Source organism: Drosophila yakuba, chromosome 3R (assembly GCF_016746365.2).
Source record: "Drosophila yakuba strain Tai18E2 chromosome 3R, Prin_Dyak_Tai18E2_2.1, whole genome shotgun sequence".
NCBI classification, from domain to species: Eukaryota; Metazoa; Arthropoda; class Insecta; order Diptera; family Drosophilidae; genus Drosophila; species Drosophila yakuba.
The window spans coordinates 276,412-348,500 of NC_052530.2; the positions used below are offsets into that span (position 1 = coordinate 276,412).

The following is a 72,089-nucleotide window of genomic DNA, read 5'->3' on the forward strand; positions in this document are numbered from 1 at the left end:
ATTTGACTCCGTTTGGATCTGACAAATTCTTCTTGTTTGTGCACCTTTTGGTGCAAAGGTAAAGTTGGCTGATTTTGAAAGTCAGGTGGTAAAGGAACTGAGCAACCGTCCGTTACTTGGTGTTGGTTGCTTTTGAAACCATCCGTTTGCGTTCATTGTTCAACAGTGCACGCCCTTCTAAGTTTTTTGAACCATTGCAACTGCTACAGCTGGGTTTGTAAGTGTCCGGTTTTCCACATCCGTAGCAAAACACTCGTCTGTCCCCAATGCATTCCTGATACCTATGTCCAGAAATTCCACAGTACCAACAAGTCAAGTTTATGGCAGCCAATTCCTCATTCTCTGCCTCACTTTCCGCTATTTCCTTTACGGATTCATTGGATGTTACCACTTCGTGAACTTGGCGTCGAGGAGGGGGTTGAACAGTATAAGTATTAGTCTTCGGCAAAGCTTGCAAAAATCGTTCTCGAGTTTGAACTACCTTCCGAAGCTGCGCAACCGTTGAGATCGGAACATACAGGATCTCATGCTGAATTTCTGGCAATAAGTTTGCCCTTAGTACTTCTAATATGGAAGAATCGACAATGGTTACACTAGTTTGTCGGGTAGAATAGTTATTGCCTCGAGTAGACTATCAAAAAGCTCGTTTGGCCTTTGCTTTCTTTGCGTGATCGCTGCTCGGATCTCTAAGTCGCTCCTACTCTCTTTAAATTGTGCACGGAGGGCTAGTTTTAAGGCTGGCCACGTAACCTGTTCTACAGTTTTGTGGTAGCGCCAAAACCATTCATTCACACTCCCTTCAAAAAAGTTACTTGCGTAACGAGCTACTAACGCGAGATTTCCGTCCAAAGATTGCAATGTAAGTGCTTCTACTCGATAGATAAACTCGTCAACTGGAACACTCGCATGTCCTGAGAAGCGGATTTTCCAGTTAAAGATGTTTTGTCCTTAACTCTTGTGGTGGAAGGGATCCTGACTGTAAAAATATATCCAGTCGACAGTTTCTACCTCTTAAATCTCTTCTTCCCGAAGCTGGCGTTTGCTCAAAACTTTGTTGAACTTCTCGCTCTTCATTGGTCAACCTCTGAAAGCTGTCTTCATTTGTACGCGCTAAGCGCTGGGTCTGTTCGCTTAGTGCTCCTGCTATTGCAGCACTGATAACATGCTGCAAATTTGTAGTTAATGTTTCCGTGTTATTTGGGTGAGAACTACATCCGGTTCGAACCGGTTCTTCTACACTGACATTTCCCGCACCTGAATCGGTCGCTTGTCCACTGGATCCAGCTGTATACTCTTCTTCTAAAAGACTAACATACGAAGCTTGTAGGGTTACCTGGCATATGGGACATATCTTCTTGTTCCCTAATCGTGAAGCAAAACATACACGATGGAATGCTTCATTACACGAAGTTATATACAACTGCGCATGAAACTCTATCATTTGAGCACAGATATTACAACGGCGCTTTTCAGCTGCCCCTGCGGTGCTAGCATTTGTACAACTATGGCTCACTAGCGTTGTAATAATGTATCCACTTCACTTTAATATATATCAACTAATAACTCAATATAGCGATAATATACTAGAAACCATTACTTTTCCCTAGTCAGTCCTAACCTGCCACAGGAAAATGAAAAAAAGATAGAAAGAAAAAGAGAGAGTACTGTGCTATTTCAGCATTATTATTAAGCTACCTAGGTCGTAGACTTTCTCCACGTAAAAACCCAGTCCCCGTAACAACCCAGCTCCAAAGCCGAAAGGTCTTAGGACGGGGAAATGTTGTATATTTTGCTGCTACTCTTGTTGTTGTTTTGTTTTAACCGTTATTCAGCGCACACATTTTATTTAATTTATTTTATTTTGGGGGCGTATAATCACTTATTTATTTATTATACCCGTTACTCGTGGAGTAAAAGGGTATACTAGATTCGTTGAAAAGTATGTAACAGGCAGAAGGAAGCGTTTCCGACCATATAAAGTATATATATTCTTGATCAGGATCAGTAGCCGAGTCGATCTGGCCATGTCCGTCTGTCCGTCCGTCTGTCCGTCCGTATGAACGTCGAGATCTCAGGAACTACAAAAGCTAGAAAGTTGAGATTAGGCATACAGACTCCCAAGACATAGACGCAGCGCAAGTTTGTCGATTCAGGTTGCCACGCCCACTCTAACGCCCACAAACCGCCAAAAGCTGCCACGTCCACACTTTTGAAAAATGTTTTGATATTTTTTCATTTTTGTATTAGTCTTGTAAATTTCTATCTATTTGTCAAAAAACTTTTGGCCACGCCCACTCTAACGCCCACAAACCGCCAAAAACTGTCCTTCGCACTCACACTAGCTGAGTAACGGGTATCAGATAGTCGGGGAACTCGACTATAGCGTTCTCTCTTGTTTTTCTTTGTTATGTTTCGCTTCATTTTTTTTTCTTTCCGCATGCTTTCAGATTTTTCTGTCTTCACCCTGCAAAATTATTTTTAGAGAATTCTTTGGAACAAATTATTTTATAAGCGAAAAAACAATTTATTAAGAGAGAAGGAAAAAAACTAACCTAGATTTTAATTACTAACTTAACTAATGCATAATTCAGCGGTTTTAAGCTGAGCATGATTTAGGTAGGGACTTCGCCGGGAATTAATTTGATTTTATCTGATTTTGTTGTTGTTGGACCAACATACGTGCACCTGCTGGGGTTATAGTCGGCAGAAGCCTCAAAAAAAAAATAAAAAAACAAGTGAGAACGCTATAGTCGAGTTCCCCGACTATCTGATACCTGTTACTCAGCTAGTGGAAGTGCGAAGGAGAGTCTTAAACACTGACAGTTGTTGGCGGTTTGGGAGCGTTAGAGTAGGCGTGGCAAAAAGTTTTTTTGGCAAATCAATAGAAATTTACAAGACCAAAACAATCTGGAATACCCTTTTACTCTACGAGTAACGGGTATAGATAGGGTTTTCTTCACTGGGCGATACATAAGCCTCTCTAGACAATTATTTAAACGCTCGACCGGGAATAGATGTTATATTGTTGCTGGAACCACACACTCGCACTTGTTATGGTCGGCAGATGCCTCGAAAATAAAAACCGCAAAACTAGCGATGCGATGCTGCTGCTGCTGCTCTGCCGTAAAAATCTGCCTGACTCGAAGAGCTCGATACCTCGGGTATGGTGGCGCCTCAAGCACGTTTTCTTCGGCCCAAAAAAATCACAAAATAAGCCGCCGAGTTGTTTTTGAAAGAGAAAACTATAAAACTTGGTGCCAATCCTAAAAGAAGGATTTATACTCGTTAGGTTATACGGCCAGGGTGCCGAAGCCCGAAATAAGTAATTACCTTGGCACTTTAGAATTTTTTTTTTTATTTGGCTCTCCAGAGCACGTCCGTTTTAGTTGCTGGTCAGATCGAAAAGACTGGACCAAGCTTCGGACGGATATATGTAGCTCAAGTCGGGGCGGAAATTTAGGGCTCGTGTAAAGCTATTTCCATTATCGGGAGCGACTATATATCTTCCCGATTATCTACCGAGCATCGCTACTGGAAGCTTATGTTTAGCGAAAGTATGCTACGACGATCGTCTCCTAATTTGGGCTACGGGTGATTAATTTATTTCATACCCAAGCGCCACTACAAATCCCCGCATTTACTTGGGATGAATACACAGCCGTATAGGAATGCTTAATATTATACTTCTGAAGCAATGAATTAAACAGAGGTGACTTAAATTGCACTCCGTTATCTGAAACGATTACCTCAGGAACCCCAAAACAATAGAAGATGTCATCCTCCAAAAAACTTACTATGGCCTCTACTGTAAATTTCTGGACCGCCTTCAAAAATGGAAACAGTGATCCAGTACAACGAAAATACCAACGTTACCGGCGTTGCTTCTAGAATAAGGACCTAAAAAATCGGCATACAGCTTTTGAAAAGGTCTTGGCGTACTGTAGACTTTACCCATTGCACTGTGGTCCAGAATTCGATTTTTTTGGCATAAAGTCTAAAAATTAAGGTACAGACTTGAAACTTTGTACATTTTGTTGTTAAATCACAAATAGTTTGCACACAAAATTTGGAGTCCGTGACTTATTACTTCGGAAGTGGTTTTATCCTATTTTTTCTCTCTCTTTCTTTTTGTCAGCGTGTTTTCCAGGAGATAAGCTAGACCTTCATCTGGTGAAAGAGGAATTGGTTTTTGCCATTAAACTTGCATCCTCGATTCGCTTGCAAATTCTGGTGTTTTTATAGTTTCTTTAAGAACAAAGGCAACGTCCCTTTTGCATTCTTTTCTAGCAGAAACAGTTGCTGCATGAATCAAAAGATTTGTGTCGTAATCACTTTCACTTGCCAGATTAGATGCCAGTTTCCTTTTTAATCTTGCTCCTGCATTTTGGTACGATAAGTTTCTACGTCGCATGGAGTTTTCAAAATCACTGGCAAGAATTGTTATCTTAGACGTCACCCACTTATTAAGTTTGGAAATAAATCGGTCTAGTTGTCTGTTTTTTTTAATGAATAAATCAAAATTGACTTTTTTTTTGTCAATCTCTTCTGTCTTTTTAGAATCCAGATTATTGTTGTTTGCGGAATAAACGTAATCTGAAACAAAAAAGATCATTTAAAAGATCATAAAAGGCTTTAATGAAAGTTTCGGTCAATATTGTTTTTTATTTATCTGATCAATTTACTTTTAGAAAAAATTTGATAAAGGTCGATATATTGACATAAAAATTTAGACTTAATGACAAAAAACCAAATTTTGGACCATAGTGCAATGAGACTTGATTCTTTTTCTGACATTTTAACAGCGTACTCTTTTTTGACGAAGTCCATAATGGCATTGTCATATTCGTCCATATTTTCTAATGTTTTAATTTTGTTTTCTACTCCGAGCATCCTTTGAAGAGCCATGTCGTAGCTATTCGGCAATTTAATCGCATCATTCTTTCAAAGTAGACCAGTCTCATAACTTCGTTCTATTTTTTTGTTGTATTTTTCAATATATCCCTCGCTCTCGAAATATCCGCCGACTTCAATGGCTTTTTCGGTATAATTTCTCCAAAGTTCTCCGTTGTGAAGTATTCTTCAATCATTTTTTTAATATCTTGATCTGAGTTATCTTTTTTTGGACACGCATGAAGGACCACTGATAATCGGGATAAATCCTCCTGTTTGTCTCCGTTCGAGCCAGTTTGGGCGTTTTGGCTGAAACTATATTTGTATCTAAACTTTTGGTATTTGCTGTCAAATGACAATTATTAATTCCAATTAAAATTTTGTGATCAGTAACTGAATATACGCTTATTGGCAAATTTCGTAGCCGTGTGTACTTTTTGGGAAGTTTCCTAGTATCTACTGACTGTAATGGTAAATCTAATTTAGGTACAGAATTTCCGGATTCACGTAGCCATTTCTTATTCGCTCCAGAAGCTCTTATGCGAAGATTGCATTTCATTGATAAAAACTCTTTTGTGTGATTTTCTGTCCAAGTCAAAGTCAAACTTCGTTTTGGTTTCCGTACGCCCAACATATCAGTTAACAACAAAAATTATAAAATCCAGAACAACGAACCCCAATAAGCAAGCTTCTCTGCAAGCTCAGCGTCTGCATAATTTCCTGCACACGCCAAGCTTCCAACTAGAATTCGAAGAATCTGTTTGGTAGCAACTTATTCTCCCACCAATGCAAGTGATTTTTAGAAGACTGCACTGAAATGACCAAACAAAACATCAGCGATGTCGTGGCCTATTGAAATACAAAACCATGACCATGTGCAATGAACTGATTCTTTTCTGACATTTAAAGCGTACTTTTTGACGAAGTCCATAATGCATTATATTCGTCCATATTTCTATGTTTTAATTTTGTTTTCTACTCCGAGCATCCTTTGAAGAGCCATGTCGTAGCTATTCGGCATTTAATCGCATCATTCTTTCAAGTAGACCAGTCTCATAACTTCGTTCTATTTTTTGTTGTATTTTCAATATATCCCTCGCTCTCGAAATATCCGCCGACTTCAATGGCTTTTTCGGTATAATTTCTCCAAAGTTCTCCGTTGTGAAGTATTCTTCAATCATTTTTTTAATATCTTGATCTGAGTTATCTTTTTTTGGACACGCATGAAGGACCACTGATAATCGGGATAAATCCTCCTGTTTGTCTCCGTTCGAGCCAGTTTGGGCGTTTTGGCTGAAACTATATTTGTATCTAAACTTTTGGTATTTGCTGTCAAATGACAATTATTAATTCCAATTAAAATTTGGATCGTCTGAATTACTTATTGGAAGTTTCTGTTCTACTGACTGTAATGTAATCTAATTTAGTACAAATTCCGGATTCACGTAGCCATTTCTTATCGCTCAGAAGCTCTTATGCGAAATTGCATTTCATTATAAAAACTCTTTTGTGTGATTTTCTGTCCAAGTCAAAGTCAAACTTCGTTTTGGTTTCCGTACGCCCAACATATCAGTTAACAACAAAAATTATAAAATCCAGAACAACGAACCCCAATAAGCAAGCTTCTCTGCAAGCTCAGCGTCTGCATAATTTCCTGCACACGCCAAGCTTCCAACTAGAATTCGAAGAATCTGTTTGGTAGCAACTTATTCTCCCACCAATGCAAGTGATTTTTAGAAGACTGCACTGAAATGACCAACAAAACATCAGCCGATGTCGTGGCCTATTGAAAGCTACGAAGCCGACGCCGATCCTCTGCCACCAAGGGCAGCGCAGCTCACAGCCAAAGACTCACAGCTTGTTAGGGACAGCTTAGGGTAATTTAGTTGCCAATTGAATTTAGACAAATAAAGTCGAAAGTGAACTCCAATATCTTTTATTTTTTACCTTGCTACCAGCAAAGTAATTAACTTATCTGCTAAGTTTTTGTTTATCAATGAAGCAGATGATCCTTCGTCTAGAAATGCGTACGTTTGAATTATATAAACCTTAAAAAACAATTTTTGGGATTAATCGTATTGATCGTGACACTTTCTGTTCAATTTTCTCTTCTTTTTCTTGGGAATCATCTGGGTGTATCTGGTGCTACTTCTTACATCCATTTTTCTTACAGTCTCGTTTGTATTTACAATTTTACAGAGTGTGTCCTTTCCGTTAGCAGCCATAGCACAATCGCAGATCCTTAATGATTTTTAATTTTTCTTTCTCATCAGCCTTTAAATAGTGCTCACATCTATATAAATAATGTTCACCGTGACATCTAAGGTATTCCTCTTTATTCGGACCTTGTTCTCTATTAGTGGAATGAAGCACAGACTTTTGCGGACCTTTATATTCACCCTTTGGGGTTTTATTATTTATTGGACATGTAACTGTGGTCCTTAACAGGATTAATTATTAGTCCCTTAACTTCTTCCCCCCTTTTAGACTCTTTTGGGAATTGGGAATACTTATATCCTTTTGATGATTCCCAAAATATTGTTGAGAACACAGGCCATGTTTCTGGATTGCCATCAAATTCTAGCAAATCAATCAATTTCCGTGGGTTTATATTTTGAGAGTGCTGATTCTCATACATGTTTCCATTAAGTTACCATTCAAATTATCACCACCAATATTATCATGTCTGTACATACCGATACTTCTAAAGGGTTGATTTCCAGATACTTCTCCAGCAGATTCGAAACCATGTCTTCTTTCAGCGCCATAATTGGATGCACCACCAGCATCGCCATTACCATATGCGCCAGTAGCGCTGTAACCATGTGCGTTTTCTGTAGCGCCAGGATTAACTCCGCCTACAGCGCCTCTTCCCGTTGCGTTTCCAATAGCACCAGGGTAGCATGTGCCAGTCGGGCCAAGATTATGAGTGCCCCCAATGGCACCAGGGTGATCTGCGCCTCCAGTAGCGCGAAGATCTTGACTGCCCCAATGGCACCAGGGATGTGTGTGCCTTTAATGACACCAGGTTTGTGAGCGCCAAAGGTCGCGCCGAGTCCAAGCGTGCTTGCAATGGCAGAAGGGTTATATGTGCCTCCACTAGCACAAAGGTGATCTGTGATCCAGTTGCGCCAAGATCTTGAGTGCCCCCAATGACACCGAGTCCATGCCTGCCATTAAGGGCAGGGTTGTTTGTGCGCGCAGTAGCGCTGCATTCTTGTACAATAATCACCCTGTTATCTTGATTGTGCATGTTTGGTTGCACGTAATGTACATTCTTACGCCGTACTTCTTCTTCTAACGTTTCACATGCAGATCTTATTTCACTTTGGCACATGTTCACCAATCGCTCCCCCAATTAGGCAAGAGGCCCAGAGGATTAACATAAGCCTTTTAAGTTCTACTAAGCTTTATATGTCAAGCTTACCGGATCATTAAGCTCGTTACCGTTAAGCGGTTGGTATCTTGGGAGAATGTTGTTTATGAGCCCTTTGAAGAGTGAAGCTTTCCAAAAGATCGGCTTTAGCTTTTTTATATGAAGAGTGAATATGTGACTATATATTAATGATCAGGATCAATAGCGGAGTCGATCTGGCCGTGTCCTTCTGTCCGTCCGTATGAACGCTGAGATCTCAGGAACTACAAAAGCTAGAAAGTTGAGATTAAGCATACAAATTCTAGAATTCAAGCTTGTCGATTCATATTGCCACGCCCACAACCCAAAAAATAGTTGATATTATTTCATTTTTGTATTAGTCTTGTAAATTTCTATCGATTTGACACTTTTGAAAAATGTTTTGATATTTTTTCATTTTTGTATTGGTCTTGTAAATTTCTATCGATTTGCCAAAAAACTTTTTGCCACGCCCACTTTAACGCCCACAAACCGCCGAAAGCTGCTACTCCCACACTTTTGAAAAATGTTTTGATATTTTTTCATTTTTGTATTAGTCTTGTAAATTTCTATCGATTTGCCAAACAACTTTCTGCCACGCCCACTATAACGCCTACAAACCGCCAAAAACTGTGTTTAAGACTCTCCTTCTCCCTTCCACTAGCTGAGTAACGGGTATCAGATAGTCGGGGAACTCGACTATAGCGTTCTCTCTTGTTTTTGTATTGCTCTTGTAAATTTCTATCGATTTGCCAAAAAACATTTTGGCCCGCCCAAAGCTGCCACGCCCACACTTTTGAAAAATGTTTTGATATTTTTTCATTTTTGTATTAGTCTTGTTGATTTTTATCGATTTGCCAAAGAAAATTTTTGCCACGCCCACCTAACGCCCACAAACTGCCAAAAACTGTCAGTGTTGAAGACTCTCCTTCGCAGTGCACTAGCTGAGTAACGGTTATCAGATAGTCGGAGAACTCGACTATAGCGTTCTCTCTTGTTTTTTAAAATTAGCCAATTTTAAATAAACAAAAATGAATAAATTTACATTAAAAAACTTTAAAAATGTCTAATTAATTAAAATAACAAGAGAATAAAAGCCGGACCAAGAGCGTGCAATCTCTCACACTACCATCTGCTCGCATTAAAAACATTCGTTGTATGTTACAAATTACATAAAGAACTTTGCGAAAAACTTAAAATAATAGTGTAAATAGAAACAAAAGGATACCCAGTATCAGTAAATCTTTTTCAAATTACAAGCAAATCTATTTTTGTGCATATGCACAATGATTAATATAATATGTTTAAATTAATAAACAGTAACAGCCCAACCGTCAACCTTAACCACCTATTCAGTAAAATAGATGAGTGGGGAAGATACTCAGGTTCATCCCTTTTCCCAACAAAATGCCAACATCTTCATATTTGTAGAAAACACAGAAGCCATAACCAAATACCCCAGCATACTAAACGTTAAATCAAAAAAAATATTCGGACTAACAATCAATAACAAATACACCTGGAACACACACATAAAATCCCTTATACCATGACTTTCCAAAAAAATTAACATTATAAATGCTTAAACAGCAACACAAACAGCAAAAACTACATTTGATGCAACCCTTTGGCTAGTCCTAGGTGATTTTCTTACTTTCCTTACTAACTTTTTTATGAAACAAAAGAAACCTACCAAAACTGAAACTCTGCACTACGGTACTCTACCATCCCTTCATCTATCCTAACAGCAAAAACTCGAAGCTATTAATATAGTGACATATACATAGGAGAGGAATGTTTGTATTCAGCTCCGACTCAAATACATAAGACTGCGACTAGGTCACTCAAGCCTAACACACAAAAATCTACCAAATACCAATCCGTAACCCCCGAAAGCATGGATCACATCCTGGAAACATGCCCAGCTATTATAGAAGAAGCTCAACAATTGCTAAATAATCAAAAACCCACCGATTTCTTTAATTACGCAAAGAATTGCCACCATAATAAAATTCTTTAATGTACAATTTAATTTAAGTCCTAGCACTAAAACCATTAAACTACTTTTAACAATTAATAGAAATATAGATGTGCATAGTCATCGACTCGTAGCTAGTACTATTTATGCCTATAATAGTCTATGACTATACTATCATCTCTAATAAATAAATAAATAAGTAAAAAATAAAATTAAACAATATTGAATAAAATAAATAAATTGGATACTAACTAAGATTCATATAAACAGACCGAGACAAACTAAATTAAACAAAATAGATTAATTAAATTGAAAACAACAACAAGACAAAAACTAGCACGATGAAAAACTTGCCACCCCTGTCAAATAGCAACTTGACCAAAGATGCTTTCCAGATTGGCAAATTTAAGAAATTCAACCAGCTACGCTAAACACCTTTGTGAGCCAAATTGACAACAAAATGGCCAGGGATGAACCCAGCATCAGACGTTATGCATTGCGTTGGAGCCAACGACATGACCACCTGGCCCTAGCTTAGACGACAATTGATAATCAACTATAGGGGCCAGACCCTTAACCACGTTCTTTTGGTGGAATTTCAGAAGTCCCCATGCAGATGCAGTTTACGAACAGACAAACACTTACCAGTAAGCTTTGTAATGAACTGATTTTGTTGGTCTGTTCGCTATTAGATACGTGCGGCTTGCTGAGAAGATTTTGTGTTACCAGTTACCAGTAATAACACTTAGCAGTTCTTGTTTTCTTAATCTTTATTTGACTCGTTCTTACTTTTTAGTTTGATTTTCCATCTTGGGATTCTCCTCCGTAGTGGAGGAGATTCTCTTCGCCCGGGAGGTGAGCTGTGGGCTAAGGCAAGCATTACCGTTTCAAGACTAGGGTGAACAGGTGATGAGGGAACGCCTTGCTAGTCGCAACTTCTTGTCTCTTGCCAGCCGCCTGTTCAGTTCCTACAAACGCTGCGTACAATCGCCCTACTTTCGCCACAATCTCTGTACCAAGATGCCTAGTGAAAGACAAACCTTCCACCCTAACCTTCGGCAAGCTGGTGCGGACGGTCGTTACCGCAGTCCTCGCTCTCGTCGTCCTGGATGGTGCGGACTGCGTTGCTGGTTGCTTGACACTTGGGCTAGGAATTGCTACTTGCTTGTCTTATGCGAACACACGGTAGGCAATCCAGGCAATCGCCAGGTGAAACATCATCAACCCCACGTCTGCCCTGAATGGTTGCGCCGATACCACGTCTGCTAGGCTGAGGCTATACGTACGCAATCTCCAACACAATCGACCGGGTCTTCACCATAGGGCCACTTGTTCAAACGCTTTCGGACTTGTCTCGATTCGCGATTTGCCTCGTCCCGAACGTCTCGACGTAGCGATCTTGCGCCTTGATGACTTTCACGGCTGTAGCTACCTTAATAATTCCGTAGCTCCGCGTTGTTTACTCGTATTCTCGTTCTCCTAAGGGAGCTTCCAGCGGCCTGTTTATATAGGACTCCTTGATGTTCCTTAATGTCTCCAGTCTCCATATGCAAAGTCCGCGGTTTTACTGTTAGTCCAAAAGCCAATTTGGTACCGTTTTTTTCCTTAAATCAACACGCCGATTAAAAGTCCACGAAAGTCCTTTAATCTAATAACAAAATCAGAAGATATCTAACCTTACCGTTTTCTACATTATAACTCACACAAGTTAATCAAACACCACTAATTAATAATCCATCATATCATTATCCACAACCGTGTCACCCTAAGAAAAAAATAATTTTTAACTAAGCCGACTAGCAAACTTTTGACCTCGATCAATTTTTAACATGCATCAAAACAATGCATTTGATCAGAATAGAATAGGGCAACAAAATCAATAAAATCAACAATCAGCACCTAATTCGAGTTCCCTTATGCCGACCCAACCAATAACGCAATCAAGACCGTCTAACAGTGGATATAATCTGTGGATGAATTTTGATATCAAAATGGCGCTGCTTATCAGCAATATATTCCTTATGACCGTTTTTACTATTAAACTTACGAGCAGACGGCAATATCTTTTTTTATGCGAGCGAGTCCTACGGCGTCTCGTCCCGCCGATCTAGGGGGCGTGTAGAGTACGGCTCGATGGCGGGAAGATAGACGCGATAAAGAAAAGAGTACAGAAACAAAATTATGTGTTAAAAAAGTAAGAATATATTGCTTTAAGAGCCGCAAGACTTGAGATAAAAGTATAAAGGCCATTATAGTCAGAACACAGACTGACATGGCCATATCAACTCGGCTATTGATCCTGATTACTTTATATGGTCACTTTACAAGTAACGGGTATAATGATTAAATTGCGATATAAAAAAAAATTATGGTATATAAATTTCATTATCCATTTTGTTGCTGGAGTAAAGATTGTACCAATTAAAGCCAGATATAACAAGAGAGAACGCTATAGTCGAGTTCCCCAACTATCTGATACCCGTTACTCAGCTAGTGGAGTGCAAAGGAGAAATTTCCATACTGACAGTTTTTGACGGTTGGTGGGCGTTAGAGTGGGCGTGGCAAAAAGTTGTTTGGCAAATCGATAGAAATTTACAAGACCAATACAAAAATGAAAAATATTAAATTATTTTTCAAAAGTGTAGGCGTGAAAATTTTGGGCAGTTTGTGGGCGTTAGAGTGGGCGTGGCAACATGAATCGACAAACTCTATGTCTCTGGAGTCTGTATGACTAATCGCAACTTTCTAGCTTTTATAGTTCCTGAGATCTCAACGTTCATACGGACAGACAGACGGACGGACAGACGGACATGGCCAGATCGACTCGACTAGTGATCCTGATCAAGAATATATATACTTTATATTGTCGGAAAGGCTTCTTTCTGCCTGTTACATACTTTTTAACGAATCTAGTTACTCTACGAGTAACGGGTATAAAAATATTTAAACTCAAAAAGTCGAATACTCTGATTTCTCTTTTGTTACGGTACCTATGTCGGTTGTCACTTCGAAAGTGGCATGATATGGATCTTCAGGTTGAGTAAGAGGCGCTAATCTGGGCAAAAAATCACTCTGCAGACTTTTAATAGTTAACAGAAAATTAAATGACGTCCATGCTTGGACGAAATTTTTGGAAAACTAATGACGAAGTGTTTAAAGAAGAACACGAAAATAGTCACCGAACCAGTTATGGAAAAAATTTAAAATTCAATAAAAAAACTTTCAGAGGTCCCAATTTGTAATGTATTCGACTTTACAAAGATATTTACATTAACCACATACGTAAGTGATGTCTATCTTGAGGAGACAGACAAGGCTCATTACAGAAAGCAAATTAGAAAATCCATTTAAACCAACCAAAAATGTGAAGCAGACAGACTCTGGCCATTACAAAATTACTAATAGAAGAAGAGTCATTCACTAAAACAAAACACAATTCAAAAACGAAATATAAATAATCAACTTTCAATTTCACAGGCAGCTGACAACATTATTATTGCTTATGATTATCACAGTGGTTCATTGATAGCAAATTCAAATGAATAATATTGACATCAACCACGGATATCTACTTAACTGAAATAGACATCGTAGCCGATTATTTTGAGAAAAACTACGGCTAGGATACACCCCAGGTCAAATTTGTATACAATAAAATGATAACAGAAATAGCCGGAAAAACCCAAAATAAACGGAGACCTATTAAGACTGTGGGCGCATTTTTATACCCGATATTCGTAGTGTAAGAGGGTATACTAGACTCATTGAAAAGTATGTAAGTATTTGTAGGCGAGAAAAATCGAGAAAACTTTACAAGACTAACAATATTGTGAAAAAATATAAAAACATTTTTCAGAAGTGTGGGCGTGGCAGTTTTGAGCGGTTTGTGGGCGTGGCAACATGGGTGAAAAAACATATGTCTCTGAAGCCTGTATGCCTGATCTCAACTCCAAGCTTTTATAGGTTCTGAGATCTCGACGTTCATACGGACAGACGGACATGCTATTTGTGGGAGCCTGCAACATCAAGCAACCCAGACGCTCATCTCTAATTCACGCGAATAAATGTATAAAACGCAACCATATTCTTTTATTCTGTGGTGACAATCACGGGGTACTACATTGGCGACGAGAATGGGATGTGAATCAAATAACAAATAACTATAAAACAAGTCGGAAGTGGCCGATTGACATAAGGTTTGTTTAAACATAAAATGCTTGCTAATAGAAGAATGAGTCAACATAACGACAGATTTACAGTTCGCAAGGAAAAAAAAATTATAGCTTCTCCTTCTTGTGCGGTGTTCGTCACGTAGACAGCTTGCTGAACTCTTGCTAGCTCTGCATGCTGGTGTGATGTATGTATGTTTGCACACGCTGACATACATATGTACATACACATGTACGCATGCATGTGGGGGAAGAATTTGGCAAATTGCGAGCATCGATTTGATGATAATTCAAACAAGAGGGAGGGACACATAGACAAGCGTCATCGTACGTGTGTATGTATTACATTCATTGGAATGTGAATACAGTGACAAACATCAGGGGCAGTTACATAGCTGACAAAAGTCAGAGACTGTAAGGCCAAGTAATTAGCTGAAAAAAAAATATTAGAGGCTGTTAGCCGCATAGTAAGAGCTGACACAAGTTAGAGGCAATAAAGCCAAAGTAAGGCGAAAAGAGTATCGTAATTATCGAAATATGTATGTATCTCAACATATACGTATATGTGTGCCTGACATATGTAAATATAAAAGAAAATAATTAGTTTAAAAGTTAGTCTTGTCAAACACCAGGGTCGGGCTGTGAAATATAACAAAAAAACTCACAGCGACCAGTTCGACCAGTAAATATAGTAAATATTAATTCATTACAGATCATGACTGAAATACTAATAAAACCATTCCTGTGTGAAAGCATAGACAAATAACTGTTTCGTAGCAAATGGGAAAAGTGGTTGAGAGCGTTCCAAATTTATGCATAATCAGAGGATATCACAAACTTCAAGCAGAAGAAAACCAAGCTTTACACCTTGGTGGAACTCAACTACAATCAGTGCAATTTTTACTACCTGATGCTTTAGCAGAATTCAACCAAGACGAGCCTAATGATGTGTTTCAAATATTGGTGGATAAGTTGACAACATATTTCTCCCCCAAGCAGAACTCATCGTTCGAGAAGCATTTGTTCAGAAATTGAACCCCGTCTGAAGACGAGAGTTTCGCAAAATTCGTACTACGGCTTCGGCAACATATCCAAAAATGTGCATTTGGATCAACAAAAACGGGAATAGACTGTCTAAAAGACAAGATAATCGACTCATGGGCAACGGTGGATTTAAAAAGGAAGCTTTTAGAAAAGGAGCATTCGCTGGACGAGATTATCGAAGCTTGCCAAATCGACAAAGAAATAAAAAAGCAATCAGTTTTAATGACTAAGCCTATATCAGAAAACAAGAAAACCGGGAAATCAAAATAACGAATGCGGAAGATGTGGACGAGTTGGCCATAAAGCAGACAGCTCCACCTGTCCAGCCCGACAAGTCAAATGTAATCGGTGTGGCCGTCTTGGTCATTTCGGGTCTAAATGCAGGACAAACTTGAAGAGACAACACTGGCAATCACGATCTAGAACACAAGGAGAAATGGTACCCACCAGCTCAGTTCGGAATGTTCAAGATGAAAGCGGCCGCAATAAAAAGACGAAAACGGAGAATTGTTTTAAAATCGATAGTGAAGGCGAGGAAGAATGGATTAGATGCCGAATCGGTGGAGCATATCTATCTCTTATTATTGACTCTGAGTCTGGGTACAACCTCATCTGTCAAGCAGACTGGCTATATCTACAAACGAGCTACGCCATAGTCTTCAATGTTCGGCACAACTCACAGAACCAGTTCAAGGGCTACGCTTCGGACCAAATCCTTAATGTAATTTGCGTATTTGAGGCATCAATATCAGTAAGTGGAAACGCGGAGAAGATTACCACCTTTTTTGTGATCGAAAAAGAAAAGCAGTCACTATTGGGCCGAGAAACGGCCATTGTACTAAAAGGTTAGACGCATTCAGGAAATCTCTGCCTTCCCAATGTGGAAGGGAGCAAGCGTTAAATTGTCAATTGACAATGATGTAAAGCCAGTACAGCAGCCTTACGGAGGAGCCCTATTGCCCTGGAAGACAAAGTGCGTGAAAAAATTCAGGAGTCACTCAAACAAGACATTATTGAACCAGTAAATGGACCCAGCTCCTGGATTTCCCCAATGGTTATAGTGTTCAAGGGAAACGGTGATATCAGATTATGTCTGGATATGGGTTTAGCAAACAAAGCAATTCTCAGAGAGAATTATCCACTCCCTACGTTTGAGGCATTCATGACCAAACTCCGGAATGCAAAGTACTTCTCTAGGTTGGACATAAAAGACGCATACTATCAACTTGAGTTGGATGAAGAAATCCAGGAAATAACAACTTTTATAACCCCAATATTATTCCGCTATAAACGGCTTATGTTTGGAGTCAATTCAGCGCCAGAGATATTTCAAAAGAGACTTGAGCAACTTTTGGCACCAGCCACAAATGTCCTGAACTACATAGACGACATCATAGTTTTTGAGGAAGACTGAGGAAGAGCACGATGAAGCCGTAAAAAGGGTCTGTCGCATTCTCAAGGAGAACAATGCTGTATTGAATGAAACCAAATGCATTTTTAGGGCTTCTAAGATAAGTTTTCTAGGACACATTTTATCAAATCAAGGCATTGAGGCGGATCCGGAAAAGATAAAAATCATCACATCATTTCGCGCACATAAGAACAAAGAAGGGACTCGAAGTTTTCTGGGGCTGGTAACCTACGTGGGTAAATTTATATCGGAGATGGCAGACAAGACAGATCCCTTAAGACGACTGTTGAAAAACGATGTGAAATTCATATGGGGCGTTGATGAACAGAATGCGTTCAAGAAGCTTAAATTATGTCTGACCCAGATCCCTGACTTGCACTACTTCGACCCCAAACAGACAACGCAGCTAGTCGCTGATGCCAGCCCGGTGGCGTTAGGAGCCGTATTATTACAACTTCATGGTGAAAATGATCCGAAAATTATATCTTTCGAAACCTTACTGATGTAGAAAAACGTTATTCTCAAGCCGAGAAGGAAAGCCTAGCATTAGTATGGGCGGTTGAGAAATTTTACTACTACCTAGCTGGTTTGGAATTCGAGCTTATAACGGATCATAAGCCCTTGGAAACAATTTTTAAACCGACTTCAAAACCACCAGCAAGAATTGAACGATGGCTTCTCCGTCTACAAGCATTTAAATTCACAGTCAAATAAATATAGGACTGGAAATGAAAATATTGTGGAACCCTATCACGGCTTTGCGAGCTGAGCCCAGGATATTGCTATGACACGAAAGGTAAACACAGAATTCTATATGTGGTGGAAAGCGCAACTCCTACATCGATAGCCATCACCGAAATCGCAGATAAGAGCATTTGTGACGAGGAAATCGTAGATGCGATGTCATGCCTACAGGATAAGTCGTGGAACACATCATCTTCAAAAAGTTTGTTCCCATTTAGACACAAATTGATCCCAAATTGGATCTATAATGCTACGAGGGACCCGCATAGTCATCCCAGTGGCAATGAGACAGTCGATCCTGAGACTAGCACATGAAGGTCACCCTGGTAGTTCAGCAATGAAGCTGCATAGACTGCGCAATCGTATCGCAGGCTTCAAATCCCACGCCCATGAAGAGAACGACATTCCCAGAAGGGCCATGGATCTTTGTAGCTACGAGAGCTGAATTTCTCGTATTAGTTTCAGTAATCATTGTAAGTTTTTCGACCGATCTGGTGATTGGCCAGATGAGGCTTATCCCAGTGGTGGGGCTGCCACCTGTCGCCATCGTGGATTGGCGTCTACGGTGTTGTGTTGTTATTCGTAGAAAAGCGAATAGTCTGGTAACTCGCTCGCCCTGCTGGGTGTTGTTGCTGTTCGCAGAAAAACACAGGGTGCGCTTGGTACCATGTGGGTGCCCCCGTTTTTTTTTTCTCCCATGTAGTGAGGAGGGGGGGTGGGGCGTTGGGGCAAGTGGAAGTTGCCGAAAGTTGTTGTAATAAGGCATTTTTTATGTGGAAGAATACTTTCTAAGAGTTAGAAAAGCATTTCAGAGAGGAAGTTTTTGAATGGCGATGCTCTCGTCATGGGTGGGGTTTGAACCCACGACCCCGTGGTTAGCAGGTAGTTGCGCTATCCACTACACCACTAGGCCCCACGGGAGACAATATATTAGTTCAGAACTTAAGACATATTGTAATCAATGCGGAATCGAACAGGTATCAACTACCATATTGGCCTCAAGCCAATGGAAAAGTGGAAAATATGAACAGGTCGCTAGTGAAAAGGTTAAAGATAGCATACACGAATAAGAATAACTTTAGGGAAGAAACTCAATCTTTTGTGATGATGTACAACGTAACCCCTCATAGAACCACGGGGTCAGCTCCAACTGAATTAATGTTCAACCGAGTAATTCGAGATAAGATCCCCTGTGTGCAAGATATAATTGGGGAATACAATGACTCAGTAGAGATTGATCAGGACTTAGTAAACAAGCAGGAGGTTAAGCATATGCTGACAAAAGGAGAGGAGCTAAGGAAATATGTGTTAAAGCAGGATATAATGTATTTCTAAAAAATGTTGTATTCCCACATAAACTCACACCAAACTTTGATACCACCGAATACCTTGTAGAAGAAAGAGTAGGCGATATCATACTAATATCTGGGAGTGGAAAGAGTTTAATGAGAAATGTAAGTCATGTAAAAATGGTCCCAGAAGCACAAATTACAACCATTGCAACAAATTACAACCACGTGCTCACGGAACTTGCGACTCTGAGCATCCTTTTATTATTAGGCCTCCGGAACAACCTATAGCGGACGCAGGAACGACTGAGACGACACCCATTTAAAGCTGAAGCTCATCAACAAGGGAGGGATGTGGGAGCCTGCAACATCAAGCAACCCAGACGCTCATCTCTAATTTACACGCTCATCTCTAGTGCTCGCTCCCATGGAGTTAGTTATGATAAGCACGCCGAAGTGCTCGATTCGGGGCAAAGAATATATGTATAAAACGCAACCATATTCTTTTATTCTGTGGTGACAATCACGGGTTACTACACTATTGATCCTGATCAAGAATATATATACTCGGAAACACTTCCTTCTGCCTGAAATTTTTTCGTTTGCACTTCCACTAGCTATGTAACGGATATCTGAGAATTGGGGGAACATTTGGGAACAAACTTGCGTCTACGTCTCTAAAAGCTGCATGCTTGTCATCATTCTAGCTTATTTAGATCCTGAGATCGAGGCCGACTAGATCGACTCGACTATTAATCCTCATATATATATGTCGGAGCATGTGGCATGTGTTAATGTATGGGTGTGCTTTTAGTGTAATTCATCATAATGAAAATATTTCATTAGCCTCTTTGCGCAGTTATTTGTCGTGTGTATTTGGTAGTTTTGGGAAGAAGCGTTATAGCGCGGCGCCAGCGTGTTGTCGCTGACGCAGAGTGTGGTTCGATGGTAAGCACGTAGAAGATGTGTGCGACACAAGTCAGTTGTGCGTAAAACTTCAGTGCGATCGAAACTCACTGCGCTTACATTATGGCGGACAAAGACGTACAAAGTGTACCTTTGACATTAGAAGTGGGATCGGGATATGTCTAGTGGGCCATGGCGGATTTTAATGGAAATACAAAATACAAATTTTATTGAGCTTGTTAAAACACTGCTAGCAACGGCATCCAAAACAACAAATAAAAACTCGGTAGTGCTACCCAACTTCAACGCAGACGTTGTTGGCGCCGATGCAACGGCGTGGTGCTCTACAGTTGACATAATTTTAACAGAAAACACCATAAAAGGCAGCGCGTTGGTGATGGCTTTCAGTGCAGCGATGGAAGGTAGTCCTTCGCAGTGGCTTGCTCAAATATGATATCCTGTTATAACTTGGGCCGAATTTAAAGAACTTTTTGTTCGGCGTTTTGTCAGTGCATAAACTCCAGCGGCTATGTTTTTGGCAATGCTGGCAGATTGTCCGAATGACGGTGAATGCCTTTCCTTTATGCTAGTCCAATAATAACGTCACTTATTTCGTAATAATGGCGTGATATGAATGTGGATGAAATTGCAGCTTCTGTAACGCTTGCTAAGATGGCACATGTGGATAGCAGATTGCAGTGATTGACATTTACTTCAAATGAACGGACCAGAAGTCAATTGCAAACGGAACTTAAAGCATTTACCTTCAACAAAAGGAAGAAAACTCTGTAAGAAGAAGCGGCTCCATCTTAAATAAAGCGTCATAAACTTTTAATAATAAAATGTCATTTCTGTGGAATACTTGGCCACAAGATGATCGAATGCAGACCTAAACAGCAGCAAAATCTTTCATCTCGTGCTAAGGATAGAAACGACAGGAGCGCAGTTGGTCACTGTCAAAAATCAAATGTAACCTGTTTTACCTGTGGTGAACTTGGCCATATTTCAACATATTGCAGTAAACCAAAGAACGAAAAAGGCATCAGGTGAAAAGGCTGGAACTTTGTGAAGTTGTTGAACCCAAGGGCGAGATGGTTCATCAGTGCGAGACATTTCCAATAACTTCTGACTCTGGAGCGGAATGCTCTTTTATTAAACAAAAGCTATGTAAGTAATAAATTTGTTGGTTAAAGAATTAACAATGTAGTGTTGTTGAATGGTATTGGCAATGGTAGTATTTGTAGCACATTGCAAATACTTAGCAACGAAAAAACTAACAACTACTGTATCGAGATATTGTTTCATGTTTTGGACGATGTGCATTTAAAAAATGATATCATTATTGGTCGAGAAGTGTTGTTCTCAGGATATAATGTAGTAGTATCACCTGGCCAATTTTAAATTGTCAGATCAAAAACTTTAAACTATTGTTCAAATGTTGAAAAATTTTGTGAGTTATATACGGATCTTGTTGGTGAAGATATAGACAAACTTAAAAGTCAAAAGTACTCAAAATCTTTTATTATCGGAATTCCTTTGTCTAGTAGAACTTTGAACAGAGAAGACTATATAGGCTTAGTCCAAATGAAAGAGAATTAGTGCGTGAGAAAATTATGGAGCTATTGGAATGTAAGATCATAAAACCGAGCTGCTCACCCTATGCAAGTCCCATGATGTTAGTTAACAAAGAAGACGGCTCTCATCGTTTGTGCGTTGATTACCGAGAATTAAACTCAAATACGGTCTCAGATCCTTTGCATCTTATATCAGATCAGATAGCAATGCCGTTTGGGCTCAAAAATGCTCCTTCTGTTTTTCAGCGTACAGTGATGCAAGCACTTGGAGATCTTGCAAATACATTTGTTGCCGTATATATGGATGACGTAATGGTAGCTGCTTTAACAAAAAGTGAGGCCTTAGAAAGTTTACAGATTAATTTAAAAAAATGTTCCTTTCTTAAGTTAACAATTCCATATTTGGGATACGAAGTGTGTAACGAACTGATTTTGTTTGGCTGCTCGCTACGGAAAACGTGCGGCTAGCTCAGTAGAGTTTGTGCGTTCGTCCCACTAAATTTATAGAATAACGTGATCACCCGGTTACCAGTAATAACACTCGCAATTTCGTTCTCGGGTCTTTATTTGAGCTCAGTTTACAATGTACTTCAATTGTCCGGACGCCTCTGCTCTCTCGTCGTAGCGTCGGACTTTCGCCTGGTATTGCCGCTGACGCGCGAGAAGGAAGGTCGAGGGCTTAGGGAAGCGTCACCGTTCCCAGACTAGGGTGAACAATTGGTGGGCTCTCAAAGGCATACGCCTCGCTCGCCACAACCTCTTGTCCCTTGCTCTGTCCCGGCCGGTCCCGCCAGACGCTTGTTCAGTTCCTTCCGACGCACCGCGCTATCGCCCGGATACGCCGCAGTCCCTGTAGCAAGACGCCCAGTGAAAGACGAACGTTCGACCCTACCTTTTCTCTTCTGCCGGTGCGGTCGGACCTGGATGTCCTGCTCGGCGGCCTGGTTCCACTGTCTTACCGCTTTCATCGTCCTGGGTGGCGCGGACCTTTGTTGTTGGGCGCTCGTCGCGTGGGCTGAGAATTGTTGTCGTACGCAGACTCACGGAAGCTCACGGCTGTGATCCCCAAGGCAAACGCCTGTGGAACAGCAACGCGTCAACCCCACGTCTGGTTCGGACTGGTGGCGCCGGTACCACGCCTGCTTGGATTGCACGGACACACCAGGCTATCGCCTGGTTCAAGCACGCAATCTCCTACACAGTCCACCGGGTCTACACCCCAATCCCTGCCGCTTCCTCGGGTGCCCGCTTAGGTCTGGCCTCTCCTGTTGTGTGCCTCCTGGCTACTTGTGCTTCGTCGTTTGGACCTCAGCTACCTGCGTCTCAGTTCGGAGACCTTCTCGTCCCGAACGTCTTGACGTAGCGATCTTGCTCTTTGGTGACTATCACGGTCGTAGCTCCTCTACTGACTTCGTTCTAACGTTGTTGACTCGTACACTTGCTTTCCTTGACTGTCGGTCCCGCTTCCAGCGCTCGGCCTGTTTATATAGGACTCCTCTAACGGTTTATCCCTTTGGTCACCAGTCTCCGGATCAAAAGTCCATGATTTTACCGTTGGCCCGGTCCAAAGTTCGATTTGTCCCGTTATTTGCCTTTGAGCCTGCTGACTCTCCAAACTCTCTTTTCAGCAAGTCCGGAGTCTCCATCCTCTCTCTCTCTCCACTTCCCGAGTCTCCAAACTCTCTTCCCCTAGAGTCTCCAAACTCTCTTTCTCCAGCCCAGAGTCTCCAAACTCTCTTTCTCCGGGCTTTGCCTTGTTGCGTAACTGGCAACGGCAGGCCCTCCTTATGCTATCACTATTCGCATTTGTGCGGAGTTTTAACTCCTCACATCTCCCCCTTTCTTTGGGAAAATTTAAAATCCGGCCCTGCGGTTACCGCGGAACACTCTTGGGATTCCGTCAACGTTCACAGCTCCGTCTCGAGTTCCACAGCGCCGATCTCCTTTGAGTATATTCCTCGTTCTTAATTTCAAACTTCGCCGCTCATTCGTACTTCCGTGATGCTTTTTCGTTCTACGCTCTTCTTCCCGCCTTCCACATTTTCGTCTTCTCGTCATCTGGTCACACCATTCGCCGTTGATCGATTGTTACCGATAGATCCCGATAACTCCCGTTGGGGCGGCGTTGCCACTTGGTGACCCTGGTATTTCCGTAGTGTGAGCCATCATGTGCTGCTTTTTCCGATGTTTTTGCCCATCGATTGACACTATCGAGTGCTGATCGACCGCCTTGTGATCGAGGCGCATGGTGACTCCGCAAATGCTGACAACCGAAGGAATTTTAGGTAAGTTTTCCTCTCTTAAATTTCCTTTTTCCCTTCCTTCATTCCACTTTCTCTTGGCAGCTTAGGACTCTCTTCCCATCGCTGGACCTCTGATGTAGACGCCGTCCGCACCCAGGACGGCCGGGATGCGAGGACACCCACCGCTGGAGCGGATGACTGACGCTGGAGTCCGGGCCTTGGGGTGTCCTTGGGTGATGGCCACACCCAAGGCCCCTTCTCCAGCTCGGCCGCAGTATCCGGAGTTGGCGGAGCCCAACCGCCATGGACCGGCGCCTCTTCTTCTTTGGGCACTTCGGGGCCAACCGGCCATGTCCACGTGACGACCTGTTGCCGCCATCGTCTGCCTCCTTTGGTGTACTCCCGCACTTGGTGCGACATCCTGGCTTGCGGGGTCGGAGGGTCCTTGTTTTCCACGGGATCCTGGGGTTCCGGGTGGGTTGGTGGAGCCGTGGGTGGACGGGCGGTCGGCACCGGCAAATCTTACATATCACTGGCGATATGAAATCCACAATTTGATATGGTCCATCGAACCTCGGAGCTAGTTTGGCCGCAAACCCTTCAGCCGCTTTAGACAAATGGTGCACCTTGGCCCACACCACTTCGCCAACGCTTGGCTTCCACTGTCTTCTCCGTAGGTTGTAATGCCTTGCTTGGTCCTGGGACACCCTCTCTAGGTTCCTGCGCACAATCTCGAAGACCTCTCTCATCTTCTCAGCGCTTCCTTCCGGTGACTCAGGTTGCCTTCCCGTACCTAGCGTTTCTCTGTCATAGAGTGTGTTCGGTAGTCTTGGCTCGCGGCCCTGTGTCAAAAATGCCGGTGAGTAGCCTGTGTAATCTGAAACACTGGAATTCACAGCCAGCATGATTTCGGGCCACCTTTCATCCCAATTGCTCTGGTTCTGTCCGGCAAACTGCGCTATCATTGTCTTCACAGTTCGGTTTGCTCTCTCTGTCGGATTCTCCTGTGGGGTATACGGTGCCGTAAACTGCTGCTTTATCCCCATGTCGTTGAGGAACTTCTTAAAAGCCCGGCTCGTGAACTGCACGCGGTTGTCCGTGATCACCACCTTCGGTACTCCAAATCGTGAGAGTGTGCGTTCCCTGAACGCTTTCTGCAATGTTTCCGCCGTGGCTGTTCGCAAAGGCACCAACTCCGTCCACTTCGAAAACCTGTCGATCAGTACCTGTTGTTGGTACTGTTTCCGTGTTTCGACCTCGGTAGTGGTCCGACGAAATCGGCGCACACTGTCGCCCAGGGTTCCTCCGGGATCTGTGTCAACATCTTTCCTGCCGCCTGCCGCTGATTCGGTTTGAACCTGGCGCAGTCCTCGCACTTCCGAACGTAGGCCCTTGCGTCTCTCTGCATTCCTGGCCAGTAGTACCGGGCTGCAAGCCGTTCAATCGTCTTCCGACTGCCTACATGACCGGCTGCTGGGGAGTCGTGGTTTTCACGCAAGACCGTTTCTCTCAGCTGCCGCGGAACACATAGCTTCCAGGTCACTACATCTTCGTTCCCTGCTCTATGCGGAATCTGCCTGTAAAGGGTGCTACCCTCCCACACGTAGTCTGGGAACTTTTGAGGCTGCGCTTTGATCTTTTCGCTCATTTCCTTGATCCAGCTGCACTCTGATTCGGCCTTTCCTGTATGCTACCTCGAAGTCATACTGCTGCAGCTCCAACGCCCATCTGGCAATTCTTCCCGAAGGGCTTTCTATGCTGTTCAGCCACTTCAGCGCCATATGATCTGTCACCACCTTAAAGTGGTATCCCTCAAGGTACGGCCTTAGCTTCCGAATAGCCCACACAATTGCCAAGCACTCCTTCTCCGTTGTCGAGTAGTTCTTCTCGGCTCCGTTTAGGGTCCGGCTGGAGTATGAATTGACCCTTTCGCCATCTTCTGTGTCCTGCGTGAGGATTGCCCCAATCCCTTAGTCACTGGCGTCCGTTTGCAGGATGAACGTTCTGCCGAAGTCGGGGCACGCCAAGACTGGGTCGGTAACCAATCTGGCTTTTACCTCCTCGAAGGCTTGCTGGTGGTCCTGTGACCATGTCCACTTGGTACCCTTGCGGAGGAGGTCGTTAAGTGGCCTTACAATGCGCACGAAGTCAGGCACGAAACGTCGGTACCACGATGCGACTCCAAGGTATTGCCTCAGTTCTCGGACCGATGACGGTGGTTCTAGCTGGGATATCGCTGCTACCTTCTCTGGGTCCGTGCCTATCCCTTGGCTTGTGACGCGGTGCCCTAGGTACAGAAGTTCTTGTTTGAAGAACTGGCATTTTTCCGGGTTTATTTTCAGGTTCGCTTTCTTCAAGCGACTGAATACCTCCCTGCCGTTTCTCTTGTGTTTCTCTAGGGTGGCCTTACAATGCGCGCGAAGTCAGGCACGAAACGTCGGTACCACGATGCGACTCCAAGGTATTGCCTCAGTTCTCGGACCGATGACAGTGGTTCTATCTGGGCTATCGCTGCTACCTTCTCTGGGTCCGTGCCTATCCCTTGGCTTGTGACGCGGTGCCCTAGGTACAGAAGTTCTTGTTTGAAGAACTGGCATTTTTCCGGGTTTATTTTCAGGTTCGCTTTCTTCAAGCGACTGAATACCTCCCTGACGTTTCCCTTGTGTTCCTCTAAGGTGCGGCCAATCACGATGATGTCGTCTTTATACGCAAATGCATGCGGCGACATTTCCGGTCCAATCACCTGATCCAGGGCCCGTTGAAATGTGGCCGACGCGGAGTGTAACCCAAATGGCATCACCTTCCATTGGAACAGCCCTTTCCCTGGGACCGTAAAGGCCGTGAAGCCCAGGCTTGATTCTTCCAGTGGTATTTGCCAATACCCATCCTTTAGGTGCAGGCTGCTTATAAATCGCGCCTCCCTTAGTTGATCGAGGATGTAGTTTATCCGTGGCATCGGGTAGGCATCCTTTATGGATTTCGCGTTTATCTGCCTGAAGTCTCCATAGTCTCCATTTTCCCGTTTTCTTCTTCACCATGACTATGGGTGAGCTGTACAGGCTCCTTGAATGCTCTATCATCGCCATCTCCAGAAGTTCGTCCACCTTCGCGTTGATCTCCCCTTGAATCTTTGGATTCTTGGGGTAGTATCTCTGCTTAATTGGTTTATCGTCCTTCATGGTTATCGAGTTCTCGGCTATACTCTATGTTCCGGTCATGGCTTGAAACGTCGCGAGCTCTGTTTCCAAGAATTTGTTCACGTCGTCCTCTTCGCCGTCCTTTTGGACTAATGCGACCGACAACTTCTCCTCGAGCCACCCGTTGTGTCTGCCTCTGGCCGGTATTCGGATTTCATGACCGGCGCACTTGATCTCGGCCCCGACTTGCGTGAGGAAATTCCACCCCACCACCAACGCATCCACTATCCCTGGTAATATTAGCAGGCTCATGACGAGTCGCCTGTTGCCGAACTCCACTCCTATTTCGAGCTTTGCGTTGATTTCGCCACACCTTCCATCTGTCAACCTAACCTGCCGTCTTATCCTTTTAATCGCACCATGGGCAGCCAGCTTGTCCACCAGCTCTTCACTTATGAAGCTTGCTGTTGCCCCGGTGTCGTTCGTGGCCTTGTACGTGTCCCCACCGATCGTTACCGCTGCGGACAACTGCTGTTCCCCCTCCATTAGTTTTCCGGTTAGTTTGGAGAGGCGGCATCTTGCGACCCCGGCTCGTCTCTCTGCGGCTGGGATCGCTGAGAATTTCCCGCTCTCTGGGAGCATTCTTTGTCCACCGGTTCTACACCACAATCCCTGCCGCTTCCTCGGGTGCCTCTCCTGTTGTTTGCCTCCTGGCTACTCGTGCTTCGTCGTTTGGACCTCAGCTACCTGCGTCTCGGTTCGGAGACCTTCTCGTCCCGAACGTCTTGACGTAGCGATCTTGTTCCTTGGTGACTATCACGGTCGTAGCTCGGTCGAGGTGGGTAGTAAACAGCGACTAAAGTAAGCTGGTTACCATTATCCAAATGAATTTTTAATGATTTTGCTTGTAGATTGTTTTTGGCAGTCTCAATATGACAGTGGTGCTTGAGACGGCTTCTTATCAAAATCCCGGTACCGCCGTGGGGGACCCATCAGGGTGATTGGTTCCGTAGAAAATATATCCTCTTATGTTGAAGTTATATTTGTTTGTGAGGTGTGTTTCCGAAAGTAGCATTACGTCGATGTGCTTTTCGAGTAGGAATTGCGCTAGCTCAAGTGTGTGCTGTGAAACGCCATTGGCGTTCCACGAAGAGATTCTTAGCGAGGCCATGAAGATGATTATTTTGATTGTTGCGATACAAGCAGTTGTATCATCATGTTTTGATTGCGTTTTAGATCTTGCATAAACGCCATAAACTCCGCCATGCTCTGCTGCAAGGTATGTATCATTGATTCGAAATTGTTTTGTGGTTGTTCCATTGGCTTTTTGTCTTGTACCGAATTAAAGTCCACATATTTGGCTTGTGAACATGGCGCATTGGAGGCTGGGGGCTCTAGACCTGATCTAAGAGCGCTTGCATATGACGCGTTTTTGGTAACGAATCCTGTACCAAGTGAGGATCTGGCTGCGGTAGAGAAGAAAACTTCTGGGTTGTTTTTGGGGGGTATTTTTGTGATCGGTGCGTTTTGTGAGCGTATAGTGGCTACGCGCTGGTTAATGCGGCTTTTGAGATCTTTGTATACTGGCAGCGTCTGTAGTTGACTGTGTGATTGCCTCCACAGTTGCCACACTTTTTTCAGCTTGAGTCTTCTTTGGGTGCACTGCAGCTGGCTTTGTCGTGGAGCTCGCCACAGACTACGCACACTGGGCGCAGCTTACAGTAAGACCGTATTCTTGGCAGTTCATACATTGTACCAGATTGTTACGTTTGTGAGGTTTTTCTACAGTGATTCTACGATGTAGTAAAAATTGGAGTTTGTAGACTGAATGCACATCGTTTCTTTTCGGCATCTTTGCTTCTGTTGCAAGTTCCACCTTGAAGAGTGGTTGCAGTAAATCCTTTGCAGTAAATCCTTTATCCTGTAGCGCCAGCTTTATTTCGTCTGGTGTTACATCAGGCTCTATGCCCTTTAGTAAGACTGGCAGACCCTTGCAGCTTTTTAGCTGGTATGTGTAATAGCTTTTTTCTCCTTCATTCAAATACTTTGTTAAGGCTCTAAAGTGTTGTTCAGACTTGGTCTGAACTTTAGTTTCATGAATGTTGCCTAAGGGAAATATGTAGAAATTTGCGTCACCTATGAGCATTATTACCTTGTTTACAAATGTACTAGAGCTTTTCTCACGTACAAATATTGGTGGTGGCTTTGGCTTATTTTTGTCGCTTCCATCAGCTTCAACGGGCAGGTCTTCAATAGTGTCTGCCAAAATGTCGAACCTGTTGGCATTGTTCGGTACTTCACCAGAAGTTGTGTTGGCGTTGGCGCGTGTGATTTTTGGTTTGCTTACATTTTTTTGAGGGCTTAGCTTTCGTTTTATTTGGATGTAGCGATCCATTCCAGTCTGTATGGCCGGCTTTGCGTTTTCGTTTGTTGCAGTTTGTTTTGCTGTTGAGGCTGTCGCAACAATTGAAGAGTTTGTGCTTGCTGTTACAGCTAAGTTCTGTTCTCTTTGCTTGGTGTTAGCAGATTTTGTTGGTAAGGGAGACGAAGAGCAAGATCGTTCTTTGACGTTCGCTGTAAGCAGGTGCTCGTTTGGCGGGTAGGGAGTTGCCGAGCGCGGCGGTCGGATTGCGTCGGCCCGATAGATAGTAGCGACGGGGAGCAAGAGCGTTCACTGTCGCGTGTTAAGAGAGAATCGTTTACATTTGACTTGTAATATAGAGAAGGTAAACGAATGGCACATGTTGACTTCTTTTCGAGAAATTTGACTTCAGCTGATGTAAATGCTTCAATGTACAAGATTTCTATAAAAAGAGTTAATCTAGCAGAAATATCCAGTAATTGGCTTTTGTGTGAACAGCTTCCGAAATAGTTAATATCGTAAAGAAACTGAAAGATTATTCTCTTCCTGCGGATATTGCAAAAACTTATAAATTGAGAGGAGGAATATTATATACGAAAATTCAGCAAATCGGAAGAACTCGTTCCTTATCAAATGTTTCAAGATCATTTAGATGGTCAGTTATAAATCAAATTCATGAGGCAGTTATGCACCTGGGTTGGGAGAAGACATAAGATGAGGCCTATGACTTTTACTGGTTGGCAAGTCGAGCACCTTAAAAAACTTATTGACTGCAGTTGAGACTAGCAGCCGCTCTTGGCAAGATGCATTGAGAGAGGTTCAATTAGCGTTAAATTGTACGGTTAGTAGAGCAGCCAAGGCAAGCCCCTTAGAACTGTTTATTGGCAAAGTCGCTCGCCCGTTGGGGTTTTTTCCACCTTGCAATACGGTAGATGATATTGATTTGGCAGAAGTAAGATCAGAGGCAGTTCGCAATATTTCAGCTGCAGCAGCAAGCGCAATTTAATAAAGAAGTTGTTGGATGTCAAGTTGGAGATTTCGTGTTGTTAAAACATGAAGAAAGGCATCAAACAAAGCTAAGTCCGAAGTTTAGAGGGCCTTTTAAAATAACTGAATTGTAGGATGGGGATAGATATATGCTCAGGTCGTTGACGAACAATATGCACAATACGCACAAAATATAAATATGCTCACGATGACATAAGAAAAATGCCAGATTGGCAACTGCAAGAAGAATTAGAAAAATGTAAAAATAATTTAAATGAAATGGTTGAAAATGAAACTGTTGAAAGAGACAGTAATGAAGAGATGGAAAATGAAACTGTTGAAAGAGACAGTAATGAAGAGATGGAAAATGAAACTGTTGAAAGAGACAATGATAAGCAAATGGTAAAGGAAGCTGTTGAAATAGAAAAGGAAGCTGTTGAAAGAGATATTAATAAAATATAAGCTTTAGCAAGTGACAGACCCCTGAAGGGCTTATAATGAAATTTATAATAAAAATTTAAGCACAAGTGCAAAACAATTGTTTTGATCATGGCGTGTGGCGCATTAGATATTGTAATGTAATGATTGAATTATGTTAAAAAGTTTGTATTACTCTAAGAATGATATTGAAACGTGAAATTTAATTTGTTGATGTAAGTGTGATTTGAAAATGGTTTTGTTGCATTAAAGTTATAAAGAACAAAGCATTGTTGGGAATATTTCACGAGGTCGTGTAATGGTCAGGACGGTCGTGTCGGAGCATACTTTTGCATGTGTTAGTGAATGGGTATGCTTTTAATTCATCATACTGGAAATATTGCATCAGCCTCTATTTGCGCAGTTATTGGACGTCTGTATTTTTTAGTTTTGAAAAAAATAGTTATAGCGCGGCGCCAGCGTGTTGTCGCTGACGCCTAGTGTTATTCGATCGTAAGCACGCAGAAGATGTGTCCGACACAAGTCAGTTGTGCGTAAAACTTCAGTGCGATCGAAACTCACTACACTAACATTACGGCGGACAAAGACAGACAAAGTGTACCTTTGACATATACTTTATATGGTTGGAAACGCTTCATTCCGCCTGTTTTATACTTTTTAACGAATTTGGTATACCCTTTCACTCTGCGAGTAACGGGTATAATGAAGAAGAATCCAAATCAAATCACAGCACACATAAAAATGGAAGAAGCTTTATTACCCCCACCACATCAATCAATCCCAGCCCAAGTATAGGTTTCTAGGTATTTAATCCATCCAGAACTATTAACAATGCCATCTGCGCAGTGCGTTCTTATAAACAATTCTTTGGCAACGGCACTTAGCCATTCTCGAAAACAAATCTTAAAGCCTAACCTAAGCAGTTTTGCCTGTTCTGAAGCTTCACTTTATCATCCAAAAGGAATTTTCTCCCGATTTACACTTACATATTCTTAAAGCACTGAGGTTTCCTTTCAAATTTACGTAAGTTTGATATTTGGTCTTAAGCTGAACGTTGAACAATAAAAAACAAAAATCCAACCCGGTTTCTTTTATTTGTCAAAAATTTAGTTTCAGCGTTGGGGCTCGTCTATAAAGACGGTCCACTAAATATTCTCAAAAGTAAATAAACGTAACTATATGCAATTGCTACCTTGCTCTTTTCAAAATAAATTGATAAATAACTTTTATAAAACTAAGAAAATAATATAAATATTAAAAAAAATGTCTGTAATAATACAATCCATTGCCTGACATGTGAAGTCGTGTTTAAGAGCTCCGTATAGCTTACCTACGGTGACAATAACACCAACTGCAATCACAACAACAACTGGAGCGGTATCGTCAGCTCGCTCAATTATGGCGACGCAAGCACTTGCTCTCACTGAGCCAGCGATCAAAACAAAAACACAACTTAACGGTTCTGCTGTGCTATCGGCAAACCACAACGTAAACAAGAACGCCGGGTCGACCGTACAGACTGGAATGGATCGCAACATAACACTAAAAAAGAAAATAAAAGAAAACTTAGCCCTCAAAATAACAAAAATTTAAAACAGAAAAAAATTACACGCAACAATGCTAATAGAAGAAAACTGATTTTACGTAATCCCTTTAAGCAAAGGGAACATAAATGAAACAATAGTTCAAACTTAAACCGAGGCTAGCCATCGTACCCTAACTACATTTCTGGATGATGCAGGTAAAATAAAAGCACAAGACGAAAATAAAAAGAATATGGTCAATCTAATCCTTACTGTACACTGGCATTTATTTGCGTAGTCTGTAGTGAAGTACATGGCACAGCGAACTGCCATAAGAACAAGGAAGACATCTCTGTAAAAATATGCAGCAACTGCGGCGCAAGTCACACATCGAATTGGCGTGGCTGTTTAGTATACATGAGCCGCCTTAAAAACGTGGAGAATCACCACGCGCTTAGGCCGCCCACATCAGTCACACTCCGGCACAATCGGGACCGTCTTACACGGCAGCCTGTCTTACACATCGTGTCAATTTTAGCGTTTCCTTCTTAATGGACCCAAATCCGGAAATAAACCTGTGAATCCGACAAAACAAAAGTTGATTACTACGCGGGAAAAACAGAAAATAACTGTGAACTTTGAACAAGCAAATGTCTTCACTTTAAATATCTATGTGCAACGCAAATGGTGTTTCACGGCAAAAACTCTAAGTTGCCCAGTTCTTATCCAGATAAAAAGAAATTGACGCCATGTTCCTCTCCTAGAAACGTCCAACAGACAAGCCAACTTTCATATTACAAGATACCTATTCTACACCACAAACCATTCGGGCGTCTAAGCCCATGGCATACTTATCAGAGGTCGCATCAAATAACACCTTCTGAACTGAAATGGACTACCTGCAATCCACTTCTATAAACGTGCAATCCAGCAACGGCCCCATCAATCTGGCCGCAGTCTACTGTCCACTTCGTTTTGTAGTTTCTGAGGATAAATTCTTGAAATCTTTGAACTGATTCCGCGAAATAAGCTCGATTATGTGACTCCTGGTAGGCCTACATACTGCCCAGTAGATCCAAATAAGCTCCCAGATCTCATTGACTTCGCAATAACAAGAAACGGCCGAGTCACTCTCAGAACTAATGTAACGAACTGAATCCTTAGTTTCTGCTCGCTACGAATTGCAACGGCTAGCTCAGAGAGTTTGTTTGTTCGTCCCACCAAATTTATGATTTGTGTGATTGCCCGACCAAGAGAAGACAGAGTTTTAGATTTAAACCACCTTTATTCAGTGACTTGATAAAGAGAATCCTGTGACCCTCGCCTTCGGACGCGCGTCGTCTCTCCTTCGTCGTCCTTCTTAGCTGGTCCCGCGTCGCCCTCGACGGCGTATCCGTGCCGGCTCGACTGGACTTAGGATGTTATGGGGCAGGATGTATCGTCCGAAAGATCAGCTAGAGCTTCTCCTCGAACCACCTTTGCGACCACTGACTCCACCGTCCCTTCTTGCGTAAGCCAGGCACTCGTCGCCCTTGCCAAAGGACCAACCTGCGGGCTTGGCCGGGGCTTAGGATGTTATGGGGCAGGGTGTTTCGTCCGTAAGATCAGCTGGAGCTGCTCCCCGAACCACCTTTGCGACCACTGACTCCACCGTCCCTTTCTGACCACGCCAGGTCCTGGTGTTTGCTTCTCCTTCGCTGGTCCTTCCTTGCGGGGATCCTTTTTGGATGCTCGCTTCGACGCAATTGTACTTTCACTTGTAAGCGTCACTGTGTAGCTCTCCACGCACTGTTTCGGATCTGCTGTCTGCCCGTGTGGTACTCCGCGTACTTTCTTATTGAATGTCTGTGTACTCCGCGTACTTTTCCCGATCGACTGTGTGGCTGTATGGCTCTCCGCGCACTTCTTATTGACTGTCTGTCTGTATGGCACTTTCTTCCCTGACTGTCTGTCTGTAGGGAAATTTTTTCATTGACTGTCTGCCCGTATGGCACTCCGCGTACTTCCTGATCGACCGTGTCCGCACCTTCTGCGTCTGCTCTGACTGTCCGCCCGCACGCCTGTGTCCTGACTGCGCGACTCGCGCTTGCACTCTCCGGTTACTCGTATGACCTAAGCGTGTTAGTTTGACCGAATGCCTGGAGCCGCGCCTGCGTCGCCCTTTTATAGGCAGCGGGGATCCCGCTATTTCCCTTTTGCGCACGGCTCACTCGGGTCCAAGGTCCAACTCGTGTCCCGTTAGTTCACGGTGTGTCCTCTTTGCGCTTATCCAAAGTCCCCCGTCGACCTTTGTGCCCTTGGCCGGTTCGAGTCCAAGGTCCAGCGCGGTACCGTTAGTTCACGGTGCGTCCTCTTTGTGCTTGTTCAATGTCCGTACCGTTACCGTACGACCTCTGCGCCCTTGGCCGGTTCGAGTCCAAGGTCCAGCGCGGTACCGCTAGTTCACGGTCTCTCCGCTTTGCCGGGGTCCAAGGTCCATTATTTACCGTTTAACCTGATCGCCCTTGACTCTTTTCGCATTCCAGCCGTCTTCGCTGTTGCCATGCCGATCTCCTGCAAAATTGATTAGCTAGTACTTGAAAAACGAAGACTTAAAAGAGAATGGCAGAGTCCAGATCCCCAAAGGTTAAAAAAAAGCTTGAGGAAGCAAATGCCCAGCATCTATACATCGAACCACTATCGATCGCAAAAAGAACCCTTTTGAGAAAGAGCACACAAAAACATTCAGCTACCAGCAGAAACAGCCGTTCCACGGCGAGGCCTCTCTGGAAGCTGGTTACACAGCGAAGGAGATATGCGTTATGCGTTCGCCGATCACCTCCAACCAAATCTATTTTTCCTTCCAGCAACTCAATTGTAGCAGTAACTAAAAACTTGCCACCAATAAATCCAATTACATTTAGCCAAAGCGAGATATCATTAAAGATTTTAGGCTCAAAAAATCACCTGGACATTACTTGTTGATACCAAAAATGATCATAGAACTCCCAACGTGTGCGGTTCAGTCCTTATGCCGGCTTTCAACGCTTGGACACTATCCCCAAAGGTAGAAAAAGGTTGATTCCCAAGCCAGGCAAAGACAAAACGAAACCCTCATCCGACAGACCAATCTGTCTCCTAACGTGTCTCTCAAAACTGTTTGAAAAGGCATTTTGAAAACACCTAGTTCGCTAGCTAAGAAGGAAATACAATACCATCGCATTAATTTTGCTTTCGCACAAATCATTGAACGATCGAACGGGTCAATAGCATTACAAACTAAATTCTTACTGCTTTTGAGCACAGGGAATACTGCTTAGCTATATTCTTACTTGTATCGGAACCTATTATTCAGCGGGTAAATAATATTTTGTCTAAAAGATCGTTTTGATTTTTGGTAGCTTGGTGGAAAATTTTAAAATCCATAGATTTAACCTCCGACAGCTGTGAATGCGCGATTAAAATTGCGAATTAAATGCCCGAAGTAAATCAAATTTCGATCTTTACAAGCTGATGTGCCTCAATTTTGTTTCTCCGAACGGCATTTATCTACATGGCATTACGAAACTCTTACGCAAGCCTTCTATGATTATACCCGTTACTCGTGGAGTAAAAGGGTATACTAGATTCGTTGAAAAGTATGTAACAGGCAGAAGGAAGCGTTTCCGACCATATAAAGTATATATATTCTTGATCAGGATTAATAGCCGAGTCGATCTGACCATGTCCGTCTGTCCGTCCGTCTGTGCGTATGAACGTCGAGATCTCAGGAACTACAAAAGCTAGAAAGCATACAGACTCCAGGCACATAGACGCAGCGCAAGTTTGTCGATTTATGTTGTCATGCCCACTCTAATGCCCACAAACCGCTTAAAGCTGCACTTTTGCAAAATGTTTTGATATTTTTAGTTTTCGAATCGGTCTTGTAAATTTCTATCGATTTGGAAAAAACTTTTTGCCACGCCCACTCTAGCGCCCGCAAACCGCCTAAAGCTGCCACGCCCACACTTTTGAAAAATGTTTTAATATTTTTCCATTTTTGTATTGTTCTTGTAAAATCTATTGATTTGCCAAAAAACTTTTTGCCACGCCCAATAACCACCCAAAGCATCCACGACCACACTTTTAAAAAATGTTTTGATATTTTTTCATTTTTGTATTAGTCTTGTTGATTTTTATCGATTTGCCAAAAACATTTTTGCCACGCCCACTCTAACGTCCACAAACTGCCAATAACTGTCAGTATTAAAGACTCTCCTTCGCAGTGCACTAGCTGAGTAAAGGGTATCAGATATTCGGGGAACTCTCTTGTGTTTGTATGTGAGCTTTTGCTGAAACTAAAAGCCAAGAATAATGAGAAAACTGTCTTTGAAGTCCTAATTAAACTTTCCAACTATTTAAGTAATTCCAAATTAAGTAAATTTTAACGGACATAATGAGTGAGTGTTGATAATTTTTTTTTGAACTTATTGCGTTATTTATTGGATCTTCTCTTATTATGAGACTAACAATAATTATTCAAATCTTATTATATAAATTAGTTTAAGTACATTATTAAATAGTTGTATTAGCTAGAGACGGCCCTAGGATTTCTTTGCTGGGCTGGAGAATCTTTGCGCTTTAGTCTGCTGTGACTACATACACGCGTGAGCGACTTCGCGAGAGGATTTTCGTGTGCGGCGAACTTCAGGATTCTCCACTTACTCCTATTTTTCGGGGGCTCCTCTCTCCAGGTCAGAATAGATGTTTATAGGAGAATCTTTGATGGAGAATCTTTGCGCTTTAGTCTGCTGTGACTACATACACGCGTGAGCGACTTCGCGAGAGGATTTTCGTGTGCGGCGAGCTTTGCTTGATGTTTACTCTTTCTCATCTGGATTTCCTCGTTGACGAGGTTTATGTTGAGGTCTCTATGGATGACTGAGCTCGCTGTATAATTTCAATGTTGGTTTTGGACGCGTTTTCCCATAATTCACAGCCGTATGTCCAAATGTGTTTCAGCACGGTATTGTAGAGAAGTACTTTGTATTCCAGACTAAGCGGAGAGTTGCAATAAATAAGCCAGTGGAGATTGCCTGCTTTAAGCTTCATATGAGTCCTTTTAGATTCTATATGTCGCCGCCAGGTGAGGCGTCTATCTAGGTGAACCCCGAGATATGTTACTACGTCTGATTGTGGGATGAGTGTATTGTTTAGGGTACATGGTGGGCAGGTTTGTCTATTCAGTGTGATTGTTACATGTCTGCTTTTGGTCTCGTTTATCTTAATGCGCCAGTCCGCAAACCATCTTTCCACTGTTTTAAGATGACAGTCAAGTTTTTCTGTTGCCTTTGATGGGCATTTGGATCGGCTGAGTATTGCGGTATCGTCAGCAAACGTAGAGGTTGTGAGCTGATAGTTTGTAGGCATGTCTGCTGTATATAAAGTGTAAGGAACGGGGCCCAGCACACTTCCTTGGGGAACTCCAGCATTGATGAAGCGGTCGTGTGAAGTCGAACTGTTACACCTGGTTGAAGTTTAGTTTTGAAGAGATACGATTCGAACACTTTGTGGGTATTCCGCGGAAGCAGTTTTGTTATCTTGTACATTAGTCCTTCCAGCCAGACTCGGTCAAATGCTTGTTCGACATCTAAGAATATAGCTGAGCAGTATTCCCGGTGCTCAAAAGCAGTACGAATTTCGTTTGTGATGCGATTGACCTGTTCGATCGTTCCATGATTTTTGCGAAAACCAAATTGATGGGGTGGTATTGTGTTTCGCATTCTTAAGTAGGGAGCTAGGTGTTTTAAGAATGCCTTTTCAAACAGATTCGAGAGACACGATAGGGGACTGATTGGTCTGTAGGATGAGGGTTGCGTTTTGTCTTTGCCTGGCATGGGAATCATCACTATGACCGCCTTTTTCTACATTTGGGGATAGTATTTAAGTTTCATAATAGCGTTAAAGAGATTGCATAAGGTCAGAACCGCACACGGTGGGAGTTCTATGATCATTTGTGGTGTCACCAAGTCGTGTCCTGGTGATTTTTTGGGCTCAAGATCTTTTAAATGTTGACTAAATGTTATTGGATTTATTGGTGGCTGGATTTTAATTGCTACAGGTAGGACAAATGAGTTGCTAGCAGTATTTGGTTGGAATACGCCTTGAAGGTGATCGGCGAATGCACTTGCTCTATCTTGTTCGCTGCGTATCCAGCTTCCTGAGGGGCCTCGCAGTGGAACGAATGTTTCTGCTGGTGGCTGAATATTTTTGTGTGCTTTCCACAAAGGGTTCTTCTTGCTGGTTGTTCGATATATAGATGCTGGGCGTTTGCTTCCTCAAGCTTAAGTGCCCTGGTTAGTCTACGTGTTGCTATTTTTAGCTGTTCCTTAGCCTTTGTGGATCTGTGATTCTGCCATTCTCATCTTAGTCTTCGTTTTTCAAGTACTAGCTGTTTGATTTCACGAGTTGTCTTTGTATGATTTGTCAATTTGTGTGTGTCTGGAGGGGTAGAGGCCTTGGCTGCAGCAACAAGATTTTCCTCCATCGATTCGGTCAGGCGGTCAATATCCTCATGGGTAGACACTGTTTGAGTTGGTACCATGTGAGTACAAACATATTTCGTGTACCTTGCCCAGTTGGTCCTGTTGCCTGTCAGCCTGTAGGTGTGCCCAGTTGTATGTGGTCGATGCCTGATGTGATCTGATGATAGTTCTGCAAGTGACTCAGCCGTAATATTATTTCTAGGGATCTTTTTTATTATTGCGAAGTCAATGAGATCCGGGAGCCTCTTTGGATCTGCTGGCCTGTATGTAGGCCTACCCGGAGTGACATAATCGAGCTTATTTCGAGGCTTAATGAGCACGTTGTAAAGTTGTTAACCCTTTGGGTTTAAAAGGCGTGAACCCCAGTGCTTGTGCTTGGCATTGTAGTCACCAGCCGCTATAAATCGCTCAACGAGTAAGTTGAAAAATTCCAAGAATTGGTCCTCAGAAACTGCAAAACGAGGTGGGCAGTAGACTGCGGCCAGAGTGACGGGGCCGATGCTAGATTGCATGCATATGGAAGTGGATTGCAGGTAGTCCGTCTCAGTTCTATTATTAAGGAGGTGTTTGATGCGACCTCTGATAAGTATGCCAGTGCCGCCATGGGCTTTTCCGTCCGGATGGTTAGTGGCGTAGAATAGGTATCCTGGAACATGGAAGTTGTGCTTGTCTGTTAGATGTGTCTCGGAGAGGAGCATGACGTCAATATTTTTTTCGGATAGGAACTGGGCAAGTTCGAGTTTATGCCGTGAACGCCATCGGCGTTCCACATAGATATTTGAAGTGGAGACATTATGTTGATTTTGATGACACGAGAAGCTGTATCAGCATATTTTGGTTTCGCATAAGCTCTTGCATTGTGGCTTGCATGAATGTCATAAATTCTTTTAGGGTTGGCTGGAGTGAGATCATCATCGTTTAAATGCCAGTTGATATATGCTGCGTTTGATCGTTCGAAGTAGTTATTTCCTGTTCTTCCCGCGTAGTAGTTGACTTTTGTGTTATTGGATTCACGCTTTTAATTCCCGATCTTAAGGCAATAGCGAAGGAAACGCTAGGATTGGTACGATGTGTAGAAAGGGGTGCAGTGTAAGAGGGGCCCGATTGTGGCGGAGTGTGACTGATGTGTGTGGCCTGAGCTCGTGTTGATTCTCCGTGTTTGTTAAGACGGTTTTTTAGTGTTGATAATAAAACCATTTTTCTTTTTTGTCTTTGAAATAAACAAACGAAAGCCTAAAGAAATTAAATCAATTGTATCCTATACTAAAAGTTAAACCTGAATTAAGTAGCGCAAGAAATTGAATTAATGAATTATCGGTACCCAAAAACTAAACCTAATTTATCGGAAGTTATGAATTAGAACGACATGAAGTCAAGAAACAGAACCAAGCAAGAATAGATTAAAAAAAAAAAAACGATATAAGATTAAAGCCAACTGAAGTAAACCTCCCCAATTAAACTTATAAATTTATAATTCTATAATTATTATTAAGATGATATACATATAATTTCCCTATCTATCTCAAGACCAATGAATTTAAACGTAATGGTAACTTTGATCAGTAATAAAACCATGAAATCTTAAATCCCTGTGTTTTTACCGTTTCAAATGATGACTCAATGATCGTAAGGATCAAAAGGGATCACCAGAGCCATGCTCTTGCGGCGGGTGATCGTAGGTAGGGTGGGCATTACGCGAGCACAACAACAGCTGTGTCTTCGCAAAAAAAACAAAAATTGTTTTCTCTCCGTCCTTTCTACAAACCTCCGCTTTTCCTTTCAACTTTTCTCCTTCAGTGAATTTTGTTTATTATATAGTTATAGTTATAGCTTCTAATTTTGTCGCAGCACGCTCAATTTCTTCACTAATTTATAATAATGTGTAGTCCGTGTCCGAGGTCTGGGTAAGCAAGACCACCACCCCCAACGTCGACGAGCTAGAGCCGGAAACATACAGCGTGCCCCATCAACTCAGATCCTCCCAAAGCAGGCGAACTAATGCGTTACACACTACACCCTAAACAGTACATTCATCCCAAAATCAGAAGTAGTAACAAATCTCGGCGTTTACCTAGATAGACGTCTCATCTGGCGGCGACATATATAATCTAAAAGCACGCATATGAAGTTTAAAACTTGACTGGCGTATTAATTGCAACTCTCTCCTTTAGTCTGGAATACAAAGTACAATACAACCTACAATACCGTGCTGAAACCCATCTTGACATATGGCTGGGAACTATGAACGCTTCAAAAACCAACATTGGAACTATACAACGAGCTCAGTCAACGATTCTGCGAACTATCACTGGGGTAACATGGTACCTACGCAGCGAAAGCATCCATAAAGACCTCCACATAAATTTCTTTAACGAGGAATTACAGATAAGATAGTGTACACATCAAAAGCTAGCAAAGCTCGCCGCACACGAAAATCCTCTCACGAAGTTGCTTACACGTGTATGCAGTCAGAGCCGACTGAAGCGCAGTGATTCTCCATCAAAGATTCTCCTATAAACATCTATTCTGACGTGGAGAGAGGAGCCCCCGAAAAATAGGAGTAAGTGGAGAATCCTGAGGCATTTTTTTGTTATTTTTTGTTATTTCAGTTGGCTTGCCAAGTGATCAATTGTTTTTGTTATTTCAGTTGGCTCGCCAAGTGATCGAATGCTTAGGCGACGTGGGCTCGCCACAGAGTCTACTTATCTTAATCGAAGGGCTCTCGATCTTTGATTACATTTTGTACTTAGACATCAAAGTGTGTGTGTGAGTTGTTGGGGAGTGTGTGTGGTTGGGGAGTTGTGGGTGTACAATGGATATCTTACTTCCTCATCCTTAAGAAAAAAGCCTGTTCTCAGGCGTTTAGATTACAGGGGTATTGGGGGGTACAATATTGTCTGTTTTAGGACTTATAATGTTTTCGTTTTTTAGGGCTTGGTTTTTGAAATTTACAATTAACTTTTGGGGTATGGTTTTATATTTATAGATAAAGTACAATAATGCAATTATAACAATTGTGATTAATGTTGTAATTGTTATTATTTGAAAGACATTATTTGTCTGATTGTGTTGTTCGATTATTTCTTTTGTCTGAACGGATTCGAGTTGTTCAAGTTTTGTTGCATTCCTCTCGCGAAGTAATTAGTAATTAGTTAGTAAATCAATTGGTAACTAATATTTATTCGAATTGTACAGACAATAAAATGCTGGGACCTGGTTTATTACACCAGTTATATATTTATTTATAGCCAAGCTTTGAGAACTTGCCGTGTAAGTTTGATTATTGTGTGAAATATATTTGTCATGTATTGTTTTGGTTAGTATGTTACTTTTTATACCCGTTACTCGTGGAGTAAAAGGGTATACTAGATTCGTTGAAAAGTATGTAACAGCCAGAAGGAAGAGTTTCCGTCCATATGAAGTATATATATTCTCGATCAAGATCAAAAGCCGAGTCGATCACACACTTTTGAAAAAAGTTTTGATATTTTTTCATTTTTGTACTTGTAAAAAAACTTTTTGCCGCGCCCACTCTAACGTCCACAAACCGCCAAAAGCTGTCAGTGTTGAAGACTCTCCTCTGCACTTCCACTAGCTGAGTAACAGGTATCAGATAGTCGGGGAACTCGACTTGCCTACCTCATTCATGAGTTTGAGCGTCACATATTATTTGCTGTATTATACTGTAATATATACTTATTTGTTATAAAATTAAATGGAAATAATCAATCTGATAAATGTTTATTTTTATTGATTTCTCCTTAATATCAAGTGTAAGAACATTTTAATTAATTGTGTTCAACGTACTTCCCCTTCAAATCTTAATCCAGTGAATTTATATACCAACATCAACATTTTCGTCTTTAATATAACAAAAACTTTAGCCACAGAAACGCGTGGCCGGGTCAGCTTGCTTATAATAAATGTCAATACATGATAAGATTATTTTATTAAGTAAAAACCTGGGGATGTTTCAAGGGTTAATTTTGTGATTCTATGTTCAGTTTAGAGATCTTAAAGATTTAATATTCGTTTATGATGTTTTGAATAATTTTTTGGTAATTGGGTAATAGTAAAGTTCTTTGAACTGAAGTGAGTTTTTCTATACCAGGGTGTAATATTTCTTTATGTGTTTTGAGAATGATTTCCTTGAACTGGGCATATGTTTGAATGTCTATTAGTTTACTACTGGTTTTCATAGTTACTGTCGGGACCTATGATTTAAATATACGCATTTTGAAAGATTTTTAAAGTCGATTTCTTTAGGGAAGTAAATAACACTTTTCTTAGTGTAAAATTATTATTTAATTAGATCCTTAGCAAGGGTTCAGTCATTTCTTTATAACTGATTATACCCGTTACTCGTAGAGTAAAAGGGTATACTAGATTCGCTGAAAAGTATTTTACAGGCAGAAGGAAGCGTTTCCGACCATATAAAGTATATATATTCTTGATCAGGATCAATAGCCGAGTCGATTTGGCCATGTCCGTCTGTCCGTCCGTCTGTCTGTCCGTATGAACGTCAAGATCTCAGGAACTACAAAAGCTAGAACGTTGAGATTAAGCATACAGACTCCAGGGACATAGACGCAGCGCAAGTTTCGAATCATGCTGCCACGCCCAATCTAACGCCCACAAACCGCCCAAAGCTGCCACGCCCGCACTTTTAAAAAATGTTTTGATATTTTTTCATTTTTGTATTAGTCTTGTAAATTTCTATCGATTTGCCAAACAACTTTTTGCCACGCCCACTCTAACGCCCATAAACCCACAAAAACTGTCAGTGTAGAAGACCTCCTTCGCACTTCCACTAGCTGAGTAACGGGTATCAAATAGTCGGGGAACTCGACTATAGCGTTCTCACTTGTTTTTATTCTAGTTTTATGGAAATACTTTATGGACATCGTCAAAATTGTCTTTTATTAAGTCGAATTGTCTGTTATAATAAGATTAAGAGGTCTTTCGGTTACTGAAATGTGATCTAGGTTGTCTTCCGGTGCACTATGCACAAAAGCTGCTGTGGGAAAGAACATTGGGGCATCTTCTCCTAGGAAGTTTTCTTGAATTTGAGCACTAGATATAGCATTAGCGACATGATTATCTTTACCAGGTAGATATTGAATATTATAATCGTATTCGTTAAGTTGTATCTTCCATCTCTGTAATTTTATATTAGGATCATTTATTTTACTTAGCCATACAAGTGGCCCATGATGGCTTAATATGTCGAATTTTCTAACGAATAGGTAGCGCCTAAAATCGTTGCCCATAGTTATTTTTCTACTGCCGAATAGTTAAGTTCGTGTTTGTTTAAAGTTCTGCTTGCATAGCAGATGGGTTTATGCTCTTGGTATAATACAGCGCCTATAGTTATAGTACTCGCATCTGTTGTCAGTGAAAAATCATTTTCGAAGTTAGGGTATATTAGGATAGGATCGGACGTGATGAGTACTTTTAGTTTTTCGAAAGCGGACATGTTATTATTATCTTTTGTGGGAATTACTGATACTTTTTTTAATTTGAGGGTCATAGATTTTGTTATTTTTGCAAAATTGGGAATGAACTTTCTGTAGAATCCGCTAAGTCCAAGGAAAAATTGTATTCCATTTGTAGTTTTAGGAATAGGGAAATTAACAATTGCAGTTATTTTGTTAGGGTTTGGTTTTAAAACATCTGTCGTGAAAATGTGAACGAAAAATTCTTTTTAGACCAAAGGGCATACATGTATATCCGTAATGCCAATGTTTTGTTGAAAATGCTGTTTTGATTGCTGGTCCAATTGAATTTTATGGAAACCTTTAGCTAGATCAATAGTTGTAAAGTATTGACAGCGTTCAAACTTGTCTAATATTTTATCCATTACGGGAATAGGGAATTTGTCGTCAATGGTTATCTCGTTGAGTCTACGGTAGTCTACGACTAAACGAAATTTTGGTTTACCAGAAGAATTGCTTTTCTTTGGGACAATCCAAATTGAAGAACGATAGGGGGACTTAGATTTCCTAATTTTTTTTGTTCTATCATTTCATTAATTTGCTTGTTGACATTTTGATCAAGCGCTTTGGAGTATTTATTTGGTTTTTTATAGATAGGATCTTCCTGTCTTGTAGGAATAGAATGTTTATTGTTTAGAGGGGTTTCCTCTGGGTTAGATGACCTGGGGCACTCATTGGTAACCCTTGACTTATCTTATTTTAAGTGGGGTTTTCTCTTAATTTTCCGAAGGGTTTTCTCCTTTTTCGGGGTATGTAGAGGAGTTTCCTCTGGGTTTAATGACCTGGGCCACTCATTGGTAGCCTTGGACTAATCTGTTTGAATGTGTTCGTCCCACATGTTGAATGTATAGCCATTTATATTGACTGTTTGAATTGAATAATTAATTTGAGTGTTGTTGGTTGGCTCTAAATAGTATCTACCTAATAGTAAGTCATATTCTTCTGAAAAATTGTGAATATAGAATGTTTGATGCGGTCTCGAACGACAACCTGAGTAATCCTCACAGGAAGACAGCAACAAAATTAAACACGTTTTTCTCAAATCGATGTTTTTTGAGTCGGTGCACTCTGTATCTCAAATCTATTCACGATCGTTCTCAAATTTTTTACAGTATTTCTTACATAATTTATGAGTAACCCTGTCGAGATTTTTCGTTTTGATTTTAATTTTTTATTATTAACAACAATAGTCATGAACTTTGGCCAAAATCGGTATTTTCACTTTCAAGTTTTGTAAAAGTTCAAAAATTATAATAATGGAAAAATCGACAGGGATACTAGAGGACATAAATTGATGGAAAAACGTTGGGTATTTCATATCAGATTATCCAGAGCTGAGGTAGACGTGCACCGCAAATGTATTTTTCTGAGGCCCTACGAAGAATTGCTGCCATTCGGTCAATTTTCAATATTTTTCAACCAATATTTCACAGAATATAGTTCAAATACTCTATTAAAGGAACAAAGTTTGCTTAAATGCAATGAAACGCTTTGGTTCAATGTTATAAAGCCATTTATAGTGTGGACTTTTACTTTAGAAGGTTTGATTTGAAAATTAAAGAAATTTCGTTACATAATATAAAGGCATTTGAAACGACTAATTTGAGAGTAATATTATTCCTTTTAATTTTTAAGACCTCCTCTGAATCGCTTTCTGATTTCGAGGCTGGTTGAAGAAAATTTTGCCTGTGTCCATTCTGTATTGGTTACTAGCACTTTCTCTCTTCCGTTTGGGGGGAAAGTTTGGTGCATTTTTACTTCGTTGTTAAAAATTAAAACGATTTTGGACTCTACCTGCATTTAGTAATTGTGTAAATTCATTCGCTAACCTCGTATTATCCTTTGGCTTTGTATTATGTATAGAAGTTTTGATACTTTCCTTTATTCTTTGAGGTTTGTGGAGTTATTTTGTGTTTTTGTTCGGTCATTAAAAGTTATTATACCCGTTACTCGTAGAGTAAGAGGGTATACTAGATTCGTTGAAAAGTATGTAACAGGCAGAAGGAATTGTTTCCGACCATATAAAGTATATATATTCTTGATCAGGATCAATAGCCGAGTCGATATGACCATGTCCGTCTGTCCGTCCGTCAGTCTGTCCGTCTGTCTGTCCGTCCGTATGAACGCTGTGAGCTCAGGAACTACACAAGCTAGAAAGTTGAGATTAAGCATACAGACTCCAGAGACATACACGCAGCGCAAGTTTGTCGATTCATGTTGCCACGCCCACTCTAACGCACACAAACCGCCAAAAATTGCCACGCCACACTTTTGAAAAATGTTTTGATATTTTTTCATTTTTGTATTGGTCTTGTAAATTTTTATCGATTTGCCAAAAAACTTTCAGCCACGCCCACTATAACGCATACAAACCGCCAAAAACTGTGTTTAAGACCCTCCTTCTCCCTTCCGCTAGCTGAGTAACGGGTATCAGATGGTCGGGGAACTCGACTATAGCGTTCTCTCTTGTTTTGTATATACCTTCTTGTTGTGATATTTGTTTGAATTTAGATACTTTCATGATGTCATGTCTAGCAAAAGTCATAAACACCCTATCGGGCAATTTTCTCATTATTACATCTTTACATGAGTATTCCATAAACTTCCTTTTAGGTTAAAAAATGCCCAGAAGTATTTTTCAAGAACCTATTTATGACGTCTTAAGAGACGTTGATTATGTTATTATTTTTCGCCTACCTCACGAAAAATTCAAATTTTTTAAGGAAAGCGTTAAATCGAAGTATCGCGGGGGGTGGGAGGCGGTGTTAAAATGTTTTCAGAAAAAGTACAGGCCATAATAAAATTTTTAGCCCCCAAAAATCATAGGGCTAGCTAGGCTGCTGCATATGTTTTATAAAAGAGTTTGCTAGTTGCTTGTCCCCTCACAAACTATCTAAAGGACGACAATGCTAAAGTGGATGCGAGTCAGTATAGGAAAACGATATAAATTTTAATAAAACTCAAAAGGAGCCTTTCCAAAACAGTTTTTTAGCATTAGGCTAGTTAATGCCTATTATAATTTAACCTATTATAATTAAGCTATTGTATGGGTGTTAAAAATGTTAACAAATTATTTATAAGGTGTACAAATTTTAACGATCTACAGAAATTATATATATATACATATATTATTATTATTATAGTATTACCGAAAAGGTACAAAAGAAAAAATAATACGCTGGAAAGCGTTTGTCGACAAGAAAGATGCCACGATCGTTGACTTCCCTGTCCACCAAAATATAATATTAACGCTCTAGAAGATAGTGGTAATTCGAACGTCCCCACTACTCACAGCGAATAATTTCTGCAGAAACAACGGGCAGGATAAAAAACTGGTTTGCAAATCGTAATGGAGAAATCGCCGAGAGTTGTTTTAAGAAACAATATGATAAACAACAAAGATACACATCAGTAGCAATATTCATTCTTAATTTAACATTTTATCCTAGCATGTAAACTCTATTAGAAAATCAGATAAGTCAGTCAAATCATTTATAATAGACAGCTCTTGCTGTTTCTCACTTTGAGGTTAGACCCTTAAAAGTTAAATTTTGGAGAAAGTGTGCAAAAGTGTGCATTTATACTAATAACATATACTAAGAATTGATAACTCTACAACATATAACAGGTTTTAGAGACGGAGTGAGCCGGACTCACTTTGTAGCTTTATTTAAAAATTAGAATACACTACAAAAGTTGTGTTTTATTAGGGTTAGAACTTACTGAAGATTATTGGGACACAGTTAATTTTAACATTCGAAGATCACAAACACATATTAAAAACCACAAGGATTCGACTGCATGTTATAAGTAACACTTTTATAATTGTTTAAGCCCTTTTTGTCACTTCAAACTTGTAAGATTTTTCAGCGATTAACAAAAATTCGGTTATCGGTGTGCCAGCGCAAACAAAACAGCTGACTAAACAGCTGCTCACTGAACAGTGGCGCCCTCTTTAAAAATTTCAAGTACGTAACATGATAGATTGATGTTTTCTGAATACATGTCAATTTAAAAAAAATTTGTTTAACAACTTTTAAAAAATGGGTTTTTTCCACATAAGGTGGTCGTTCGCCCCATAGTGCACTGATAACAAAATTGAATCTAGCCATTTCGTATGCGTGGCAAAACGCTTTTTCGGCAAAATGGATCTATATATATGTATAGTTGTAAATTTCCTCATTTAACGCATATATACATTTATATAATACTCAAGAAATATCAAATTTAAATTGTGTCAAGATTTATAATAAATGCAGTGATAGACAACAGAATTAGTGCTTACTGGAACAAGCAAGTATTGCAGTCACATACTTACATGGTGGGAGCAAACCTGAAATGCCTCGCGTGTTTCTTTTTATACTCTAGCTTATTTGCTTAAAACGTTTTTAAAAGTCGTCTTTCTATTGCAGGTAGTAATTAAGTCGGAACAGCCCGGACTGAATTAATAAATCATGCAGCTGAAATAGAACTAATTAAAAATAAATTGAATAAGCAATGTACCTTTGTTGTTTTTGATTTTAAAAAGTCCCTATTCGGAATCAGGTTTTTGTTAGTTACATTTCAGTTAAAAGCAAGTAGTCAAAGTTATATTTCTTCAGTTATATAAGAAACATTATACTTACTTGGCTAATTTAATAATTGACCAAAATAATAGTTGTTCAAGCACAAATTTTATAAATTCTATAAATTTATTTTATTTTCAAATGAAGAATATTTTTGCAGTGTGCATTTGTAAAGATCGGTATTGTGATCTTGCTTTGTTGACGACTACACAGAAACTAGTTCTGGCTTATTTGCCGTTCTGTGACGCTGACGCTCTTTTGATGCGAAAACCGATTAAACGTATAAATACGTCAGCAGATCACAGACAGAGACACTTTCTGTTTCGCAGGCTGCCGTGCTGCTTCTGTTCACTGCATTTAAATAATTCTTATCTAATTCAAAACCTTATATCTAATATCAAAAAGGAAGGAATTATATATACGTCTAAGACGCAACAAGCCAATGTATTGGTTTCAATGAGATCATTTTAACGTATTAATTCTCATGAGTATATCGTCGACAGCTGTTTTCCGCAAGTCTTAAGAACTAATATGATAATTATTTATTATCACAAACACATAGTAAAGTTTATTAATTTATACTAAAATATCGTACGCCTATTCAAATACCCAACTTTATCTTCCCATTATAATGAGTATAAAATAAACATACTAGAATGCTCAAGCCCACACGTTAATAGGTATCAACACCTATCATGAAAAGTTGAATAATGGTTTGGAATGATCACTGATCTTGATTAATCGATTCCTTTGTAAGTCGTATCAAATTATTGGTTGTGGATAAATATATTTTTCATTTAAACATAGAAAAGGTAATAATAAAACAAAACAATATCTCATTTTTATACCCGTTACTCGTAGAGTAAAAGGGCATACTAGATTCGTTGAAAAGTATGTTACAGGCAGAAGGAAGCGTTTCCGACCATATAAAGTATATATATTCTTGATCAGGATCAATAGCCGAGTCGATGGCCATGTCCGTCTGTCCGTCCGTATGAACGTCGAGATCTCAGGAACTACAAAAGCTAGAAAGTTGAGATTAAACATACAGACTCCAGAGACATAGAAGCAGAGCAAGTTTGTCGATTCATGTTGCCACGCCCACTCTAACGCCCAAAAACTGACACTCCTTCCCACTTCTACTAGCTGAGTAACGGGTATCAAATGGTCGGGGATAGCGTTCTCTCTTTTTTAAGAGTGGTTGTAACAGTTTTGATCGGAGTGCAGGCGTTATAATGCTAATACAAACAAAAGTATAAGAATAATTTTTAACTAGTTTAAAAATAAAGAGGGAATGCCGTAGTCCAATTTCCGGACTATAAGAAACCCGTTACACAGGTAGTGAGCAAGGGAACTTTCCACATTTTCCACTTTCCATAAAAAATAATAAAATGAAAAATAATTGTTTTGGCGTGTTTGTTTTGTGTGCGTTAAGTCGGCGCTGCAAAAAGTTTTTTGGCAAATCGAGAACAATTTACAACATAAATAAAAAACACAAAATATCACATTTTTCAAAAGTGTGGGCGTCACAGTTTTGGGCGGTTTGAGGGCGTTGGAGTGGGCAACATTCTGGCTTTTATAGTTCCAGACATCGTTCATACGGACATACGAACGCTCAAACGGACATGTTCAGTTCGACTCGGCTATTGATCCTGATCAAGAATATATACTTAATATGAACGGAAACGCTTCCTTCTGCCTGTTAAATACTTTTCTACGAATCTAGCATACCCGCCCACTCTAACGCCCACAAACCGCCCAAAGCTGTCACGCCCACATTTATACTAATAACATATACTAAGAATTGATAACTCTACAACATATAACAGGTTTTAGAGACGGAGTGAGCCGGACTCACTTTGTAGCTTTATTTAAAAATTAGAATACACTACAAAAGTTGTGTTTTATTAGGGTTAGAACTTACTGAAGATTATTGGGACACAGTTAATTTTAACATTCGAAGATCACAAACACATATTAAAAACCACAAGGATTCGACTGCATGTTATAAGTAACACTTTTATAATTGTTTAAGCCCTTTTTGTCACTTCAAACTTGTAAGATTTTTCAGCGATTAACAAAAATTCGGTTATCGGTGTGCCAGCGCAAACAAAACAGCTGACTAAACAGCTGCTCACTGAACAGTGGCGCCCTCTTTAAAAATTTCAAGTACGTAACATGATAGATTGATGTTTTCTGAATACATGTCAATTTAAAAAAAATTTGTTTAACAACTTTTAAAAAATGTGTTTTTTCCACATAAGGTGGTCGTTCGCCCCATAGTGCACTGATAACAAAATTGAATCTAGCCATTTCGTATGCGTGGCAAAACGCTTTTTCGGCAAAATGGAACCAAGTATAATAAACACAGTTCGATGCATATACATATATACATATCTATATATATGTACCATATAGTTGTAAATTTCCTCATTTAACGCATATATACATTTATATAATACTCAAGAAATATCAAATTTAAATTGTGTCAAGATTTATAATAAATGCAGTGATAGACAACAGAATTAGTGCTTACTGGAACAAGCAAGTATTGCAGTCACATACTTACATGGTGGGAGCAAACCTGAAATGCCTCGCGTGTTTCTTTTTATACTCTAGCTTATTTGCTTAAAACGTTTTTAAAAGTCGTCTTTCTATTGCAGGTAGTAATTAAGTCGGAACAGCCCGGACTGAATTAATAAATCATGCAGCTGAAATAGAACTAATTAAAAATAAATTGAATAAGCAATGTACCTTTGTTGTTTTTGATTTTAAAAAGTCCTTATTCGGAATCAGGTTTTTGTTAGTTACATTTCAGTTAAAAGCAACTAGTCAAAGTTATATTTCTTCAGTTATATAAGAAACATTATACTTACTTGGCTAATTTAATAATTGACCAAAATAATAGTTGTTCAAGCACAAATTTTATAAATTCTATAAATTTATTTTATTTTCAAATGAAGAATATTTTTGCAGTGTGCATTTGTAAAGATCGGTATTGTGATCTTGCTTTGTTGACGACTACACAGAAACTAGTTCTGGCTTATTTGCCGTTCTGTGACGCTGACGCTCTTTTGATGCGAAAACCGATTAAACGTATAAATACGTCAGCAGATCACAGACAGAGACACTTTCTGTTTCGCAGGCTGCCGTGCTGCTTCTGTTCACTGCATTTAAATAATTCTTATCTAATTCAAAACCTTATATCTAATATCAAAAAGGAAGGAATTATATATACGTCTAAGACGCAACAAGCCAATGTATTGGTTTCAATGAGATCATTTTAACGTATTAATTCTCATGAGTATATCGTCGACAGCTGTTTTCCGCAAGTCTTAAGAACTAATATGATAATTATTTATTATCACAAACACATAGTAAAGTTTATTAATTTATACTAAAATATCGTACGCCTATTCAAATACCCAACTTTATCTTCCCATTATAATGAGTATAAAATAAACATACTAGAATGCTCAAGCCCACACGTTAATAGGTATCAACACCTATCATGAAAAGTTGAATAATGGTTTGGAATGATCACTGATCTTGATTAATCGATTCCTTTGTAAGTCGTATCAAATTATTGGTTGTGGATAAATATATTTTTCATTTAAACATAGAAAAGGTAATAATAAAACAAAACAATATCTCATTTTTATACCCGTTACTCGTAGAGTAAAAGGGCATACTAGATTCGTTGAAAAGTATGTTACAGGCAGAAGGAAGCGTTTCCGACCATATATATTCTTGATCAGGATCAATAGCCGAGTCGATGGCCATGTCCGTCTGTCCGTCCGTATGAACGTCGAGATCTCAGGAACTACAAAAGCTAGAAAGTTGAGATTAAACATACAGACTCCAGAGAAATAGAAGCAGAGCAAGTTTGTCGATTCATGTTGCCACGCCCACTCTAACGCCCAAAAACCGCCAAAAACTGACACTCCTTCCCACTTCTACTAGCTGAGTAACGGGTATCAAATAGTCGGGGATAGCGTTCTCTCTTTTTTAAGAGTGGTTGTAACAGTTTTGATCGGAGTGCAGGCGTTATAATGCTAATACAAACAAAAGTATAAGAATAATTTTTAACTAGTTTAAAAATAAAGAGGGAATGCCGTAGTCCAATTTCCGGACTATAAGAAACCCGTTACACAGGTAGTGAGCAAGGGAACTTTCCACATTTTCCACTTTCCACAAAAAATAATAAAATGAAAAATAATTGTTTTGGCGTGTTTGTTTTGTGTGCGTTAAGTCGGCGCTGCAAAAAGTTTTTTGGCAAATCGAGAACAATTTACAACATAAATAAAAAACACAAAATATCACATTTTTCAAAAGTGTGGGCGTCACAGTTTTGGGCGGTTTGAGGGCGTTGGAGTGGGCAACATTCTGGCTTTTATAGTTCCAGACATCGTTCATACGGACATACGAACGCTCAAACGGACATGTTCAGTTCGACTCGGCTATTGATCCTGATCTAGAATATATACTTAATATGAACGGAAACGCTTCCTTCTGCCTGTTAAATACTTTTCTACGAATCTAGCATACCCGCCCACTCTAACGCCCACAAACCGCCCAAAGCTGTCACGCCCACATTTTTGAAAAATGTTTTGATATTTTTTCATTTTTGCATTAGTCTAGTAAATTTCTATCGATTTGCCAAAAAACTTTTTGCCACGCCCACTCTACGCCCAAAAAAAAAACCGTCAGTTTTGACATGCATCTACGATCATGTTGAAGACTCTCCTTCGCACTTCCCCTAGCTGAGTAACGGGTATCAGATAGTCGGGGAACTCGACTATAGCGTTCTCTCTTGTTTTTAATTGAATAGTAACTTTCCCAATGGAAAAACAGTTCAAATTAAAACTCTTTATTATACCCGTTACTCGTAGAGTAAAAGGGTATACTAGATTCGTTGAAAAGTATGTAACAGGCAGAAGAAAGCGTTTCCGACCATATAAAGTATATATATTCTTGATCAGGATCAATAGCCGAGTCGATTTGGCCATGTCCGTCTGTCCGTCCGTCTGTCCGTCTGTCTGTCCGTATGAACGTCGAGATCTCAGGAACTACAAAAGCTAGAAAGTTGAGATTAGGCATACAGACTCCAGGGACATAGGCGCAGCGCAAACTCTAACGCCCACAAACCGCCCAAAACTGCCACGCCCCCACATTTGAAAAATGTTTTGATATTTTTTCATTTTTGTATTGGTCTAGTAAATTTCTATCGATTTGCAACAAAACTTTTTGCCACGCCCACTCTAACGCCCACAAACCGCCAAAAACTGGCCTTCGCACTTACACTAGCTGAGTAACAGGTATCAGATAGTCGGGGAACTCGACTATAGCGTTCTCTCTTGTTTTTATTATTTCCGTGGCAGCTACATGATATAGTGGTCGAACTGGCCCATTTAAACTTATATAGGGGCCGTTCATAAACCTCGTGACGCTCCGAGGGGGGGAGGGGGTGCGCCGAAGAGTCACGTAATGTCACAGTAGGGGGGGGTTACAATAAAAGTCACGCGACGTACTGATTTTTTTATAAGAAAGCAGCTATAAGGTACGTTTTTACGTACTCAAAATTAAATTAAAAAAATAAACTAACATTATTATTTAGTCATTGTTATGGATTATATTTTTTTTTTACCAAAAGGGGGGTTGTGACAATTTATCACGTGATGGTCAGGGGGGGTTGCGGTGAGAGTCACGGTATGCCACATAGGGAGGGAGTGGGTCAAAATGGCCCAAAATTAGCGTCACGAGATTTATGGACGGCCCCATACTAGTCTGCGCAGAAACGGAAAAACAGACAAACGGACACTTGTACATGTCTATGTCGACTTAGTGTTTGATTCTGATTTATATATTTATCACCGAAATCACGATATCGATGAAATAACTCCAGATAAATTAAACAAATGTAAGCAATCGCCATACAAAATTGTAGTATTTCCGGTGTACCCTTTTTTTGGGACGTTACATTTTGTATGGGGGTATCGTTGGTTTGCAGTGTGAAGTTGCAGGTTCTTTTCCTACAAACGTGCAGATGTTTGCATTTGTTGGTAGAGAGGGATGCACCCGAGAAGTTGCACCATTGAATTATGTCCTTGAGAAGTGCGTCTAGGTTGAGGTTGTTTTGTTTTTTCCAAAGATTGTAAATTATTGTGAAGTCGTCGGCGTAAGCAGTGAAATCCATTTGTTTGTGCGCGGCTAGTATTTTGTTTAATTGGTTGAATGCTATTGCGAATAATATCACAGATAAGGGGATCCTTGCGGTATTCCATTGTGTAGTGGTTGGGGGTTTGAGTAGGATTTGTTGGAAAGGACTGTTATTTTTCTATTGGTGAGGAAGTTTGTTATGTAGTTGGAGATTCTTGGGCCTATTTTCCAGGCTATGAGTTCGTCAAAAATGCTGTGGATGCCTACTCTGTCAAACGCTTTGGCGAAATCTAGTGAGATGATAGACGCGTGGCTTTTCTTTGATAGGGATGCAGTTATCTGATAATCTAGCATAGCTAGAGAATCAGAAACCGATTTTCCCTTTCTGAATCCCATTTGCTGGTTATCTAGAAGCTTGCTTTTTGAAGCTAGCCACCATAGCCGTTTTGCTATTATTTTATCAAGGACTTTGGATATGCATGGATTGAGTGAAATGGGTCGGTAGGAGTTAATGTTGGTTTTGTCCGTGATCGGTTTGGGTATAGGTATGACGCTGCTTACTTTAAGTTGCTGAGGTATGTATGAGCTTAGGATGTTGTTCAAAAGTTTTAGCAGTCTTTTATGTAGGTTTGTGGATAGGTTTTTAAGCATAGGATAGCTTATACGGTCTCGGCCTGGAGTTTTTCATTTGAGTTGGTTAAGTGCAGTAATCAGTTCTGTAAGAGATATGTCCTGTTCGATGCTAAGCGCTGTAGGGGATGGGACGTGTGTGTGAGGGATTGGATTTGATTTCCTTTGTATGAATGTTGTGTGGAAGTTGCTGTCAAGCGATGCTTTAGACCAGTGGGTGCAGAGATTGTTGGCTATTTCATTTTTGTCCATAATGCTTTGTGTTGTGTCATTGGGATTGGTAAGGCAGTGGATGTGGTGCCTAGATTTCAGGCCGCAGAAATGGTTTATTTTAGTCCACATTTTTCCGATGGGTGAACTTGGGCTAATATCGGTTGTAAAGCTTTCCATTAATGATTTTTTTCTTATTTTTATTTTTCGTTTGATTTTGGCGTTGGCTTTTTTGTAGGCTAATACGGTTGTCATATTAGTGTTTCTGTTGAGATTTTTCCATGCTATTTGCTTTTCATTTCTTAATTGTTGGAGGGTTTGGTCCCACCATGGAACGTTCCGCTGTCTTTTAGACTGGTGTGATTGGGGGATGGATTCATTGGCGGATTGAATTATTATTCTTGTAATAATAGCGAGTTCTTTATTAACATTGGAGCTTGGGGGCTTTTCAGTAGACAGCTTATCCGCAATTTCCTGGAATAGGGGCCAGTTTACTTTCTTTAGGTTAAATCTTGGTCTTTCGATTGGGTTGTTCATGTTACGTTCTTCGAATAGGTCTATGTGAATTAAACCATTAGCGACCATTACTGCCTGAAAGCGAGCTGTCCGTATACCATTTTGAGTTCAGGTTAATAGGGGGTGATGCAATGGAATGGTCTATGTGTGTGAATGTATGATTTGTGGTAAAGTGGGTTTCTGAGCCGTTCTTAAGTGTAACGAGTGAGTTTTGGTTGATAAATTTAAAGAATGTGTTTCCTCTTTGGTTGTTGGTTTGTGAGCCCCAGCTCCTGTGGCAGCTATTAAAATCTCCAGTTATTAGTAGGGGTCGTTGTTAGTTGTCGTATATATTTCTGAGGTTTTGTATTGTAAAAGGTTTGTTGGGTAAGATGATGCTATGGTGAACTTGAATTTGGAATGAATTGTTGAGTTATGGACGAGGAGAGCAACTCCTCCAAAACTGTTTGTGGCGGTGTTTTCGTGATAGATAGTGTAGTTTTTTGGAATAGGTATGTTTTGAGTAGAGTGTAAGTGTGTTTCTTGTATGGATATTATCTTTGGGTTGTGTTTTTTTATAATAATTTGCAATTGCTTGTAGTTGTTAATGTAACCGTTCATGTTCCACTGTATTACTTTTAGCATTTTTTTAAATTAGGATTTTCATTAATTAGGGAAATAGAGACAATTTACCTGTTTTAATGTATAATTGCATTATATTTTTGTTTTGTATTTATTTTATTTTTGTTTGTATTAGATATTGTATTAGGTATGTCGTGAGTAGTAAATCATTAGGGCTTTTTTGTGGTCGACTTTTTCGAGGGTTTTTATAGATGTTGGTTCCTTTTGTTTTATAAATGCTGGGCATGTTTTTTTTAATGGGCTGTGCTTGTTGTCAGGCATATCGTATTTGCAGTTTACGCAAAATGTAGTTTTGGTGCATATTTCGTCTGTTGTTGTGTGTTGTTCTGCGGAGCAGTTGATGCATATTTTGTTTGATGAGCAAGCAGTTGTAGGATGTCCAAATCTTAGGCAGTTTCGGCATCTGAATGGAAGAGGAATATATGGGCGTACATTCACTCTCCCGTATCCAATCATCAATGTCTCTGGAAGCGTTAGTGATGCAAAGGTGATAATGATGAGGCCAGTTTCTTTAGGTTCGTTGTTTTCAATTTTTTTAATTTTCCGTATTTCTGTCATTTCATCATTGGAGTAAATAACTCCTTTGGAGAAGTTGAGGGTCTTGTGCTCACTTACTTCTTTGGGGAAGTTTTGAAAGTTTACCATTTTTAGAAGTTTTTGTTCTTGTAGGGTATCTTTAGTTTTGATTAGCATCGATCCTTCTTTTGTGACCTTGGCTGTTTCCACTTCACCGTTGCATGCGTAGTCAATAACTTTTTTTCTTAAGAATGGGCTTACGTTTTTATATGTTTTATTGTCTGTTCTTTTTATGATTATGAATTTGGGTCCAGTGTCGGATGGTTTAAATAATCTATTTATATCGGGAGGCATTGTTGTTGTTGTTTACTGGGCACTAGCCCTTTTTAGTGTTGTTGTTGGTTTTTAACTGATAAGGCGTATAGGTCCGCTGTTAATTAGTCGCACGTCTTTACTTCTCAAAGCTTGGAGTGGTACTGTCGCAAGTAGCGCTTTTGTGCTGAACGGGACTCAGCAGGATTTTGTAGAATAACAAAATTTAATTTTAATTTTTTTTTCCCAATTTCTACCAATATTCCAGATAATGTTGAAATTTCTCGTTCGCAATTTCACAACCTGAGTAACGGGTACCTGATAGTCGGGAATCTTGGCTAAAGCATTTTCTCTTATTATATCTAGTATGGTTCTGGAAGCAATTGGTTTAAGAATTTGTCTAAGCAAGTGAGAAAATATTTTCCGTCAGTTGAAATGAAATGAGTAATAATTCCCCTATGTATGAAGGAATGGGCATTTCGAAAATATTATTTTTTTGGAGGGGTCTATCGTACTTCGCTTTTTGCCAGATCATTTGCAACGACTTCATTTTCCAATTGGGTTATTTTGTGAAAAAAACAGCATGTCTTATAGCATTTGTTTCATGTTTTCTATGAGCCCATTGTTTTTTATAGTAATTTTTCTTTGCTCATTCGTGTCCAAGATGTCGGTCACAATGAAATCTTTATAACTGAAACAAAAGTCCCGAGTATGTATTTTAAAAATCAGTTCCAGTTACGGGGCTCGTCGAAAAACAACTTCTCTGACGTGAGGGTAGACCTAACCGCAATTAAGACTGTATTGTGTACATACCTGGAAAATCTTTAGAGTTATGTATCTTCGGCTTTAAAAAAGTCTCTGTAAAAACAATGATATGGAATGCACAGGAAAGGCTGTCAGAATAAAATTAGCTTAGCTTGCTACGCAAGTCCTTGCATTTTGATAAGAGATATTGAAGCTAAATATTAGTTCTTTGAAGAAGGAGAGGAATAAGTAGAAGAGGACGATAGGTGGTGCTTGAAAGCATCCGAGATTACACTTATCGCTTTGCCTTACGCGGCATTTGGGTAGGTGTAAATTAATACAATTAGCCCAGTCGAACGAAATGTACGGCCATACATAAGAACTTTGTGAGAAATAGGTGGCATGAAGCAAGTGTTTTAATTAACTTTTCAGGTCAATATTGGGAAATTAAGGACGATTTTGAGAGCGAACGTAAGCCGAAGTAAGTAGAAGAGTGCGAGGAAAGCGTGATGAACGCTATCGAATTACAAACCATTATCCAATGCGCTGTAACGCAGCAATAACAAAGGTTTTGAGAGCAATTTCAAAACCAATTTGATACACTTAACAAGGAGCTAGAGGACTTGAGTGTAAAGCAGGTGGATAAGACGATGAAAAAGACGAGTACGTAGCGTGGAGACAATCTGCCATAAAGGCGTATAAGCTCTTCAATTTCGATGGCACCAGCCTCCATTATAAGGCAATTACTCTAATCATAAATAAAAGTAAGGGCCCAGAGCGAGCCCTACTAGTGCCCCACAACTCTGTACTTAGTTTCAATGCTATTTTGGCAAAAACTTCATTGCGCCTGTTACGACAGCAACTTAAGGCAGTTACCTCAATCAAAGGCGACCAAACCCTCAGCAATGTGTACTATGACGAGGTGGAGCGTAAACTTACACTGCCGTCGGCTATAACTTTAGCTGGGGAAGCTGAAGCTAGCATTGAACGAAGTCAATTTGCGGCAACATACGCTATGGCAATGAATGACAAAGCACAAAGGGCCCAGCACCGTATTCCTGGTAAGCAAGGCATAAATTTGGCAGCTGAATACGGCCACAAAAAAATTTACAATGTATGTATTTTTTCTGAGGCGCCTGCGAAGAATTGCTGCCATTCGGTCAATTTTCAATATTTTTCAACCAATATTTCACAGAACATAGTTCAAATACTACTCTTTAATGTACAATAATCAGAAATAAATTTACTTTTACCGTACGCCCAAAAAAAAATCTGTAAAAACCTGTTTTTTTCTCCCTTTAAAACCCTACCCCCCCCCTTAATAAACTTAGTAGGAACCGCTTATAAATATATTTTTTGAGCATCAACGAACGAGATTCATAGTCGAACGGCTGAGCAGTGCAAACGTGAATATTCGCCTTCTACAATCTTAGAGGTTTTTTTAACGCTAGTAGTTAAAATCGAGAAAATAATGAACAATAACGAAAACGACAACGTTATCTCGACATCAGAAGTGGGATGTGTGCCAACTCCTGTACTTTCTGGTGACCAATTGCGCATTGTCTTGGAAATGAAAAATCTAAATTTTTTGGAGATGTGCACGGCGCGTCCGCACAATTAAGTGGTGCTTCTGAAATTTAATCCGGTTGTGGCTGGCGCTGATGCAATTCAATGGTGCGCAACTGCAAACATCGTTATGAAAGAACAAACGATTGAAGCAATTACCTTAATTATGTTGCTAAGTAACTGCATGCAGTTAAATGCTTCGTCATGGCTGACCCAAATCTGCTATACTGGCATTACTTGGGAACAGTTCCGTGAGTTGTTTCTACAACGCTTTGAAGTGAAGGAGACACCGGAAGCAGCAATTTTAAATTTGCTAAACAGTCGTCCAGCAAATAATGAGTGTCATGCAGTCCTATCCGAGGTATAGGAAATGCTGAAATTTCTTGTAGACAGCAGAAACTTTGCAAATGTAAAAGTAATGAAAATAGTTTACAAATATGTTTTCATATCGTACCAGACGATTCTATTGTAAATGACATTATAATAGGTAGAGAAGTACTTGGTGAAGGATATGAAATTTTGTTAAGCCTAATGAAATTAAGCTTGTAAAGTCGAAGCCTGTACGATTGTGTGAGGTTACTAAGCCATTATTCTTCTCAAAAAATATTGATACCGAATTAGTCGGTAAGGACAAAGACCAGTTAATTAAATGGCTTGAAAATTATTCAGATGCATTTATTAATGGAATTTCTTGCTCTAAACTTAATTCAGGTGAAATGACAATTTGATTAGTTGATCCTAGTAAAACAGTACAATGGAGACCATATCGATTAAGTCCAAATGAAAAAGAAATTGTACGAGAAAGAATTACCGAATTGTTGAGGTGTAACATTATTCGACCTAGTTGTTCTCCCTATGCAAGTCCAATACTTTTAGTAAAAAAAATGGATCAGATCGCCTTTGCCTTGATTATCGTGAACTTAACAACAATACGGTTGCTGACAGGTTTCCTTTGCCATTAATTAATGACCAAATAGCTAGGTTAGCTGGGTCAAAATACTTTACGTGTTTGCATATGGCTAGTGGTTACTATCAGATAACACAATTTTTTGGATTGGCGTCTTATTTTCGAGAATTTGTTCCTCGGTTCTCTCAGATCGTGAAACCAATTCACTAACTAGCAAAAACACTTTTAACTGCACTGATGATTTGGGCGAGACTAGGAAGAATGACCCACAACATCCGATAGAATTGCATACTGATGCGAGCTCTTGTGGATTTGGGGCAATGCTAATTCATCGGATCAAGGGGGATCCTTATGTGGTGGAGTATTTTAGTAAAACCACCTGCCCTGCTGAGTCTAAATACCATTCGTATGAACTAGAAACATTGGCTGTTGTTGAATCAGTTAAACATTTTCGGCATTATTTTCTCGGACAAGAGTTTGTTGTATTAACGGATTGCAATTCGCTAAAAGCATCGCGAACAAAAATTGAACTAAAACCTAGGGTGCATCGCTGGTGGGCATACTTGCAATCTTATGATTTCAAAATAGTATATGGGGAAAGAAAGCGCATGGCGCATGTGGACTTTTTATCCAGCAATCACGTGTAAACTTAGGAGAAATCTCAAATGATTGGCTCGCAGCTGAGCAACGCCTGGACTCTGAAATTTCTGATATTGTTAATAAACTGAAAACAAAAGATTTTAAAGATGACTTATAAGCTTAGAAAAAGGTTCTTGTTTCGTAAAATACAGAGGAATGGAAGGACTCGTTGTCTGCCAGTAGTGCCGCATGCATTTCGATGGTCGGTAATTAATAAGGTTCATGAGTCCGTTATGCATTTAGGTTGGAAAAAAGACTCTCGATAAGACTTATCAATATAATTGGTTTGCCAAAATGAGTATATACGTTTGAAAGTTTGCCGACAGTTGTATAACTTATAAAACTGTAAAGGGGTCATCTGGAAAGATACAAGCTGAGTTACAACCAATCCCAAAAGTAAACGTCCCATGGCATACAGTGCATATCGATATAATGGGTAAACTAAGTGGGAAGAATGATATAAAGGAATATGTCATAGTACAAATTGATGCTCTAACCAAATTCGTTTATTTTTTTCACACTTTAAAGTTGGACACCGATAGTTGCGTGCAGGCATAAAAATCATTTAATTCGAACCGAATAATAGCCGATCAGGGTAAATGTTTTACCAGCGAAAAGTTTGCAGAGTTTTGTGCATCTCAGAAGATAAAGCTGCATCTTTTAGCTACAGGAGGTAGTCGAGTAAGTTGAGCGCGTTATGGGAACGCTCAAGAATCTCTTGACTGTGTTACGTCGGTGTATTCATGCCTGTGTTCTGGAAAAGGACTCAGGCCGATGGAGGGGCATCCGATGTTCAGGCACCAAGATGCCGGCGTAAGCTCGTCGATTCTGGGTCGTGGGATCTTGGTAAGCCCCTCACCTCTCCAACATAATGAGAATAAATATTAGTAGTGCCTTCTGGAAATGTATATCTACTCATTTTGTTACAGTTACAATAGCATAATTTTATTGAGTAATAGATCGTTGGCTAATGGCATGTAATACAAAAAAGAATTAAAAAGCTAGCATACAAAAATTATGATAAGTGCGCACGTCAACAAAAATTGTTGACTCTTGTTTTTGCATAACAAACACAAGGCGGATACTCGTCGCTGAAAAGTAATTTTTATTTATTTAAAACAAAACAACACGTCGAGTCGCCGACGTGTGAAGACGTGTTTTTATCGAGCTCCGCACAAATTCAGTTGTTTTGAGTGCAGTGAACGCCTAATAAAATAAACTAAATAAATAATCCGAAAGCGAAAGAGGCGCTCTATGCGATGCTAGATCGCTTAAATATATATATAGTGATTTGTTATCTTAAATAATAAAACTATGAGTCAGAACGACACTCGCGCTCAGCGTCAGCGTGAGCAAGACGAACGCCGGCTCTCAGTTCAACGCAACAATGCGTACTTCTCCTACGCCTCACCGACAACCCCAAGCGCAGACATCGAGCGGTCAATAATCCATATCCCAAGAAACCTTCTCCCACCAACAAATCAAGAAAGAGCGCGTTCTTGCTCTCCCGCTCTTTTAGCTCCGACAGAAGCCCCGCTATCTCCAACAACAACAGCTGGAGATATACCGACAGCCCGCTCTATCTCTTCATCGGCTGCACCCGCTCACGCTCTGACTGAGTCAGCGAAAGCAAAACCGCAAGCAATAAACGGTTCTGCTGCACTACCAGCAAAACAAAAAGAAAACGTAAACAAAAAAGCTGGGTCGACCTGGCAGACTGGAATGGACCGCTATATTACAATAAAGCGAAAGCTCAGCCCGGAAAATTCAGTTATGGAAAAGAAGTCGAAAAATACACGCGACAACTCTACCTTGATCAACAATGTAGCCCCCGGAAATACCAACAGATTTGCCTTGCTGCCAGATACCGCTGAGGACGTGCCGCTGGGATCCGTTGATATCGAACCGAAGAAAACAAAGCTTCCGCCAATATATATCCGCGAGAAGAGCACAAGCGGTTTTGTAAATGCTTTGATTGGCCTTATTGGAAAAGATAGCTTTCATATTGTTATATATGTTAATTCAAACATACATCTCACCACTCTGTTGAAATTACTCTACTTATCCTCTTAATATCTACGTTATACAACACTAACCCTAGTATACCAAAAATCATTCCTGATCAGCAAAGCAAAATAAAAAAGTCAGTTGTTGTCTCACCCTAAAGCAGAACGCGTCGTTTCTAATATGCACACATACACAACAATTATTGGCGACGAGTAAAAAAAACAGAAATTCGTGTCGGTAGTCTATTGCAAGAGATCGAACGAAAAAACAATGGAGAATCAAAGTAATTTACAAGAGTTGTTGGCTCAACAGCAACAATTACTTCAGCAGCAACAACAATGGATGCAAGCATTTCTTGAACGGGAACGTAACTTTCCCGTAGCAGGAGAACAAATCGTTGTGTGTCCGCCGTTCCCAAGTTTTAGTAAGGATAGCCAAAATTGGGAGACGTATTTACAACAGCTAACGCAACATTTTAAAGCGTACTCAGTTCTAGCCGAAGAGAAGAAAAAAGCCTATTTTCTTTCTTGGGTAGGTACACATGTTTTCGAACTAGTGAAAAATCTATTCGGGAGTGAAAATCCGAACACACACACATATGTACAAATCACCGAAAAGTTAACGGAGCACTTCAAGCAAAAACGGCATGTTGTCGCTGCTCGTTATGAATTTTTCAAACGGCAAATGCGGGACTCACAAACACACAAGGAGTGGGTAGCTGATCTACGTGGCATAGCTCGCGAATGCCAATTTGTATGCCAATCAGAAGGGTGTACATTAAACTATGTAAATGAGATGATCCGCGATCAAATAATAGTGCATACGCCATACGACGCAATTCGCACAGCAGCTTTGCAAAAGCTTCAGCCATCGCTAGAAGATGTAATTTCTATTGCCGAAACATACGAGGCAACAATGAAAACTTTAGCTGTTATCAAGGAAAGTGACAAGAAATCAGTAGACATGAACGCAGTTTACGTACACAAAAACAATCACAAACACCGTAACAGTGGGGATGGAAAAGGAGGCAAGATCGCGCTCAAATCTTGCTCCGGCTGTGGAAACTCACACATGCGCGAAAAATGTAAATTTCGTGATGCCATTTGCCATACATGTGGAAGAAAGGGACACATAGCTGTTGTATGCATGTCAAAACAGTGCAAAATGAAGATGGAAAATAGTGACAAAAAGAACCAAAACAAAAACACCGATACTATCCAAACGGTATACACTGTGGAAAAATTAGCTAGGTTTGAAATCAATAAAACCATGATTGATGTTCAAATTCTAAATACAATCGTTCCGTTTCAAATGGATTCAGGTGCAACTGTGTCGGTGATGAATTTGCAAACATACCGCCAAGTTGGCAGCCCTAAATTAGCAAAATGTATTCGTATTTTGCATGCGTTTGGCCAAAGCGAAATTCCAGTTTTGGGTGAACTGCACACTGAGGCAAAGTGTGGCAACAAATCAGCAAACGTAACGATCATCGTGGCAAACGTGGAAAATTCAAACAATCTTTTTGGTTTGGATTTGTTCAAAACATTCAATTTCGAAATTCAGCAAATTTCAAATGTAAGCGAAGCACAGCTGTCTCAAATGACTGACCTTTGCACCAAATATAAGGAAGTATTTGAACCTGCTATCGGAACTATAAAAAACTTTAAGGCAAGCATATACTTAAAGCCAAATTCGGTTCCAAAATTCTACAAAAGCCGACAGATTCCGTTTGCACAAATGGACAAATTTAAAGAGGAAGCGCAGCGTCTCACAAATGCAGGTATTTGGAAACCCATTAAATTCAGCAATTGGGCATCTCCGATAGTACTAGCACCCAAGCCGGGTGGAGCACTACGTATTTGTGGCGACTTTAAACAAGGTGTCAATTCCCAATTGGACATCGAGCAATACCCATTGCCAACGCGAGAAACTCTATTTCATGCCATTCGCCATGGAAAACATTTTTCCAAAATCGATCTGAAGGACGCATACCTACAAATGGAACTAGATGATGCAACGAAGAAAATTATGGTTGTCAACACGCCGTTAGGACTTTTCCAGTACCAACGTTTACCGTATGGAATAGCCAGCGCTCCAGCTATATTCCAACGGTATCTCGAGCAACTTCTAAATGGCATAGAAGGTTGTGGGAATTACCTCGACGACATAATTATCTCAGCGCCTACGACTGAGCAACACCTTGCTCGCCTTGAAAGAATTTTAGGTATTCTACAAGAGAATGGTATAAAATGTAAGAAAGAAAAATGTTTCTTCCTCAAAGAAGAAATCGAATATTTGGGGAGAAGAGTGAGCAGTAAGGGCATCCTTCCGGATACCTCAGGACTAGAAGCTGTCAAGGAATTGAAGCCGCCCACTAATCTACAACAGTTAGATGCGTTTATGGGTAAAGTAAACTATTATTGCAATTTTATCCCAAATTATTCACAAGTAGCAGCTCCGCTGAATCAGCTGCGCAGAAAAAACACACTATTCAAGTTTGGAACAGACCAGCAACGGGCATTCACAGCACTTAAAACACATATTTTAAACGCTACAGAGCTAGTACATTTTAACGAGGACCTTCCGCTCGTTTTAGCTACCGACGCTTCTTCATTCGGTATAGGAGTCGTGTTGTCACACCTGCATCCGGGTAACAGAGAAAAGCCAATCGCTTTTGCATCTAAAACTCTAGATGTGCACCAAGTCAGGTACAGCCAAATAGAAAAGGAAGCACTTTCTATTATATTTGGAGTACAAAAGTTTCATCAGTATCTATACGGTAGAAAATTTATCCTAATCACTGATCATAAGCCTTTAGTTACGATATTTTCACCAAGCAAGCATCTACCAACGATGACTTCAAACCGACTCCAGCGCTGGGCTATAATTCTGATGGCCTATCAGTACGATATAAAATATCGTTCGACAACCGCACATGGAAATGCAGACGCACTCTCACGTCTTCCAGTCAACTCTGATGATAAATTTGATCAGGAGGAGGCATGCTATAACATAGCCGAAGTATCTTGCCCGATAAATGTCGATGTAGTCAAGCGAAACATTGAACACGATTATATTCTAAAGGAAGTTTATAAATACGTTTACAATGGCTGGCCTGAACAGGTAGAAAGAGAATTAATGCCATATTTTAACCGAAGATTTGCCCTCACGTTCAACAGCAGCCTTCTTTGCCTTCATTCTGAAGTAAACCGAGTTATTATTCCAAGCAAGCTACGTAAAACGATTCTTAATTTCCTACACGATGGTCATTGGGAAATCGTACGTATGAAACAACTAGCACGTCAACATGTGTGGTGGCCAGGGATCGACGAGGATATCAACCAATTAGCAAAAGATTGTAACATCTGCAAAGTGGCTAATCCAGCTCCTGCAAAAGAGTTTTTTAGCTGGCCAAACACTACATCCGCCTGGGAAAGAATACATATCGACTTTGCGGGTCCGATTTTTAATTCAATGTGGTTAATTTGCGTTGACGCTTACTCTCAGTTCCCATTTATAACGCAAATGTCGTCCACCACAACAGAAAATACTATTTCAGCACTCACAACAATATTTGCCATCGAAGGTTATCCGAAAACCTTAGTTAGCGATAATGGTCCCCAGCTAACAGCAGAAAGTTTCAAGGTATTTTGCAAGAACTTTGGAATAAACCACATCACCACTGCACCATTTCATCCAGCATCAAATGGTCTTGCTGAGCGATTCGTACAATCATTCAAAACAGCAGTGGGCAAAAATATCAGAGATGGGTTATCTGTCAGAGCAGCCGTTACGAAATATTTAAGTTCGTATCGTTTTACACCAAATGCAGAAGGTAAATCTCCAGCAGAACTTCTACACGGTCGCCCAGTTCGCACTATTTTAAGCCAACTATTAGAGAAGAAATCTGATAGTAAGCCACTAGCATCTACGAAGTATTTTCCAAGCCAGAAAGTATTTGCTCGAAACTACGCAAGAGGGGAAAAGTGGATAGAAGCTGTCATCGACCGGCCTGTAGGACATATGCTATTCATCCTTCGTACCAAAACAGGTGTCATCAAGCGTCACATCAATCAAATCAAGCCAAGATTTGGTCCAGATGCCATCAAGGATTCTAAGGAAGAAAACACTACATATTGGTGGGCACCTGATCTCCCAAATCAGCCCACAACTCAGCTGGAAGCTCAGTCAGCGGCTACACAACAAGAAGATCCGATATCCGAACCGTCACAGGATGTTCAGCCAAGCCGAGTTTCTGAAGAGTCACAGCCCAACGTTCAGAAGAATCCTCAGCCTCGCCGTTCAGGTATTCCGATTCGTAGAAGCTCTCGGACACGCCAAGAAGTCAACCGCTATCAGACCACGAACTTCAGGAAGCGCCATACTAACAAAAAAATGCCATTAAATTAAGGGGAGAGATGTGTTATATATGTTAATTCAAATATACATCTCACCACTCTGTTGAAATTACTCTACTTATCCTCTTAATATCTACGTTATACAACACTAACCCTAGTATACCAAAAATCATTCCTGATCAGCAAAGCAAAATAAAAAAGTCAGTTGTTGTCTCACCCTAAAGCAGAACGCGTCGTTTCTAATATGCACAAATACACAACACATATAATTCCCCTCGTAAGAGGTACTATCAATGAAAGTAAACTTCAAACGAAAACGGAGGACAACTACAGAAAAGTCACAAACTATCTTACCGCACAAAAAATAGGCTTCTACACCTACCAGCTTAAAAGCAGCAAGGGCCTGCAAGTAGTACTGAAGGGCATTGAGTCTGATGTTACGCCCGAAGAGATAACTGAGGCGCTAAAGGAAAAGGGATTTTACGCCAAAAGCGTGTTCAATATCAAAAACAGAAACAGGCAGCCCGAACCACTCTTCAAGATTGAGCTTGAACCAGAAAACAAGCCTCCTAGGAAAAACGAGATTCACCCAATTTACAAACTCCAGCTCCTTCTGCACCGTAGAATCACAGTAGAAAAGCCGCACAAACGTAACGCTCCTGTACAATGTACAAAATGCCAAGAGTATGGCCACACGAGGTATTGTACACTTCGCCCGGTGTGCGTAGTCTGTGGAGATCTCCACGACTCCAAACACTGTCAAACTAACAAAGAAAATGGATGAACTAGCCTCTCTAGCCTCTCTCCAATATACAAAGAGCTGAAAATCCGTCTTCACAAAAGAATGAACACGGCGCGGACACACCAAGGAACAGCTACGCTGACACCATCAGAAACAAATCCTGAAGTACTTTTCTCGAAAGCAGCAAGTTTCGCTCCCTGGCCTACATCCAACACTTTTTTTTTTTTTTTTTTTTGCTTTTTTTATTATTTATTGAATCTTCCCTTTGTGTTAAGAGACTAACAATAAGTGTTCAAATCTTAATCTAACTTAATTAACTTTCACTTAGTGATAGTTTTTTCATTAATGCCCTAATAAGTTTATTGCTGGGCTGGGAGGTCGTTGCGGTGCAGCCGGCTTTGACTGCATACTCGGATTAGTTTTCTTGCGAGGGGATTTGTATGGGTGGTCAGCTTTTCGTTATACTTCGTTTTTTTCTCAGCTATTACTTCGATTACTAATTTGATTTTTAGGTCTCTGTGTATGTTTTCGTTCCGAAGGTACCACGGCGCTCCAGTGATAATTCTCAGAATTCTTGACTGTGCTCGCTGAATAATGTCTATGTTACTTCTGGATGCGTTGCCCCACAGCTCGGAGCCATAAGTCCAGATAGGTTTTAAGACGGAGTTGTATAGAAGAACTTTGAACTCCAGACTAAGTGGAGAGCGAGCATTTATGAGCCAGTGGAGGTTCCTTGCTTTAAGTTTAAGATGTATCGATTTGGCTTCTATATGTTTGCGCCAAGTGAGCCGCCTGTCCAGATGAACACCCAGATATGTTACCTCGTCGGCTTGTGGAATGCATATGTTATTCAAGACCAGTGGTGGGCATGTTTGTTTGTTTAAGGTAAAGGTAACCTGCTTGCATTTTTGAACATTTATTGAAATTCTCCAGTCGGCAAGCCATCGTTCTACAGATGTTAAGTGTCGGGATAGGAGTGCGGTGGCTTTTATTGGGCATTTGGAGCGACTGAGTATCGCGGTATCATCAGCGAACGTGGAGGTTGTTAGATTGTAGTCTATGGGGAAATCCGCCGTATACAGGGTGTATAAGATTGGACCCAGTACACTGCCTTGCGGCACTCCAGCTTCGATTGCGCAATCGCGTGAAGTGCTTGTATCGCATCTTATTGCAAACACTCTGTTATATAGGTATGACTTCAGTAGCTTATGTGTGTTTTGGGGCAACAGCTTGATTATTTTAAACAAAAGTCCATCGAGCCACACTCTGTCAAATGCCTGCGCGACGTCTAGAAAAATGGCTGTGCAGTATTCTCGATGTTCAAAAGCAGTACGAATTTCTGACGTGATTCGATTGACCTGTTCGATGGTTCCATGTTTTTCTCTAAAGCCAAATTGATGTGTTGGAAGTGTGTTGTTTATTCTAAGATGAGGGCTAATCCGAAGGAGTAGCATTTTTTCAAACAGCTTTGAAAGACATGTTAGTAAGCTTATCGGTCTATATGATGATGGCTGCGTTTTATCTTTTCCTGGCTTTGGAATCATTACTATGGTCGACTTTTTCCATTTTTGAGGGAAGTATTCAAGCTTGGCGATTGCGTTGAACAACAGGCAGATGTGAAGAATAGCACACTTTGGGAGTTCAATGAGCATTCTTGGAGTTATTAGGTCGTAGCCAGGCGATTTTCTTGGGTTCAGTTGCTCTTTGATAACCTTTGCTAGTTCACATGGTCGGAATTCAATGGGTTCTTGAGGATCTAGATTGGCTGCTATTAAAGGAGGGAGAATAAATGTGTTGGTAGAGGGATTTGGTCGGAATACATTTTGTAAATGGTCAGCGAAAGCACTGGCTCTTTCTTCATCACTTCGAAACCAGGTGCCAGAGGGACTTCGTAGTGGCATAATTGGCGCTATTGGAGTCTTTAGGTTTCTGTGAGCTCTCCAAAGAGGGTACTTAGTGCTGGTGGGAGAGAGTTGCTCGATATATGAACGTTGGCTGTTTTTTTCCTCTTGTTTGAGAGCATTGGTAAGCCTGCGTGTGGCTATCTTAAGCATGTGCTTTGTAATTGGTGATCTATTAGACTGCCAATCCCTTCGTAGGCGTCGTTTATCTAATACCAGCCGCTCGATTTCGCGATTAGTTTTGATGTAGTTTGGTTTTGCATACGTCACTGGCGGGGTTGAAGCCTTTGCAGCCGAAACTAAAATGTTTCCAAGAGTTTCCGTTGACTTGTCTATATCCTCCTTTGTAGATAATGCCGTCGTTAGTTCTATGTGTGAACAGACATACTTTTGATACCTTGGCCAGTTTGTTCTAAAATTTGTGAGTCTATACGGTGGGTCGACGATGTGGGGGCGAGTTAGCATATTTAGAAAAACAGGTGAGTGATCTGATGATAAATCTGCTAGTGCTTCGGCGGTGACCATGTTGCGGGGGACATGTTTAGTAATTGCAAAATCGATCAGGTCTGGGATTTTTCTTGGGTCTGCTGGCCAGTATGTAGGCTTACCCGGGGATACATAGTCTAGCTTGTTTTCTGGCTTCGTAAGCGCATTGTACAATTGCTTACCCTTTGGCGTCACAAGTCGAGATCCCCAATGGGTGTGCTTGGCGTTATAGTCACCCGCTGCGATGAACCTGTCACCTAGTGTGTTAAAGAATTCCATGAATTGATCCTCAGAGATTGGAAAGCGCGGTGGGCAGTAGACTGCGGCTAGAGTCGTTGAACCATTGTTGAGTTGTAAGGCTATGGACGTAGATTGTAAGTAGTTTTTGTCAAAATTGTTTAAGTGGTGGTGTTTTATGCGATTTCTGATGAGTATTCCAGTGCCTCCATGAGCTTTACCATCTGGATGATTTGTACCATAGAACAAGTATCCTGGTATATGAAAATTGTTTTTATTTGTGAGGTGCGTTTCTGATAGTAGCATTACGTCGATGCTTTTTTCGTAAATGAACTGTGTGAGCTCTTGTGTATGCCGTGAAACGCCATTTGCGTTCCACAGAGATATCCGTAGGGAAGCCATTATGGGGATTTTGAAGATACAAGAAGTTGAATCAGGATATTTTGGTTTTTCATGAGCTCTTGCAAAGTATTTTGCATGAACGTCATAAAGTCTTTCATGCTTTGCTGTAGGGATAGCATCATAGCTTCGATGCCACTTTGTTGTGTTTGTTGGATGTTTGTCGGTGTATGTTCGGAATGAGCAGTTCTTGTCGGTGGGGCGGGCACTTCTAGTCCGGATTTTAGGGCGCTAGCGAAAGAAATTGTTGGAGTAGTGCTTGGGACAGTTAGGGGTGGTTGAAAAATCGGTTGCGGAGAGTAGAAATTGACTTTGTTGTATGTATGTGCTGTGGCAATACGTTTGTTTAGGCGGCTCTTCAATTCTTTGTACACCACACAGCCTCTGTAGTTTGCAGTATGTTTTTCCCCGCAGTTACTGCATTTCTTCACAGACTTATCGTCCTTGTTTTTGGGGCAGTTTGCGGTAGTATGAGGTTCGCTACAGA

General features: G+C 40.6%; 2 long non-coding RNA genes across 5 annotated transcripts; one reads left to right on the forward strand and one right to left on the reverse strand.

Annotated features, from left to right (window-relative positions):
- Positions 1 to 30,451: 30,451 nt before the first annotated feature.
- LOC120321834 lies at positions 30,452 to 52,299 on the reverse strand. Of its 4 annotated transcripts, XR_005561560.2 has the most exons (5): positions 51,529 to 52,299; positions 51,222 to 51,374; positions 47,811 to 48,558; positions 32,363 to 32,664; positions 30,452 to 32,108 (listed from the first exon to the last, which is right to left on the reverse strand). It is a non-coding gene; the product is annotated as an uncharacterized LOC120321834 (long non-coding RNA). The 4 variants fall into 4 exon arrangements; XR_005561562.2 differs by lacking the exon at positions 32,363 to 32,664 and having other exon boundaries at positions 48,406 to 48,558; positions 51,529 to 52,290; XR_005561559.2 differs by lacking the exon at positions 30,452 to 32,108 and having other exon boundaries at positions 32,353 to 32,664; positions 51,529 to 52,298.
- Positions 50,380 to 51,405, forward strand: LOC120321835. Its single transcript, XR_005561563.1, has 2 exons — positions 50,380 to 51,224; positions 51,316 to 51,405. It is a non-coding gene; the product is annotated as an uncharacterized LOC120321835 (long non-coding RNA).
- Positions 52,300 to 72,089: the final 19,790 nt, after the last annotated feature.